A 71,554-nucleotide genomic window follows, 5' to 3' on the forward strand; every position below is an offset into this window, starting at 1 on the left:
ATAACTAAGAGACAAATGATGTGGAATATGGAAGAGACAAGAATAAGCGGTTTTGGATAGAGGAGGAAAGTTGGGTCTTAATTATATGTTTACAAGATATGACCATAGATTCTCTTTGGAAAACAGAGGGTGGTTTTAAGAATAATTACATGAACGAAATAAAAAGATTGATAGTGTAAAAGTTACCCCAGTTGATAATCGAAGTGAAGCACATTGACTCTAGGATCAAGTTCTTGAAGGGAAGGTACCATGCTATTAATGAAATGTGCAAGCAGAGTGGATGTTCTTGGAATGATGTTGAAAAAAAAATTGCATGTGAATTTATATGGTATACCGAATGAATTAAGGTATGTTAATTCATGAGTTTTATTTTGCAATTTTATAATATTGTATGTTGTACTTTTTTTTCAAACTCCGCTCTGGCTACTGTTTCTTTTTATTTATAGTTGCAGGGGAACTTTGTTTGATTTGCACCATGTTTACTAGAGCTTAAATGTCGTATTTATCCTAGAGTAGAATACCATTGCAGATTCAGACACAGTATTGTTACTGCCTAGCCGTCTATATTCTAGCTGGTTTGTCCTAAGTTCATGACACAGTACACATGAAATTCTAACTAGCAGCATCCACAAAGATAAGTCTATTTAAGTACATCAACGTAGACAAAATAGATCAGTTCTTGTGTGCTACTAAATAGAGGCTCAATTTGATTGCATAAGCATGTGTGCTATCAGACAACCAAACAACACTACAGAAACATAGTTCTGCATAAGCCAAACAAAATAGATCAGTTCTTGAACCCTTCATGAATCTGTAATTAAAAGGCTATGTTGTTATTTTATGTAAAATCTAATTGCAATGTTGGCTTTGTATTTTTTTTTTTTACAGATTCATAAAGATGCTAAGGGCTTGTATAATGTCTCATTCCCTTACTTTACGGATTTGGATATTGTGTATAACAAGAATCTAGCGATGGGGGATATGGCTGAAGATTCACTTGCTGCTGAGCAGAATTTAGGAGATGTTACTTTGACTATGACAGACGAGAGTGATTCTAACACTGAAATTGAATTTTTATCTACCATGGAGTCACTGCCATCTAATTCTTCCAGTTCACGTGCTGCCAAAAAAAAAATGCCCTCATCAAGTTCATAAAGCTTCAAAGAAGACCAAGTTTGCACCTGTGAAGAATGTTGAAACTGAGTACAAGGAATTTAATGATGAAATTCGAGATTTTATGAAGAGTCTTGATGGTCACCTTGGCACAATGTCAACTTGGATGCAAGGTACAACCTCAAGAATGCCTAAAGTTCTTGAACTACTGGAAAAGCATGGGTTCAGTGGTCTAGATAAGTACAAGGCTTCTAAAGCAATTTGTCAAGATCCTTTGAATGTTGACTTGTTATTTAGTTTAGATTCCACTGAAGTGAGAGAATATGTGCTCACTTTAATATAACTAAAGTCTATTAAGATCCTAATTTTGGCATTGTTATCCTCAACTATTGAGGTTAATGTTTCATGAGTAGGTTTATATTTTGCTTAAGTCTCATAGTTGGTTTTGCATTAAGACATTTCATTTTGTATTAAACAAGTAGATGATGTTTAAAATGGTTATAGGCAGTGTTATTACTGATGTTGTTTTTGGTGATATTTTGAATATGTTACTTGATGTGTTGAATTTATTTCATTTTAAAAATAAAGAAAATAAATTTTATTTCTCTATGAAAAAATAGGTCCAATCTTGTGCATATGTAACACGTGCTTGTGCATCCACTGTTGGATCCAAATGCTCATGGTTTGCCACCTACACTTGCATACTGCATGAGGAAGGAGTCAAGGGAGGTGAAGAAGATGCTAACAAGTTCATTACTTGGTTTTGTTTCTTGAGATATCTGAAAATATGCTAATCCATCCCTTGATTTTGTGTTGGTGTTAAAGATTGCTAAAGCATAGAACTGCATTTTTTTTTTCATATTCTCGCATGACAAGTTCATTACCTCTTCAAACAACTATTCATGTAATTGGCATTACTACTTGGAGCTGAGTTGTGTGAATAGACGACTCCCACACCTACACTTTGGGGAGAAAATATCCATAATTATTAGGATCCGGATAGTTCTATTAAAAAGTTACTCTCTTACAAAAAAAAAAAAAATCTTTAAAAGTTTACATTTTAAAATTAAGTGTTTCTATTTCAAATTAAAATGAACCAAATTAAAATACATAAATAATTAAAATAAAAAAAAATTAAAATATCTTTTGTAATAATTTTAACATATATGCTATTTTAAAAAATAGAGATATTATTTTTTTAATAATTTTTAATGCATTAATTAATAAGGATAAAATTAAAAATTTATTTGATTTCGATTATTAATGTTGATTGAAACAAACAATATTAATTATAATCATATCCATTCCGGATTTTGAACTAAACACTAATAATACAATCCTGTTTTCCATTCCTATTGACTCTATAATCAAAGTCATTACCATTCCGACTGATAAATTTGAACCAAACACCCCCTAGATTGTTTGAAATCATCGGAATCACATACAACCATAAAAATTTATACAATCTAACAATTCTATACATTTTTTTATTGGAACGATTTTGTTGGCCTTTTTTTTAGCCTTTTTAAGATCCAATCCTACCTCGATATCCTGGCCAATCCAATCCCTACCAATTCTGACCCCAAATTTAACAAAGTATAGTGCTCCTTAAATGAATAAAAAAACAAATAAAAATAAGAGTTCCTCTTAATAAGTCAAAATTTGTTTTTTTAGAATTATTATATATTAATATTTCTTTACACATCCTACCACATAAAATTTCAAAACCTTTCATATTCTTCCCCAAAAAAAAAAGCACACGCACAAGATTAAATGGAAACAATTTCAGTCTTATTTTTGCGCATCTGCCCTACCATCTTTTTTCTTTCTAGCAGTTTCCCTCTTTCATAGGTTATCTATGCTTCTTATGCAAATGTTGCCGTTATGTAGTAAAATAAAGCAATATTATGTTTACAAAAAACATGTAATAACTCTGATTTATCCCATTAAGAATCACGCGTCTACATTTCGAGCAATACGTTGTGCCGTGTGATCAGGCTTTCTTCACTGGATGGAAAGCATGTCAAACAAAAGTAACATACACAAATGAGGCGAGGTCAAAACTGCAACGAAACCTTTTAAGAATTTCAGACTGCTGAAGGGGCACAACATGGTGATGGTGAGGCAACTGCGAGCATCGACTTCCATTACTGTCGTCAGAAGTTAGACAATGCACAGCGGCGCATTTAGATACCGTCAACGTACAGCATACCAAAATACCAATTACTAACTAAGAGTAAAATATACAAAAGTTGAGAAGCATAGCTGCAGGGATGTCGCTATGCATGAAAGAATTCCTCGGGAACATGAAACTTCAACCCGACAGCCTGTAATGACATTAGACAATTATCTATGGCTTAAAATTTAAAATTTGAACCGAAATGACTAGTTTGATATGTCACTTGCGATCGAGAAACTTTGCTAATGCAAATATCATTGAAGTTATATGTTATGAAATTGAATGATTTTTCCTGAATAAATTGCAGGGGTCAGAGATGATGTAAGGGGAAATGTGTAGATATTTTGTGAGCTCAATGTAAGAAACTTCAGCTGTTTTTAAATTACTCAACAGAAGCATTAGTTATGAAACAGCACAGGACATTCAAGTTTGTTCCGTTATCCATACTATTTTTTTTCAAACAAATTAGATTTGAATAATGTAAAGTGATGAAACTGAGGTACCTTGGCAAATTGTATATCTGCATCACTGTGATCATTAGTTCTCCCTGCTGCATCACCAACATAAAAGGATCTGCAACAAAGCCAATGGCTTGAATTAGTAATTCTGGTTTAAATACTTGACAAACGAATAAGAGTTCCATGTCAAGTATAACTGGTCCATGTCAACTTCAATTCCAGAATTCAAGTATTTCTCCATCAATGTCCACATTCCGGGCTGTGGTTTTCTAAACAGATCATCAGGTGTCTGATCCTTGCTCTTCCCTAGTCCACAAGCAATAAATACCTGCAAAACATATATTAACAACATAATAAAGTGCTCATCGAAAAACATATGCTCAAATTTCAGATGAAAGCAAATGCCGTTCAATTGATCTTAAAGTCCAGATGAAAAGTTTTGATATTAAAAATTCACAAATAATCAACTGTGTCAGGACAAAAAAATAATGAATGATGATGATACCACACCTGAACTGGAACATTTACACACTTTATGAAGTTTTCAAGTCGTCCTATTTTGGAATCAACTGCTTGTTGTTGTTTGTTCTTCCAACGTTCAATGTTTGATTCATTGGTAAAAATAACCTGAAGTAAACGATATTAGTGCTTGGTTAAACTGTTATGATTCAACAGAAAGATGAGACAGAAGGCAACAACTCAATATGAAAAATTCACACATTTTTGGTAGTATTATGGATGATTATTGATTTTCATTATTATTGTTCACAACTAAATTTGTCAAGTATAAAATATAAAAGAAAGAATATCAATGGCAAACCAGCTTGTAGCCTTCCTTGTATAGCCCTTGCAGTTTCTCTGGAATTGATGGATACATGAGAGACCAAGCATCAGGACCAACTCTGTAACAAATCCAAACGAAGTAGAGCATTGAGTAATATAGGTCCCAAAAAAATTGATTCTGGTATCTATATACTGACTATAAGATTCCTAATGTTACTGAGGATTCATGAATTGCAAAAATATGACAATGGCCAGGAGTTGTAGTCCCGAATGAAAAAGGAGGCAGTTATGTCAAGCAATAGTCTTCATACCTTCTCACTGATGTATTCGCAAGGCAACCGTCAAAATCAAATGCAGCAATCTTTTGTGAATCATAAAGCCCATCCTCCTAAAAATGCAATAATTTATCATGACTCTGCCCTCTTGCCTACCATCTTTAGATTCAATTTTCATGATCAATAGAAAAATACCTTCTCGCGGAAAATAACAGTCCTGAAGGCTTTCCATTTTAATGGAAGGGTAGCATTCTGGATCAAAAAATTTAAAAAAAAAAATCAAATTGGTTCAAACTAACAATTTTTTTTTAAAAAAAAATATAATCAAGAAAAAAATTGCAAATTTTTACATGCCTTCGGGCAGAGGTAAATGAAAAACATACTGACAGAAAATAGTAAAGAAAGAAAACCACCTTGTACTTATCTTTGGTATCAGAAATATCAAACTCTATCATCTGGCAATTGTTTTTGTCATTGGCAGACAACTGAGATACACCATGAAAAAGAACAGTACCATGTCAAAATGTTGCAAAGCATACGAGGGAAGCATGAAGGATATGTTCTTCAGGAAGTTCACATATTAATAACGAATATTCAGGTGATAATAAAGAGTTTCAAAACTCCTAGAATTTATGAAGAGAGTTAAAAAGCATGGGTCACACTGGTTTTGTTTACTAAAAAAGATTCATCCCGTGTATTCTTATCGTATTCACACAGAATTAAATAGTTTGGGGGAAATTTCAGAAGATCAAAATCAACATCAAATTGGTCACCATTTTGAATATAGTTTCTTGGATTTCCATAGCTAAAAATGGCATTTTCATTCAATTTTGGAATGACAATTTTAAAACGAGTGAATCTAAAAAATTCTATAAAAATTCAAATGAATGCCAATCAAAGATGAAAAAAATACCAGGAATCAAAATAAATCAACAATCATATTTGATTTAAGTTAGACTTGAAGCCATACTTAGACGTTAAATAGTTTTTAAGAAATTATGTAATGATTCTTAATTATTTGAAATCAAAGCTATTCACTAAACTTGTGAAAGATAATGGTAAGTTTAATAGATTTTTTTATCTAATACCTTATGTAAAAAATCAAATGGTTTTCTAGTTACTTTAGATTAAAATAAGACATGTAAAAATAGATTTCCTTTTTATGACAAGCAAAAGAGAAGTGCCCACTTGATGATTAAGAAAAATAGTGCAATCAGAATTATGGCTATTTTTATAGAAGATGACATGTTGATGTATGTGAACTACGTTATAATCCTAGGATTCAAGAAAGTGGCAGAAAGAGAATTAGATGAGGAAGAGAGATTATAGAGAGAGAAAGAGGGAAAATGTTTTGATTAAACTTGCATTTTAACTTCATTCATGTAAATATTACAATTATATAGACACTGTTATGAACTTATTTTAACTCCTAATATTGACTACAAATTATTTATTTAGGCATTCTAATAAAAATAAAATGATTGTGGAACAAATAATTTTAAAATTGATCCATGCTAGACCAATTCTCGATTAAAACTAAATAACAATTAAAAACATAATCATTTGTTGACATGGTAATCCCTGATGATGTTACAAGTAGGCACAAAACATATCAAAATTCACAATTGTGCTCGAGCATGAACTTGGACTCTTGGAGAGCCCTAGAGGTTATGGAGGTGAAGATTGAAGTCCTAAGGTTGTAACTTTTCGTTTGCTTTCTAGTATGGCTCCTTACAGTGCCTATGAAAGGATCTAGTTTTATGCAGTAACAATGTCCAGAAAATTATGATTATGGACTGATACAAGTATGATCATTAGATTATATGAAAACTCAAGAATCACAAAGAGGCTTCAAGAAAAAAAAAAGTAAACTAGAAGGAAACCAAATTTTTACACAATAGGGCAAATAAGTCAAATCTCTACAAGTTTAATGCAGCATCCTTCTGAAGCAAATGTTCTGTTTATCAAGTAGCAGCATTTGATATGAATGATCCACCATGATAACCTAGCTCACAAAAAAAAAGGAAGAAAAACATCTTCACCTTTTCCTCCTCTGGCTTCCTATCTTCATTCCCAGTTTTATCCGTAAGAGAGACCTTTAAAGGGGGGAAAAAAGTTAAGCTCAACAGAACCAAACTATCCTGAAGAAATTATTTTCTTTTGACCTTTTGTTTCTTTGAACTCTTTGCTTCCTTCTTCGCAGATGATTCAACACCTCTTTTATGTACCTAGTAGCACATTGACAAGCAAGATGAAGCTAAGCAAGCAACATTTCTCCAGTAGTACGATTAGTTTGTAAAGCAGCTGATCCTAAGCATGTGCTAGTATTATAGGGTCATTAGGATGTTAATAAAGGAAATACTTGACATGTTTACCAAACTCAACTACAACAATAATGCATAACCATTTTCTACTTTGAAATACTGTTTGTGACAATATCAGTTCAAGGATCTGCGGGATTTGATTTGCAAATTATACCATTTTTTGGCATGTGCAAGGCTCATCAATCTACAAGCATACTCAGACAGTATGCAAAAATGGTCATATTTTACAATTTATGGGGGTTAATGTTAAGAATAAGTCACCCATATAGTCAATATGCCAGTGCTTGGGAAAATTTGCATACTTGTAAGACAAACTACGGATACCAAACAAGCAAATAATAATCAGTGCTCATCAGAAACATGGACTAAAGAGATAAACCAGCAATGCCCAAACAGAAGCAGAAAACCACCTCTTCGGAGTTATGGTCGAGTGCGGCAGAAGCCTCTAGTTCTCTCAAAGCATCCTTGTCTTGGTCCTGAATCATCAACACAATCGAAACATAAGACGGGACGATAAAAAAAAAGAAAACGGCCGAACCCTCGCTACCCGCATTGCCTCGTCCATCGCGGCCTAACCTTGAGAGAAGAGAACCCGACGATCTCGTCGGCGGCGGGGAGGGAGCGGGACGCGTCCGGGAAGCAGTCGACGTGGAACCACTTGACGAGATCGAACCCACGAGGGTCTTTCGAGGAGGACCCCAGCCGCAGCGCCCCGACCGAGATCGCCTTGCTGCATCCCTTGCAGGTGGACCGGCCAGACTTGGCGTACTCCGCCACCACTTTCGGCGACGCCATCGGCGATCGAGATACGAGGCGGGAGGCGGTGGAGACGGGAATGAAGAGGAGGAGATGGTGGCAGCGAAGGGACGAGAGAGTGTAGGAGAGGAGCATGCGCGTACGAGTACTGGAGGGGGATAACTAGGGTTTTTTATCCGCCATAATCTTGCGGTGGAAGAAACCGCCATGGATTGGGTAGTCTTGCGGTTGATGAAAGAGCGTGGATGGGTTTTCGGTTTTCCAAAAAGTACTAGAAAGTTCTCGAAACTTCTGTTAATTCCACGGTCCGGTTCGACCGTCTATTCGGAGGAGGAGGAGGAGGAGGAGGAGGAGGCGGAGGATGACGGGCCCGATTGGAAGAATGGCATCATTTGAGCCCAATAATGATCAAACCGGCCCAAGTCGCTCCTTCTCTGGACGGCTGGACAGCGCTCAAGTCTATTTTTTGTTCGTCGCCCTCTCCTTCTCAGTGGCCTTCCCTCATTTCGCTCCGGCGGCTACGAGGGGCGACGACTCCACGTCTGCGACGAATTCGGTGACGTAGAGGGGTGCTGCAGCGGTCGGGTGTTGCTAGCATCAGCCTCGAAGGACTTCACGAGCACAGCGACCGACGGTTTCTAGCGGGGCACCGGCGGTGAGAAGCTGCGGTATCCACCACCGGAAACCTTGCTCGGTGGAAGTAGGATCCACTCCGGTATTGTAATTGCTACCTTTTACCTTGCCAAAAGAATGGATGGGGAGTCAGAGCTGAAACTGAGCCGTCTGTTGGTTCTATATGCTTCCCAAACCGGGAACGCTATGGATGCTGCTGAGCGGGTTGGAAGGGAGGCAGAGCGTGGTGGCTGTCCTTCTGTCCAAGTCATCTCCATTGATCGGTTTGATGTGGTTTGTCATCTATATTGATTTCCAATTTATTGGTTTTGATCTTGTTTACGGCAAAATTATACTTGTACTTTTGTTTTCTCAGCAAACTGTTTGGTGTATTGGACTATTAAAAAATTTTACTGTTCACTTGTAGAATTTCTTGCCAGATGAAAATATTGCAGTTTTTGTTGTTTCCACCACAGGGCAGGGTGATGTGCCAGATTCAATGAAGGTCACTCTTGCTTTCTTTTGGAAACTGATGATGGTTGGGAAAAAAAAATGTAACAGAAGTCTGATATATTATGCTACATTACTAGGTTTTCTGGAAGTTTCTTTTGCAAAGGCGTCTCAGCAATAAGTGGTTGGAAGGACTTCAATACGCTGTTTTTGGGCTGGGTGATTCAGGGTACCAGAAATATAATGTAAAATCCTGTTATGCATTATTTCTCTTCAGCTCATGTGTAATTTGTTTTCTTCATTGCATTGCTGTTCAGCTTTTCGCTTAAATAAAAAATCAGAATACCCCCAAGACAAATAGATCTTCATGAATTGTGCTTGTCAGTTGTCCCAGCTATCTAGTGGTGGTCATTGTTGATCTTTTATCTCCATTGAGTTCTATGTAGAGCTGGTAACATTCAAATATATTAAATATTTTTTTACTACACTAAAGTGGTTCATTAATTTTGACAAGCATGTCTGTTAATCTATTTTTCAAACCATGTGGTTGAGCAATAAAGTGGTTCATTAATTTGACGTGCTCATTTGAATTTTTTTTTTATACCTTAACTCGTTGCTTCCTTGTCAGCTAACATTTTTTTCCAACTGCGAGGGTGGCACTACAATGGATGAAGACACTTGATTAGTGTGATAGGAGCAACCAATGTGTGGTAGACAAGATGTATAAGTGGATCACATGAGGGTTTTTATCCAGAGGAACTTCTTGTGGAGGGAGTCCATTTAACCAAAAAGGAACAATGAGCATTGTGGTGGCTTCTTAGTGACAAAGCTGGTGAAGACGATGATGGCCTGGGTGCTTCAAAGGACAAGTAGATCAGAACACTGAGTAGATTACCTCGGTAGAGAGGAAATAGAATTTCACATGAATGACATTGTGCGGAAGAGGAGTTCAACACTGACCAAGTGAGAGGGTATCGATGACATTGATACCATGTTAGGGGGAATTATTCCTTATAAGAATCCCTAAGTTGTCCTGCTGTACCTGTATAACTTATAAGGAATATTGCAAGCAAGTGTTATACCCTTTACATACACATGGCCCCTTTGCCCATAACATATGAATTATTTATGATCATGTGAACTTAATTGTGGATAATAATTCCAAATTTTTCATACACAATTTCTTTGGGCAATGTGAAACAGAAGTCAGAAATTCAAATTGTGTAAAGTTTTAAATTCCAACTAGGCCTAGTTAGTTAGAGAAATCAACTTGATGCTTCAACTTTTTGGAGACTAATTGAATTTTAGTGATTTTTATTTTTCATGAAATTGTTTTTATGTTTATAAGCATCAAAATTGAAGCACCATTCAATTGCAATGATCATAATAATGTACTGTTTCTAGTCTTTAATTTATATCCTGGAATATTTGGCAGTTTACTGCAAAGAAATTGGATAAAAGGCTTTCCGATCTCGGAGCAATGCTTTTAATTGAAAAAGGTCTAGGGGATGATCAACACCCTTCTGGGTATGTTTTTCATTTAGTCTTACTGTTGATTTTTCTGTCTTCATTGTAAACTTGTAATATTCTTGAGATATATGCTTACCGGTTATAATTATCTCGCTTATCATTAAAGAGGAAATCATCATCATCAGTCCATGTTAGTCCCAGTATTTGTTCATCTCATGTTAATATTTTTTTTTTTGAGAATATTAATTAGGGATCATGTTAAAATTCTTTTAATATTCCATAGGTAAGATGAGATTTGGTCGTTGCTAACTGTGTTGGTTCTTAATTCCTACTACTATAAGTAAGATTAATATGTCACTTTAGGAATTTTGTTGCTTGATCCATCTGAGATCTTTTGTTCGACAGTTTGATTACCTTCAAATTTTGTTAGTTTCTTAAAAAATGGAATCAGAATGATATTTTGGAATTTACCATGGGCAGATATGAAGGTGCCTTAGATCCTTGGTTGTCATCTTTTTGGAAGAAGCTGAATATGATGCATCCCAACATTTTGCCTAGGATATCGGATATTATGGACCCTTCTATGAGAAGTTTGGAGCAAGCAAAATTTGAGGTCACATACCATTTGTCGGACAACATCCAACTGGAGCTTTCAAATGTATCTGGTGAGTTTTGATAGGATACATCAACTGTTTGATTGTTTTTTACTAGTTGAGCTGATTGACTTGTATGTCTCTGTTAATTTTATATCAACTTAAGAGTGCAAGGATATATGTTGTTGCCTCATTGTGCATATCTTCCAGAAGTAATGCTTTCCTTTAATAGTTCTTGAGAAGGCTTTTGACTCTCATATGTGTTAGACTTGAAGGAGACTGAGAAGGTGATTGAGAGTGCACTTTCAATGTCGCCAGTGCAGTTTTACTATCAGAACAAGAAGCCACATTATTTCTTGAAGATGGTATGAACAATGTTCTCTGTGATTGCGCTTCTATAGAGTTTGGACAGTTCTTTTTAATGTTCAATCCCATTAATTTGGGATATAGGTTATCTTAATCTTCACATATAATAAATCATGTATGATATTTGCATTTTTCTATTAGAAACTTGTGCCAATACTATCCGTGTTATTTTAAGTTAAGCTTGTATCATTAGTTTCTAAATATACATTTATATTGTTGTTGGATATATTGGGTTGATGCCGTTATGTTTATAGATTAGAGAAGGTTTACAGGCACAGACAGTATGATTATGGATAAACCAAAACTTAGAAATTTTAACATACATGCTCAGATAAAGTTTATTTTAGTTATTTATGTGTTATCTTCAGCTAAAATTCGTTTCTACATTAAGATTTATTTACACAAAGATTGAAGAGAAAGGATTAGAAAAAAAAGATCAATTGAATCAGCTTGTGTGACAATATTCACCAGTGTTATAGCAAAAGGAAGTGGATGTGACTGTGATGGATGCAACTGGTTTAAGATAGGATTTGCTTATGAGCTTCATATTCTAGATTCTGATAATGGCATCTACATATTGACTTTCTTGGATCCCTGTTAATATAAATCTTGTTTTATTTGTAATTTGTGGTATATTTGTTGTACACATGTAGTTGGGAATAGTAGTTTGTCAAGATTCTTGTCACAAACTGGGCAGAGTGGATTGCAGACTAGCACCATTATCCATCAAATATAGGTCTTCTTCCTGTTTTTGGTTGTTTATGCAGCACCTAAGCATTGTGTTAATTTATGCCCCACAAAATCTGGATGGACTGTTTTTGTTCAAAAATGAAATCTATCCGAACCATCCATATGCTGTTGAATATTTGAAATCACATTAGTGAAACACTTCTGTTGTTGCTTCATCTTACTGAAACATTTGGAAACTCATGCCTACTGGTATTCTAACCGTGTATATTTGGGTTGGCGTTATGATCTCTTTAGACAGTGTACCTTTGATCCTTGTTGTGTTGTACAATGCAGAAGTGGCTTTTATGACTTGCCCTGTATTATTTTTGTGTTGCTAATCTTTGGAATATTTCTTTTGATTAATTTTACAGATAACTAATCATCAACTAACAAAACCAAGCCAGAGTAGAGATGTACGCCACTTTGAGTTTGAAAGTTCATTGAATGTGAGTTTCTTATGTAATCTTGATTGAAATTTATTACAAATCCAACTTATCATTTCTCTACCTGGTAGCTGTTCATATTCAAATTCTATTTTTGATTCCCAGTCAATTACTAATTAAACTGCTGTTCTAACTTCAGTCCATTAACTATCAAGTGGGTGATGTTCTTGAGATTCTCCCAAGTCAAAATCCTGCAGCTGTTGATGCATTTATTAGGCGCTGTAACTTGGATCCAAACTGTTACATCACTGTATGTTGTTCTTTCTTGTTGCTTTCTTTTTGAGATATCCATGGAAACCTAAGAAGTGTTGCCTTACTTTCTTAAAAACTATATGTATACTGCCAACTTGTTTATCCTAAAAAGGTCTTGACAAAAATATATTCATCATCCAGGTCAATCCCAGAGATGCAGCCAAGCCATCCATTGGTAGGCATACAATGAACATGGTGCACCCTGTTAAACTGAAGAGTTTTGTGGAACTCACCATGGATGTGGCATCAGCTTCTCCTCGGCGTTACTTCTTTGAGGCAATCTTAAGTTCATTATTTGCATCAGTTCAATACACTTTTTCATGCTAGTTTTGCCAACCTATGTTGCAACTGATAAGGGAGAGGAGCTTCTAGGAACTAGAGGTGTCAATAGGATGTACACAGCCTAGCATGGCCCAAGTTGAGTGATGCTGGGCTAGGCATGGGTACTGCCTAGGTCGATTCAACTTCAACTAGCTCAGACCATGCTTGTCTTGATGGTCCGAGGATATATATATATACACACACAACAACAACCACCAAGCTTTATCCCACTAGGTCGGGTCGGCTATATTTATTTACGAAGTGAGCCTTGGCGCAACGGTAAAGTTGTTACCATGTGACCAAAAAATCCTGTAAACGGCCTCTTGCAAAAAGCAGGGTAAGGCTACGTACAATGGATCCTTCCCCGAGACCCGGCATGGCGGGAGCTTCGTGCGTCGGGCTGCTCTTTTTTTTTTTTTTTTTTTAAATGTATATATTTAAAAAAAAAACAGGGATAAATGAGAATCCTTGAAAAAATATAAAAAATAATAAATGGGTCATTATTAGCCCATGAATTGGCATATGAGCTGGGCTCATCCTTGTCTTTGATAATCCCTGTCCAATTCCATGGGTGGCATAACTGACTTAGTTCTATGTCATTGTCATTCTGTATAGTGCTAGTTCTGGACACGATCTATTTCATGCATGGCGGAGCATGGAATGTGGGCCTAAAATTCCGTATCATGCATGGTCTTGCAGACATGCCCATGGCTTAAGTCCCAAATTACCATATATGACATATCAAAATATAGCATAGAATAACCTATGGATGAAAACGAGGCAGTGGGAGAGGATTGATTGATATATAATGTGTTACACTATGTTTGCAGTGTTAGTATTACTCTAACTGAAACTGGATGAGCATGGTTACCTTCATTAAAAGCTTTTATTTATATGGATTATGAGATTTGAACTTATTTACATTTGCATGATCTAAAAAATTATGTTGTAGTACTCAATTTATTTCTACATTATGAGATGTAGGCTAATAGAGGAACTTTATAAACTTAGATGAGTTAGATACTGTTAACTTGGGTTTAACGATTTTGGGTCTCATAAATTAATCAACCAGTTCTCTCATCTAAGCGACTTATGACAATTGATATCACAGCAAACTTAATCTAAGGCATGGGGTTGTTGTGTGATGGTGGAGCCACTACTGGTCCTCACATGTTGACAATTAGGGATGATTCTAGGTTATGAGTTGGAGTCTTAATGAGGACAACAAAAATTATAGTGAGGTAATAAATTGTAATTCGCCGATTTCACATGGTGAGTTGTGGACTAATGGAGAAACTTTATAGGTTTAGATGAGTTAACTACTATTAACTTGGACTTCAACATTTTTGACCAGCGATTGAGTCTCATAAGTTAACCAATTCAGATCTCTTATCTAAGCAGGTTATGACCTGTTCAGTTGTTGGTGGTTGGGTGATTTAATTCACAAATTGATGCATTTTGCTTGGTGAAGGAGCCTTTCTCATTCTGAGTTTGGAGTCTTCCTGATTAGTCTTTTTGCTTCTAATATATCGGTACAGTGTTCAGAGGTAAGAACACGTGAAAAAGGCAACACAAATTTGCATTAGTTTAGCACCTAGTTAAATGCCTTTCTCTAGAATAGACTTGCAGGAGTAAGGCTCATTTATTTATAGCCACTTAACATGTTCAGTTTGGTAATTTAATCATTCCATTAGGGATCTTGTTTTGCTTGCTTACATTTCTAATGATAGAGGAATCTGAAACTCTCTTTCTGCAATTTTATCTGCCTGTTAGGTGATGAGCTTTTATGCTACAGCTGACCACGAAAAGGAAAAACTTCAGTATTTTGCCTCTCCAGAAGGAAGGGATGATTTGTACGAGTACAATCAGAAGGAGCGGAGATCTGTTCTTGAGGTGATCTATTCTATTGTTACTGAAGTTGCTAATTTTTTTAATCTGATATTAATTAGTTTTGATGTTGAACATCTGGGAAGTGTTTTCTTAAATTGCGCCTGATGTTAGTGTAGGTTTTTTCAAGTATTGAAAAGTTATTGATCTTTGTTATAGGTACTGGAGGATTTTCCATCTGTGGAAATGCCATTCGAATGGTTGGTGCAATTGGTCCCTCCACTAAAAACAAGAGCATTTTCCATCTCCTCATCTCCTTCTGTTCATCCAAATCAAGTGCACCTAACTGTGAGCATTGTTTCATGGATCACTCCGTTCAAGAGAACGCGATATGGTCTCTGTTCATCATGGCTTGCTGGACTTGATCCATGCGAAACCAACGGTAAAATTATCTCTATTATTGTCATAGAATGTTCTATAAAAGCACCATTAGGTAATTCTATCTTTCAAATCTGCAAACAGAATTTCACATTCCCTCGTGGGTCACTCGAGGCGCTTTGCTACGGCCTCTACCATCAGTACCACTCATTCTTGTGGGACCAGGAACAGGATGTGCACCATTCAGGGCATTTGTGGAGGAACGTGCTCAACAGAAATTAACCAGATCAATATCTCCTGTTCTCTTCTTCTTTGGGTGTCGGAATGAAGAAAATGATTTTTTATATGAGAATTTCTGGTTGTCTCATGCCCAAAATAACGGGGTGTTATCCACAAACAAGGGTGGCGGTTTTTTTGTTGCATTCTCTAGAGATCAGCCGCAAAAGGTTTATGTGCAGCATAAGATGAAGGAAGAGAGTAAAAGAATTTGGAATCTTCTTAGTGCAGGTGCTGCAATATATATTGCAGGGTCCTCCACGAAGATGCCAGCAGATGTGACTTCGACTCTGGAAGAAATTATTATGGAAGAAAGTGGGATCTCTAAAGAATCAGCCGCAAAGTGGCTCCGTCTACTAGAGAAGGCTGGTAGATTTTTCATTGAGGCATGGTCTTGAACTATGAGACTTTTGGATCGATGCAGGAAATGAATATTATTGGTTTGATCCAACATCTATTTGATCCGATCAAGGTGCACACCACTGAGATGAGCACGGTCGATTAGTATTTCTCACGGTACTCACATCGGTAATTGAAATAATACAGTTTCCTTCTGATAGAGTCATTCAGTAATATGGGAATCAACTTTTAGCAACATTTTTGTGCAAGAGACACTACAGGTACTTACTACACTTTCACACTTGCATTCCCGTTGTTATGAATCAAGAATAGCACATGCCAACATCTCAGTACATAGTCGGCGAATTTATAAACAAACATTCGATACAGATATTATCCAACACTCGGGTTTATTTGGTGTTGCTCTGTCATCAGCTGTGTAGATCATCATGACTTCAGTATGCATTCTGTAGGAGTAAACATGGTTCTGATGAACTTCTGCATTCTTGATGTTCGATCATGCTGAGGCAGATCATATTCTCAGTCTAGACAATATGCTTAGAGATCGTCGGACATTTTCGTAAAGCTTGACTACATTATCGGAAAGAATGATTGAAAAATGAGCAAACTTTTGGTCCAACCGGGAACTTGATCTTTGCAGTCAAACAATGGCACATCTGCTTGTTCGCAACAACTAAACCAGTCTGTAAGGGTCATTCTTCAATCAAATGGTTCAGTTAGAATGCTACTGTTCCATGATTGGCAGTCTAATAAGTTGCACAAAACATTTAGCAAACTTTTTATTTTGTAACATACCATTGAACTTTAGATGGGGAACCAAACTTAAATCGATAAGCTGTTAACAATCCAACGTTCAGTTTAGTTTTAATCTGAACTCGAATTGTTTGACAAATAGGTCAATTTGTAATTCATGAAACGGGTTATAGTTGGTCTTTACAGGTGATATGGGGTGATTAATTCCTAATGCTTGTCATGTGTGGCTTGTCTCACCTTCATTGCCACTCCAACCTAGAAGAAGAGCTTCACATGAGTGAGCAAGAGGTGTGTAGCCGTGACTATGCTTCCTAATTTAGGAGACCTATATATGTGAAAACATAGATCCTAAGGCCTATGAATAAGGTTTCAGAAAGTAGAGATTGAGGTCTTCTTCCTCATTTTAGTGAGGAGGAACAACAACAACAAGAACAACAAATGACCGCATGACTGCCATCGTTCCACTTTGGAATTCACATCGCCTTATCGCCTATGTGATTTTCTTCGACATGGCCCTGCATTTAACCAGCTTCAGTTGTGAAACCCCATCTATTCGTCTGGTTAGGTTATGATATTCCAATATGAATCTCACCCTTCACTTCAGATTCAAAAACCTTAAATTTCAGAACTAAACACAATCTTTAAACTCAACACAATTTCATTTAACATAAAACAGATTCAACACATATGGAGTCAAATAAAATGAATTCATTTACAGAGTAAATTAATTTAAAAAAATTTAGTAATTTTTTTATGCTATATAATTTTTTTTAGCGTTTAATTATTTGTCAACCTTAAATAGTAATTTAAATGCTATATTAGCTTTTCAATGTTTAATAATTTGTAAAATTTTATAATTTTGTTCAAAAAATATACCTTGACAAAGTGAAAATGTGTTAATAAAATTTTTTGCTTTTTTTTTGTTTTTGCCCCATAGTATGGTGGAGTAGTAAAACATTATGAGAACAAATAAGAGGATATTTTGATCTAGTTCATTGCCTATTATTGGATCCTCGTGACATAAAAAAATAATTACAATCAATTTAATAATCTAGAGTGACATTTTTTCGATGTGAATTAATGAATCAATTAGATATGATTCAAAATTATAAAAAATATAAATCAAAGCCGGAGGAAGAGGAAGAGAATATTGACTTGCAACAAATGGATATTGGATCACATAGTTTGGACTTCTAGAATATAATGCCATTAGACCAATCTATTTGATTATATTGAAAGACTCACTAAATGAGAATCTCTATTGGATCATATCATTTGGGTTCGAATCCCAATAGAATATTTTAGAAGTCAATCTCTAAACTAGCATAAGATGTACTTTAAATTTATTCGATAGGTAAACCAAGAAAACCCCATCTATCTGAAAGATTAATCAACGAAGTTCGGAAACTTGAATTATAAAAAAAAAACAATATTTTCTTTAGTTTACTTGAGTGGACTAGTCAGTAGAAGCCACATGCCACAACAGCATTTCCATTTCCCAACTGAGAAACTGCCCCAATTGCGAGCTAGTTACTTTTGTGTTCATAGGTAAATTCATGAGAAGAAAAGTCTCTTTTTTCTCACTTTTGGGAAGGAAATTTAGATAAGAAAGTTTCTTTGTTTCTTTCTTTTTCCTCAGTATCGTCTCTTCTCTGCTTCCTTTCCGAGTAAACAGGCTCTTAGTAACCAAAATCCAACAAGAGGTTATCCGAATGGAAGAGATCGATCATAAAGCACGAAAAAAAAAAAATATTCCATATCACAAAACTTTTCATTCTTAATATTATCATAAAGATGGCATCATCTGTTGCACGTGTAAATTACAACATTAATATAGATATCTCATCATCCATAGAACAACTTCAACATCATTACAAGTACAAAACAGGAGATGGAGCTGCACTGGTGCCTAAAGCACCGAAAATCCATGGACCCAGCATCGCCCAATATCATCAGCGATCTTTTGCGCATCGACGGAAGTCCCCATCAAGCCCTGCATCGAGAATCCAGCACTGTAAAGCCCCCTCTCCCACTTCCAACCTTTGCTCAGCTCTCTTCCTCCCTGCGAATGCAACAGAAAGAAATTGCAAACAAGTTCATGGAGTTCTTATTGATTCATTTGTGTGTGATATTTATCACCTTTAACCAAGTGTGCAGGTTGCTTCGGTAGCCCGTGGCAAGAATGATGGCGTCGAAGGACTCCAGTCTTCCATCCACGAACTCTGCTCCATGTGCCGTCAGTCGTTTCACAGCAGGGAAAATCTGCAATTTACATCAAATACTACTAATGAACACAGCTGAGGTTTATAGTGCTAATTGGCCATTAGACCGGCAACTTGACTGATTTAAATGCATTCAATTGAAGTGAACATAAACCTGGATATCACCGGATTTAATCCTAGCTAGCGCACCAACGTCCAGGACCGGCGTCTTGCCAGAGAGGGACTTAAGCTCAAGAGGTCCCAGCTTGGGTCGCTTGAGGCCGTGCAGCTCAGTGTTGCCGAGCATTAACCTGGAGATACACAAAAGAAAGCGATCTGCCACCCGAACCGGTAGGAACTTCAGGAGCCAAGAGGAAAGACCAAAGGTGGACCAGCCTAGTATTTCCCTGGGCAAGACATGCACCTGCAATTGATCGTCACAAACAAATTAAAATCTAAGATACATCTCTTCACATCATTTATTTAACATGATTGGTGTAAAGACATGAGTATTCTTTCCTCGATCTTTCGAACGAAAACATCACTATATATAATTTCCTGATGGCACTACTGTAAGCACTGTCTCGGCAAGGAGTGAAAAATTCAAAAGAGAGTGCAAAATACCAGACCGAGTAATAGAACAACAATTGGTACGCTTGTAGCACACTTAAGAAAAAGAGAGCTTCATAAATTGGTATTTGCATGCTCCAAAGGTATCCTACATTTTGAATTAAATAGAAGGAAAAATGCATGGGAATTCTATATTTAAAAATGAATGTAATCTGAAACATGAAATTGAATTTCCATGAATTATATTTGTAATCTAATAGTTCCTTCTTAGATACGAAGAATTGATATTTATGAATAGATTTATTATATGCTGAGAAGGTAGATGAATGAAATGACAAACAAAAATACCCCTTCTCTTACGACCATTGATGGACGTGCATTATGGTTGCAAAGGTCCAAGCAAACCTCCATACCAGAGTTTCCGCAACCAATAACAAGCACTCGCTGTCCCTGAAAGATTTCACCACACTTATATGAACTTGTATGGATCACGGGGCCTTTAAATTCGTCCATGCCACCAATCCCTGGCACTGATTCTTCAGCATTGACTCCAGTTGCTCCAACGAGCCACCGGCTCACATACTTGGTCAGGCTTCCATCACTTCCCACAGTGTGCACTCTCCACAGCTCACTTCTCGGGTCAAACTCTGCACTCACAACTGTGGAGTTGAACACAGGCCTGATGTTGAACCGTCTTGCATAAGCCTCAAGATATCTCACAAACTGTGCTCTACTGGGGTATGTAGGAAAGCTTTCAGGGAATGGCATGAGAGGGAGCTGGCAGAAGTGCTTCGGGATGTGGAGGTGGAGGCGGTCATAGGTCTTCAGCTGCCAAAGTGAGGCAATGAAGTGAGATCGCTCTAGGATCACACTCGGGATGCCCTTCTCCTTGAGACACGCAGCGACAGCAAGCCCCGATGGCCCAGCACCGACGATGACAGGCCCTGGAACAGCGATCCATTGATTAGCCTCATTGACCGATAAATTGACATTGATAGCCTGGTCAATGCGTTCTTCAATGCCAACCTGGTTGGCAAGGTGAATCAATGGGTCAAGGAGTTCACTTCCATATGATCCATTCCATATCCTCATAGGAGTTCAATGGAATGGATCCTCACTGCAGAAGACTAATATAATGAGAAGGTTGAAAATGAGTCAAAGAAGATGGTTTCTCAATTTCTTTGCCTTTGTTTTCGTCCAGCAAGAACTCAAAGTGGACACTAAGAAGCTGAAAGAAAAAATCTATTAGAAGTGCCAAGGGGAGATATCTCCTTAGATGGAGGTTGCAGACACAGGAAAACACACAGACGCTCAACCAAGACGGGCTATATATACTATGAGGAACATTGAGTGCTGTCTCTCCATTGGATGAGCCAGACAAACCTATGAATATTGTTATGTTGGGGCAACACTCCACAATGTAGAAAAAGTGTGTAGTTCCAAGTTCCAAACCTACTCCCCATTAAATACTCGCAGGAAATTATGAATGGAAGGTTATCCCTCCCAAAAAAGAAGCTAAATATAAGAAATAGGATTTGAGCATGGGCAGGGTTGACATGCAATCAAAATGCATCTTCCTGTGAAAACGGATGTTCCATATAAAAGAGGATGGGATCTCGAGGGAGAACTGAAAAATGGAAATAACCAAAATGTTAATCAGCAATAAGAAATATCTAATAGTCGGTGAATGGTAATTTCTCCCAAATATCAAGAGAATAAGACTGACATTTCTCCTAAAGATGAAAAGCTTGAAACAACACTGAAAACACACCTAACAGTACCATATAAAAACTCTAGTTTTTGGCTAGCCTAGATTTGTATTAAATGACAATCTAGTCTTAATAAATAACTAGCGGTGAAAGAGAATAAAATGCAACACCACATACTGTCGTTAACCATAACTGCTCAAATGCTGAATGCTAGACAGCATTATTTCTGCAATCAATAATGATGAAGTTAAAAAAAACCTAGTTGCAAGCTTGCATGCACAAAGAATGAATCTACAAGCATAGGAAGGTTAGAAAAAGCAAAAACAAAAGCACAAGTTTTACTCTGATGCACAAAGACCTATGAGAATCGCATGCATGACAGTAGGATAAGTTTATAATTGCATGAAATGTTTACTAATGGGTCTTAGTACAGTGATTGTGGGCATCCTCCAAGAATCATTCTTGCTAAAAATAATTCTATTTGAATTCCTCAGCAAGATGGAACAAATCATCCAAGTTTCTTAAATTCAAAATACTCACACCACTTGGCTTTGCCATTTGTTTAAGCATTGCATCCACCAATAAAACTTAGCATTATTAAGGCTGATGCCAAAATTATTGTTTAATTGACCTACATGAAATCACTTGGTCAGGAATTATAAATCACAAAAAATATTAATAAGAACTCAATTGGGATTTGCGAGATGAATAAATGATTAATATAAACTACTTGGTCCATCTTTCATTCGCATTAACAGTCCCAAAATTCACTCTCTAATCTAATGGCTATGATGCTATAAGATCATTATACATATTAGTGTAATTATAAAGAAATGAATTATCATAAAAGTCAATTAGAGTTTTGTTGTAAAGTGCATCACTGCCAACTTTTGACATTAAAAATAACCTATTTAATATTTTCAATTTTAAAAGAGCGACGGAATCGCATGATATGCTGCTAAATGTCAAGCTTCAACCAGTGCAGAACCATTCAGATAAAAAATGAACTTGACCATTGATTTTAAATAAATCACTATCTTTAAGCACAGACCACTCATCTTAATTTCAGGTAAAGAATCTAGTAAAAGAATATGGAAATAGGTAGTGACTTTTGTAACTTTCCTAAACAAAGTAATTTTTTATTCACTGTGACATAGAATAACTCATTTTATATATACGATATTTAAATGTCATCTTAGAGTATGTTTGGTACTTTTGCATTTTGAAAGTGCATTCAAAGTACATAGATAGAATAATTGTGTGCAAGCAATTTAATGTTCATTATCACATATACTATTCTGCGCTAGGGAAAAATGTCCCCCGTGATTTACCTGCATGTATCTTGTCATGGGCCAGCGATACTGGGTTGCTCAAGGTGAGCGATATCATCTTTTGCTCCAATTATCACATGTACTGTTCTCATGAAAATGTATTTAGAAATCACTTATATATATATATATATACAAAATAATATGTACTTCATATCTTTAACATTTTTATGCTTTTAATAATATGTACTGACCATAATATTAGTATTCAAATATTACTTCAATATTTTCTAAATGATATATTAATTTATTTGCAATTGGGAAAGTATCTTTTCATTACAATTTCCTCAGATTGGAAAAACAGCTTTGAGAAGTTGGTTGAACAGGAAATCACTTTAAGAATATCTTCACTAAACACGGAATTTTAGCCCAAACTATTTTAAGGTGTAAAACACTTTGATTAAGCATTCTCAAACACACCATTCATATGGACATTTTAAGTGAATTCAATAGGCATATTGTTTGTAATTGTATCTATTTGTAATGAACAATTTATTTATTTCTAAGTGTTAGAAGATTGATTCTTTTTGCCACACTTTTTGTGTATTGTTTCAAAGTTCTCTAACACGGCCATATGTGGCCACATACATGTACATATTAAAGTACTACATTACATATCTAATATTCTCCAAAAATGCTGTAATCCTCTACCCCGACCTTGTATTCTGATTCAACTAAATATTCAAACTGAGTGGGCCAGTGAGTGAAGTATATATGTAGGTGATTTCATTGATGAGTCTAAATTAATTTGAATTGAAACAAATAGTCAAATTAAAGATAATTTCATCGAACAAGTCTCTGTAAAAGTTTAAAGAGAAAGTAATGAAGAGTAAGAATTGTGATTGTTGTGACCGAAAGATGTTCACATATCTCTACAATGGCATGATATTGTCCACTTTGGGCCTAGGCCCTCATGGCTTTGCCCTTGGGCTCTACCTAAAAAGCCTCATACTAATGGAGATATCCTACATCCTTTTAAACTCATGATCTTTACCAAATCTTTTCAACGTGGGACTTTGATCGAATCCCAACAATCCTCCCCTCAAACGAAGGACCACAATTACTCTCATGGTCCGGGTCTTTCCACGAGCATCTGGTCATCTTGACCTGCTCTGGGCCTCCCCGCAAGCATCCACATCCGGTCACCTTGACCTACTCCGGGCCTCCCCACGAGCATTCGGTCATCTTGACCTACTTCAGGCCTCCCCGAGAGCATCCGATCATCCTGTCCTACTCGCCTCCCCGCGAGTATTTGATCACCCTAACCTGCTCTAGGCCTCCCGCAAGCATCCAGTCACTCTGACTTACTCCAAATCTCCCCGTGAGTATCCGGTCACCCTGACCTTCTTCGGGGCCTTTCTGCAAGCATCCGGTCAACCTAACCTACCCCGGGCCCACCCTCAACTTCGTTCAAGGCCACCCACATGACATCTAGTCTGGACCATGACTCTGATACCATTTGTTGTGACCGAAGGATGTTCACGTATCTCCATAAAAATGACCGGAACTTTATTAGAACTCTCTTTACACAAGAGAATGTACAATTTTCAAATTAATATAACAAAGATATTTTGTTAGATGAATTATATACTAGATAGAACCAATACTTGTGAATATTTTTATAAATAATATATAGTTTGGTGTGGTAAATGTTGAATATGTATGCATTTTGTTATGTTATTGAAGAAACATAGTTTATCTTATGTGGATCTCTTGCATGATCAATTTGATATCCTATCCTTTACAAATATTGCATAGGTTGAATATCTTGATAAATTAATATTGCGGATGCAAAACCTTCTTTTCCATTAATTGCTTAGATTAATTACTCTTATGTATCATATGGATTCTGTAAACTTCAATTTCTTTATACATATTGCTATGTATTTATATCAATAGAATAACATCTAAATACTAAAAAATAGATACTGCATATGTATTCATTCATAACTCATATTTCATAATGTATTTGTTGGGTTGTATATGTTGCTTACGCTTTCTAAAACCTTGTGGCAAATAGATAACCCATTATTATGCAACAATAACTTGTCTCCATTAAAGAAATGCCAATAGCTTGTGAGATGTCTGCCATTCCAACAGTCAGATCAGTTCTTATTTCTTTGTATCAAAAACCCTTATTAGGTAGCTTTTAATCTCATCAGTTCTTTAATGATCAAGATACAAGATTAAGCTAGATAATTACATTTGAGATAGTTTCTTCGGTCACATGTTTCTTCTAAAGACTTGATCTTCACAAACTAACCCTTACTGACGTCGAACCTTCTTATCTAACCTTCTTATCTGTAACATTTTGTAATGACATCATCTCTAGATCCTCAGTGATCATAAGGCTTGTTATGTCCTTCTGAAAATGTTGTACATTCACATTTTTTATAACAAGTAAAAAAAGAAACAAAAATAAGTCACATGGTTTAACAAATCAGAAAAACTAAAATGATCTGAGAAAAAGAGTTTGTGTAACTCCATTTTGAAGACTGCAAGCCTTCAATATTGCAAACTGGAAGTCAAACTTATTTTTTAAAATAAGTGAGCTCAGGTTCCAACAAAGATAAGAAGCTAGAGGTGCACTTAGTATGGTGTACTACTTTTAGCATGATAAACAAAATTCTTCTTTACTATGGAAAGGGAGTCATGAGCATTCTCAATAATCTCAAAATGATTGGCTTTAGAAAAGGTCTATGTTTTTGAAGTGGAAATGAGTCAAATGACAAACTAAGTGAATGACAAGGGAAGATAAAACCAGGAAACTTCCTGTAGGTGCCATCTCAGTGAAGGAGGGAAATTGTTTTCTTTTTCCAAAAAGCATTCAACTGACTTTTCTATAGTACATTCGGTGTCACTAATCAGTGATAAAGCTTTGGACTTTGTGCTATTCAAACTAATTTACAGAAATGTTGATAAATTTAAATACAGTCGACCCCACCTAGTGGGAAAAGGCTTGATTGTTGTTGTTGTTGTGTTGATAAATTTAAATAATTCTTCTGGCAAAGTCATGCTCAATTGAATTAGAAAACCACTCTAGAACAGAAAGAAAATACAGGAGATATTACTGACCTCTGAATCTTCTCAGTCATTGTGTAATAGTGCTTCCTTTTATCGCAATGCTTTTTTTCAGTGGAGATAGCAACTAACACCAATAGAAATATCACTAGGATCACGGTGGAGAACAATTGCTTTAACAATGTTCATAGCACAGGATGAAATACTCTGTTTAAAGTAGAAATTTTAATAATAAGCAATAAAGAAGAATTTATGGTACACCGACCAAATAATGATTCTATTAGCTTTTATATAATAATCTTCATATATCTAACTCTTCAAAACATCTAATTGATGTCTGTATCTGTGAGCATGCATGCCTGTACGAGTGAAAAAATTATATGACCAAACAAAAAGGTTCCTTTGTGGGAGCAGAAAATTAGATTGGTTCTAAAGGAAAGGCTTAAAGCTAGAGGGAGATAAACCTTTCTGAAGACATAAATCAGGCTTAGAATAATTATTTTCAACAGGAAAACTATCATAGATAGTGGTATTGCTCATTCATGAAAAAGCACAAAAAGGGGTAAACTCATGCTCATGCAAAAAGATCTTTTTTGGCTTTGGAAAATTTATGATATAGACACGTGTACCATAGGATTGCATACAACATAAGCAACTGATGCTTTTGTCATTAGCTGTGTACGAAAATCTAGTAAGCCATGTACTAGTAAATGCAAAAAAAGTTACAAATTTATAGAAAATATATATTGAGATACTAAGTTTTTTGACAATCATAGGCTATTGATTTGCAGTCACCATCCGGTTACATCATAAACCAAAACACATGTCTATATGGGAATAAATTATAATCTCTAAATTTTTTATGCAGGTACTTTTTACTCCTCTCTTCTCTGAAACTTTTGCAAGGGTCGAGAAACTGGTTGAGAATAATGCTGGATTTCCAGGACTTGAGCCTTAGGGTTTGTAGGCACTGAAATGGATAAAGAGAACAATGGTCAATAAATCAAATTGATGAGCTAAAAACGTCAACTCCCACAGCCAAACTCCTTCCACGCCTCAAAAGGTTTTCCACTGAGGTAAGTTTATGCAAAATGAGATCCCTCTTTCCAAATGTTCGTACATAAACATTTGTTACAAAAAGGAAGTGTCTGACAGTGCAACTCTGCGAAGCCCTACTATTCCAGCTTTTATTAACTATCTCTAATAAGAAACATTTGATTGGGTTTCCCTCTTTCTCTAACTCAGCTAACTTGCACATAAGGCTAAATTGAGAATAGTTCCATTTCACCAAGATTCTTCAAGATTTCCTTTAGCAATCCAAAATTAGTAGTTGGACTTGGAAGCAAACAGGTCAAACCCTAAAAAGAATCACTCTGAGTGCTCTTCAACATGGACACGCATCACAATCTTTAGTTGATCCATGTTTGATTATTTTTAGAGTATTACATCTCCAATTTGGCAACCCTCCAATATTATATCAAAAAGCAAATGCAACCACTGCCGTTTTCTCACCACTTGCTATTCAATAACAAATATTCTCTTTCGCACCACTCGGTTACATCTGCTAGGTAGATTCACTAGGTAGATTCACTAGACAGTGGGGTGGAGGTGGAAAATCTTGACCAACAAGCTGTCTTGCAAGCATAGTTTAGTAAAAATCAACGCAAAGTCTAAAATTGCAAGCTTCTGAATGGACTTGAAATCTTACCTTACTGAATAGGGATCGACCGTGGGCCGACACACAAGACCATCCAAGATCTCCACTTTTTGTCTCCATTCATCTTCCCTCTAAAATTACGTATTTGTCCAAGGGAATTGAAAACGCGAGGAAGCAAACACGGATGGCATCCAAATGTCGGAGTCTTGGAGCGTCGAACTTCTGCAAACGCCGCCGCAACGACGACGACATTGGGGGAGCAAGAGCTTCCCAGGACCAAAACCTTGCATCTTGAGACCTAGCCGGCGACAGAGAGAGAGAGAGAGAGAGAGGAGAATAAAAAAACATATAATAGAGTATTATTTAAATTTTTTGCTAATTTAATAAACAGCTTAATTAGATTTTCATAATACCAAAATACATATTCAACTTTCATATTTATTAAATACGTAGATATTTCTAATTATACCTCTTCTTTACCAATAATATATAATAGTTATATAATAGTTTAATGAGCTTGTGACAAAATAATTTCAAACCGCACTAATTTTAAAAACTCATAGCAATTAGCAAGTTATAAAATTCATGTCCGAGAACATGCTTAATTAGGAAGATGTAAAAAGTACAATAGACTTGGTTTAAAATATTTTTGAGATGTCTAAAGTCATCCGTGAGTTTTAATCGAAATTTGTTAATGGCCTTAGAATTTTAAATTTTCAATATAGTCTGAATCCCTATGGACCATTGATGGTATTGATGAATAAGTATGAAAAGTCTAAGCCTTTAATGAACTTGTGTCAAATTTTCTCAAATACTCTTTTGATGGTATTGATGAATAAATTTGAAGATGTGGTTATACTCAGGAGGTTCTTAAGAGTGTAATAGTCATGTTTTGAAGTGATTAAGAGATTTTTAAGGTCATCAATAAGTTTTGACCAAAATACATTGATTATACTTAGAAAGATGTGAAAAGTGCAATGGACTTGATTTAAAATATTTTTGAGATGCCTAAAGTCATCGACAAGTTTTAATCAAAACTCGCTGATGGTCATGTAGTGTTCGGAATTTTAAAATTATGATATGGTTTGAAATCAAGAAAGTCTTACCAACCATTTTGTGGTATTGAAGCAAAGGTGGATCTACATTGGGACTGTACTATGTTGGGGTAATCCCGATGGTCCGTGTGATCATGTATTTTGATATTTGGATAAAGAGTTTAAGTTAGGTTTTGATATGTGTATATGAGTGTGCAAGTTTACAAGATACACGTATGACTCCGCTTGATGGTTTCGAGTCCGATAAAGGATGGAGCATCCGAGGGACCGTGGATAAGGCAACAAGGACAAATGCTGAGGAAAGCGACTTCGAGGCCTACACGAAGGATGGCATTAGGACGAGCCGCGGACTTGGATGCATCTGAGGGATGAGATCCAAATGTAGTAGGCTTGAAGGCAAGAGAGGTCAAGGCTGCAAAGAAGAGCGGAGTGAGTTGTGAGGGTCCGAGTGCTGAGAAAAATGTACTCGGGAAGGAGAACCCTAGGTTTAGGATTGTACTAATCGACTAACAGTCGAGCTGGAGAGAACAGAATGCTTCTGATCTTTCAATTGAAGTGGATCAGTCAACTAGTCCTATCACCAGTCGACTGATATCAAGTCGCTGGAGCTATAACGGTCGAATTCCACAAAGGAACAGTCGACTAGTGTCAGCTTAGCTATTTTCCCAAGCTCTATATAATGGAGTTTGGGGTGGTAAGCCTTGGTTGATGAAATTAGACTTAGTTTAAACCTAATTAGTAGCCACCAAAGTCTCAAAGTGCTCATTGTGTTCCAAGAGGCCTTGGTAAGAGTTGTGGTGAGGTTTCTCCATCCACAAGAAGACTTGAGTTAGCCGGAGGTTTTCCGGGGGCTAATTCACCGAAGGATTGAGGGATCGTATACCTTACGGACAACCGTGGAGTAGGAGCCCTAATCTCCAAACTACGTTAAAAGAAATGTGTTAGTGGTTTGCTTTCTTGTTCTTGTTTCTTTTTGTCTTTAGCTTTCATATTTGTGTTTGTATTGTTTGTATTTTGTTGTGCTAACAAATACGTTGCAAAGCGAACTTGGGGGTACTGTCTATTCAACTCCCCTTCTAGTCGGTCATACGATTACCAACAAGTAGTATCAGAGCAAGGTCGCACTTCACCGGACTAACCACTGAGAAGAGCAACTTCAAGAAGATGACCAACTTAATGGATCTGTCGAAGTATAAAGGAGGAAGCCTATGGGGCATCACATTTTTGATGGTGAAGATGAAGAACTTCTTTAAGACTGATTGAGACACCATGATAGTTATCGAGGAATCATTTGAAGTCCCAAGAGACAAAAAAAAAAAAAAAAAGACTCCGACCATGATATTGGATCGAAGAGCAACGATCATGGTTAAAGGCAAATGATAAGGTAATATCAATTTTAATTGACATATTACCTAATGATGTCATGAGTCATGTAGGAGAATATGAGAATGTCCACGATTTGTGGAGCAAAGTGAAGAAGGTTCTAGGAAAAGAACTTATGCCTACATAAGGAGAAGAAGAGCCCAAGGAGATGGGTTTAATGGTCCAAGAACTAGAGGAGGAGCAACAGAAAGTTGACACATGATCAACAACTAAGGAGGAGAAAGATGAAGAAATGACATCTACAAGTGTGGATGAGGAGACATCCTCAAAGGTTGAATAAGAATCCAAGATAAGTGAAGAAGAAGAAAAGGTCTTGGAAGTCAACCTAGTAAGCATCTCCACTAAAGTGAAGTCAAAGGATCACATCACTTGCTTCGAGTGCAATAAGAAGGGGCACTACAAGAGTAGGTGTCCGTTGGATAATAAGAAGATAATTCCTAAACTCATTCAATTTAATTTAAATACTAACAAGGGTTGTAGGAATGAAGAAACCCAAAGAAGGAGATTGCACATCATATGATTCACGTGTGGGAAGAAGGGCCACTACGACATCAAATGCCCTAAGAAGCGGGAGATCAAGAAGCTAGCACAATTGAAGAAATGGAAGAAGAAGAAGAAAAACTCAAGTAAATGAGGAGCTTCAAGGGTAAGAGAGGTATATTCTAACTTGAAGGTTAATTCAAATTTAAACTCCTCCGTACATGCTAGAAATAATTATTATTATTTACCCATGTAAAATTTTAACTTTAGATATCATGATAGGAATAGGGTCAATGTAGATTATAACCCTAGGAGATCTATGCATGATAAACCTAGAAATGGTAGACCTAAGGAGAGCCAAAGTATTAATCCTAAGAAGGGGAGACACATGCCTAGGAAGGGTAGGTCTAGGAATGTCTAAGGTGGACATGTTGACTCTAGGTTTAGGAATCTAGAAAGGAAAAAATCAAGCTTTGAAGATAAAGCTTGATAGTTTGGAGAAGACCCTAGCTAGATTCAATATTGGATCTAAAGGTTTAAGTATAGTGTTGGGTGGTTAAAGACCCAGCAATGATAGATTGAGTTTGGTATATCGATCTAATATCTCCAAGGCTAAGGGAAAGTCTTATGCTAGGCTTGCATATGACTATAGTAAGGAGAAATCAAGAAATGGCAAGGGAAAATCATTTAAAAGTATGGGGAATTAACCAAGGACAAGATGTCTAAGATTAAAAAGGTTAGGTTTGTAGGCCAAGTGTCACCCGAGGTGCACCGATGTGGCCTAGTAATTGTGGATGAGTCACTTAGAGAGGTGGCTAAGGTTAAGAGCTCTAGGGGAAACTCAAATAGTCTTTAGGACCTATCGTAAATGAATCCCAAGTGGTTTGGGATACAAGAAGGTCTAAGGCATGTGCCAAATGGTTTAGAAGCGGATTTGAGTCTCAAACTTAGGAAATTGACACAATTGGGGTATGTGTTCATGTATGAATATATGACATTATGGTCATATTACATGATAATTAGTTTTAGATATATAGATGTCATATAACCAATACTAGGGATGCATTGTGGTTTAGTATAGTAGATACATCAAGAGAAAACCAAAACTAGGACTTTAGGTCAAGGTTAAATTAAATTATTTAGCTAGTTTTGGGTTTTGTGTCAATTTTGGAATTCGAGATATGTATATTTTAAAATATATTTTTCTAAGTAGACACGAGTAAAACTGTCATTTCCACAAAATTTGGAGAATTTTAAATTATTAGTGCATTTCTGTTGGATTCTGTATGTTATCTGGGATAAAGACAGGATGTCAATCGACTATCAGTCGACTGGTAATAGTGTTTATCGAACACAGAATGATTATGGGTTTGTTTCGATAACAGCAGTTGAATGATACTTATAGCAGTCGACTGATATAGTCTGAAAATTATTTTTCAACATTATATTTGACTGGATCAACTCATATAGGTGTATTAGGCTCTTGGGGGATAAATATATGAGTTTAGGGTTAGTTTGGATGTTCAAGTTTTGACAATTGGGATATTGTTGGAAGCTTTTTAATGTTAAGCAAGAGGGGAGAAGTAAGGTTTTAGTTGGGAAAACCTTAAATGTCTTTGTGTGTAGGGGGAGCCTTGTGATAGGTTCTTAAATATCTCTATGGTAAAAGTCCTAGCTCATTGGGGAGCTTAGGCGTAGCGAGAGTTTTGTAAAAGGTTCCAATCCATATTGCATATTTCTCTTAACGGTGTAAGTCCAAGTATGTAGCCTTGGCAACGTAAGTCCATTTGTGTTATTAGTATGTTTATTGCTATTTATTTTCCCTAACTTAAGCGTATTGCCAAACATCTAAAAGGAGGAGATTGTTGGAGTAATCTCGATGGTCCATGTGACCATGTGTTTTGATGTTTGGGCAAAGGGTTTAAATTAGGTTTACCCTTGTATTTGATATGTGTATGTGAGTGTGCAGGTTTACAGGATACACATATGACTCAGGGTCCGGTGAAAGATAAAGCATCTGAGAGACCGTGGATAAGTCAACAAAGACAAGAGCCGAGGGAAGCGACTTCAAGGCATACACGAAGGATGGCATTGGGGCGAGTTGCGGGCTTGGATGCATCTGAGGGGCGAGAACCAAAGGTAGTAGACTTGAAGGCAAGAGGTCAAGGCTGCAAAGAAGAGTCAAGTGAGTCATGAGGATCCAAGTGCTGAGAGAAATGTAGTTGGGAAAGGGAACCCTAGATTTAGGGTTGTACCAATCAACTGGCAGTCGAGCTGAAGAGAACATAATACTTCTGATCTCTCAACCAAAGTGGATCAGTCAACTGGTCCTAGCATTAGTCAACTGGTATCGAACCGTTAGAGTTGTAACGATCGAATTCCACAAAGGACCAGTCAATTGGTAACGGTAGTTTTAGCTTGGCTATTTTCCCAAACTATATATAATGGAGCTTGAGGTTGCAGGCCTTGGTTGACAAAATTAGACTTAGTTAAAGCTTAATTAGTAGTCACTAAAGTCTCAAGTGCTCATTGTGTTCCAAGAGGTCTTGGTAAGAGTTGTAGTGAGATCTCTCCACCCATAAGGAGACTTGAGTTAGCTGGAGGTTTTTGGGGGTCTAATCCACCGAAAGATTGAGAGATCGTCCACCTTACAGATAGCCGTGGAGTAGGAGCTCTAATTTCCAAACCACGTTAAAGGAAATGTGTGCGGTTTGCTTTCTTGTTTTTGTTTCTTTTTGTTTTTAGCTTTTGTATTTGTGTTTGTATTCTGCTATGCTAACAAATACGTAGGAAAGCGAACTTGGGGGCACCATCTATTTAACCCCCCTTCTAGCCAGTCATACGATCACCAACATACTGTGCTCTAGCCTAGCTTAAAAATCATACATCATTAAATCACTTGTCTAAAAAAACAAGCATTCATTACCATGCATAAATTGTGCAGGATCTATTATTTTAACAACCCCTAGAGCCAACCCCATGGATATGGAGGGAGGTTAATGAAAATACAACTTTGGGAGATGCATGATGACGTCAATTGTGCATGAGATTTTGAAAGATGTGGCATTGCGCCCCCATAGTGTAATGTAGACAGTGAGCGTATGTCATTTCTAGTGTAATGGCCAAAGGTTGATTCTCGGGAACTAATAACCTGGGATTTACCCCACCATGCACATAACGCTTATATGCCTGCATTTACTTTCCTCCAAATCTATGGGACCAGCACTATGGGTCATTAAGGTAATGGATTTACCTTTTTTAAAAGATGTGGCATTGTCGCCAAGGCGTAACACAAACGGTAGGCGCATAACGTCTCTGGTATAATGGTCAGGGGTTGATTCTGAGGAACCGACTGTTGAAATACTCCGGAGCTAGGGGGGATGAATAGCTCATCTCGCTTTGTTGAAGATGATTTACAGCGGAAAACTTGAAGTGAACTCCTCCAATGCTAACACAAGGATTTACTTGGTATCTACCTCAAGAAAAGATGGCTAATCCAAGGATCCACGCACGAGTGCAGCAACATTTCAACCCTAAGCTTTCAAGAACTGGTGGTGAGGATCTATGAGCTTGATGAGTAGTTACGGAGAAGAGATGTGACATTTGAACTCGCCAACAGCTTTATCTTTGCGCTTTTAGGGTTCCCAATTGATTGTCATGTCAGATCCACACAATCCTATTAGTCCCTTGGCGACCGGCTAGAGGGGGTGAATAGCCTACACAATAAAAACAAATAAAATCCTCTTTCTCGAACTTACAGTTTTATTTAACACTTGCATAAAAAGTAATATAAATTAATTAAAGAAAAGAAGAGGCACAAAAGGGTTACTTGGTTTGTAATCAAGGAATTGTTAATCCAAGGAAGTTAAAGCTCACTAAACAATCTCCTTCAGGCGGAGAAACCTCTTACAGTAGTTGAAGCATATAAATACAGAACAAAACTAAAGAGAAATTGATTACAAGTGTTGTTCTAAGCTACTAGGACCAGAGTTGTATTTATAGCTCTGGTCGAGGAGCCTAGAAAGGTTTCAGGCGCTTGGAGGAGGATAAAATTTTATCACGGTCACAACATAACGCGCCACGTCATGTTTGGCTGAATTTTTAGGTCTGGGCACCCGGACCCAAAAGTCAACTTCTAGTTGACTTTTTGTTCCAGGTCTTCCACTTCAGTTCCTCTCACTTAGGTCCGGATCTTTCACTCCGGCTCTATTTGCTTGGGTGATTTTAGTCATCTGAAATAAGGCTCACCCGAACCCATTTTTCGGCCTTCGAGCAGTTTTCCACTCTGATTTCTCATCCCTCGGAAACGCTGCGCGTCTCCGCCAACGTACTCTTCCGCAACACCTCATCCCTCAGATGCATCAAGCCCGTCGACTCTCTTCCATGTCATCCTTCTCGCTAGCTACGTCTTTCGTTCGACTTCCTATACTCCTAAGTTCCTGCACACTTAGAGGGGTGTATCCAATCAAAAGATTGAATAACTTTCATTAATTTTTTTTAATGATAGACTTTTGTAGAGTTGATAGATTTTTATTGACTTTTATAGAATCTCATATAGTTGTGAAAAGAATTTCATTGAGTTCTATAGACTTTTTTGCAAGACTTTTACAGATATTTGTAAATTTTATGGAAACGTGTAGATTTAAGGGGATGTATTCAATCTTGGAAAAGCGTAGATGGTTATGGTCTCGCACGATATTTATTTTCGAACAAAACCTAAAATACCTAATTAAAGTTATTTTTTTAATAAAATGATAAATAGCATACTTATCCATAAATTTTTTTTTCTAACTTTTTATATTTTTATCTTATTTTGGCTAAAAAGAAAGAGAGGATAATGTCTCAATTTGTAATTTTTAAAAAACTTTAATAATATAATTTTAAATCTAATAATATTATAATGATCTTAAATATTTTTATTTATAAATTTGATCCAAATTATTATGAAATGTTGGTTAACCTTTAATTTGGTCATATTTTTAATAGAGTGTTGAATTAATAAATTTGATTAGTAATAAAATTAATAACAATATTATTACTTTGATTAGTAATAATATTATTAAAATAAATAAATATAAAATATATAACATTTATTTAGGAATTTTTAAGATTTAAATAAATTTTATAGAATATTTTTAGGGTCTGATTTCATTAGACTTTATTAAATTATCTATTAATTAAGTTGAGAATTAATTTGACTTATTAATATATATTTTATATTAAAACTTAATGTCTCAAGTTTTTCTTCCATGTACGCACAATGCCACGGTTCAAATCGACTTCGACTTCGACCTGCTTGCAGGTAGCTAACGGAAGCATCACCGACTGCCTCAAACAATTTTTCTATTTATTTTCCTTCTTTCCAACGCACAGTAAGCTTCACCTGATGACACTCTTTATTGTTTACCATCACGAGCATCCAGAGAAAATTCTCCGCCTATAGCCTGCCATCGAAGAAAAGGCTGCAAGCAGCTGCCATTCCATTACGACCATTTTGATCCATTATTTTGTCATTATAACATCAGAAAATAGTATTTTAGAGGGCTCTTAGCTTCGCATGAAATGCATGTTGAGAGGTTGATGCAGCCCGCCGAGAGATTAAACAAGGATAGGGCCTTTTAGATCAAAGAAATAATCAAAATCGAGTAGTGGGAAGAGAAAGGACTTATTCGTAAAAAATTAAGGCGATTTGAAGTCGATAGAAATCTCAAGGGTGAGGAGAAGACTTTTTATTTTATTTTTAAAGTTGTACCAAGTGTTTTGGAGAGCTCTTATTGATTAAAATTTATATCCAAGGAATTCTAAAAGAATCCATGAAAATCAATTGAAATTTTGGATACCAAAAGATTTTCATAGAGTTTTAATAAGTCAAGTTTGAATACTACATGATTTTTTAAAACTCTATAAAAATCTAATTTGAATACCACTAGATTTCTATAGAGTTTATAAAAGTCTAGATTGAATACACCTAGATTTTTAAAATCCATAAAAGTCATTCAAAGTAATTAAAAGTTTAACATTGAATACACCCCCTTAAATACAAGGGTTAAAAACATAACAAAACCTAATTTGACTTGGTTTGAGCACATCAAAACTACCACGAGGTATTTACAATCTTCTCCTTTTTTATGCAAGAAATTCAAGTTAAGTTAGGGTAAACTAAACATAACTAACAGTAAGGTAATAATTTTGCAAGTAAAAAAATATACAAAAATTAATGAATGATACCCTCCCCTAGACTTAATCTCTAATTTTCCCCTTTTGATCACATTAAAATGAGATAATTTATGCAAAGTCTAAGGGATAAAATCAAGAAGTATTAAGTTTTGAAAATCTAGATTTTTCAATTTATAAACCATTTTTTTAAAAAAAATATATTTTTTAAATCTCTTAGATAGAAAAAATGATAAAGTTAACAGAAAAATATTTTTTTTTGAAATAGCAGTGTAAAATATTTTTAAATTGAAGAATACGAAAAAATAATATAACAAAAAAATTTCTATAAATGAGTAATGAAACTTTATTTCTCGAAAAATTTAATTTTGATTAATTTCTAACAGAAGTTATGCAAAACAATTTATTTGAAAGCATTAAATAATTTTATAACAGTTAAATGCTTTAACAATTAATCAATTAAATATTTATTTCAGTAATTGACTTCTAAACTGTGGCGAGATAATAGACCTTCTTGGTTATTGGAACAACAACCACTTCTAGACAAAGTCTCTTAAATAAATTAAATATTTAATTTTCTTTCTAAAAACCCTAGGTATAACTTTCAAAATTTTAAAAAATATACACAAAAAGATAATTTTAATTTAAACATGACTTTGGAATCTAAAATAGATTCCTTTCTACTAGATTAATCAAAAAAATTTAGGGATATATTTTGGTGACAACTTTCTAACTTGACATTTATGATACCTGAGATACCAGTTAAGTCCTGAATTATTTCTAAAATTCGAAGGAATAAAAGTTGAGCATGCAGAATTTTTAAAATTTTGTATTTGATCTTTTAAAATTTTATTTTCTATTTTTATTTTGTCAAAATCTTTTAGTTGACAAGATGCTGCTAAGGTTAATTTTAACTCTTCATTTTCTTTTAATAATTTTTATTTTATATCTCTAATTTTTAGGAACTCTTTGACATCATTTTTATAAATTTAAATAATTGGTCAGGAGGTAGGGATTATACCTGACTTACCTTGTAGTGCTGCTTTCCTCTGACAATGCTCCCCCTTCATCGATGCTCATTCAGGATGAGCTTACTTTGTCTTCTTCTTCTTGGTGACTTGCCACTAGCGCAAGTCTGGCGATGACTTCGATCTCCGATTTGGATGATGTTTCATCCCACGTCGCCTTTAGTTTTCAATACTTTGTCTGGACTGGTCTTTGGTCCTTGTTCTTGTCTTTACTCTTCAATTTAGGGCAGTTATCTTTCACGTGTCCTTCTTCATTGTAGTGATAGCATCTTATATTTCTTTTTCTTATTTTAGAGAACTTGATTAAATTTATTAGTTTTAAATAACTTTTAAAATTTTCTTACCATAAATGTTGTTTCTCCATCATCGAGAGAAGTTTCAGAATCTGGTTCGTCCATTTTTACCTTTAAGGCAATGTTGTGGGTTAACTCCTTTTTCAGATTTGCACATCTCATTTCATGAACTTCAAAAGTTGAAAACAACTCTTCTAAAGTACTTACCTCTAGATCCTTAGAGATATAATAAGCATCTACTAATGATGCTCATTCAATAGTCCTAGGGAATGCATTAAGCGCGCACCTTAGCAAATCTCGGTTGATTACATTTTCTCCGAGATTCATGAGTCCGGTGATGAGTTCCTTTATTCTAGAGTGAAGGTGTGCAACGATTTCACCTTCTTCTAATTGGAGGCTGCTGATCTGGTTTCGGAGCAAATCTCGTCTCGCGAGCTTTGTCTCCAAGGTTCCTTCGTGTAGTTCCATGAAATTCTCCCAGAGCTCCTTGACTGACTCATAGGCTCCAATCTGGTTGACTTCTTGAGGTGGTAAGATGCTAAGCAAATGAAACTCTGTTTTGTCATTTGCCACGAAGTCGGCTTACTCCTTCTTCGTCCATTGATATTCTTCTTTGCCCTTTGGTGCTACAAAACCAAATTTCATGATTAATAGTAAATCGAAATATGTCTTAAAGAAACCTCTATTTTTTTCTTCCAGCTCGCGAATTCCCCTTCGAACTTCGATGGGTAGATGCTCGATCCGGCCATCTCTTATGCTTCGTTCGACGATTAGTCTTCCTGAAGCTGTTGGGCTCAAATACCAATTGTTGGTTCCTTGGCGACCGACTAAAGGGAGGTGAATAGCCTGCACAATAACAACAAACAAAATCCCCTTTCTTGAAGTTTATAGCTTTATTAACACTTGCATAAAAGGTAATACAAATTAATTAAAGAAAGAAAAGGCACAAAATGATTACTTGGTTTGCAATCAGGGGATTACTAATCCAAGGAAGTTGAAGCTTACTAAACAATCTCCTTAAGGAGGAGAAGACTCTTATAGCAGTTGAAGCACTTAAATATAAAACAAAACTAAAGAGGAATTGATTACAAGTGTTGTTATATATAAGCTACTAGGACTAGGGTTGTATTTATAGTCCTAGTCGGGGCGCCTGGAAGGGTTCCAGGCTCCTGGAGGGAAATAAAATTTTATCCCCGTCGTAACAGAATGTGCCACGTCATGTTTGACTGAATTTTTAGGTCCGAGCGCCTGGACCCAAAAGTCAACTTTTAGTTTACTTGTGGTCTAGGTCTTCCGCTCTGGTTCCGCTCACTTGGGTCTAGATCTTTTGCTCCGGCTCCGCTCGCTTGGGTGATTTCGGCCATCAAGAATAGGACTCACCCGAACCCATTTTCTGGCCATCGAGCAGTCTTCTGCTCCAGCTTCTCGTCCCTCAGAAACACCACGCGTCGCCTTCTCGTCCGCCAGCGTACTCTTCCACAACACCTCTTCCCTCAGACGCACCAAGCATGTCGGCTCTCTTTCATGCTGTCCTTCTCGCTAGCTGCGTCTTTCGCTCGACTTTCTGTACTCCTAAGTTCATGCACGCTTAGACGCATGGGTTAAAAACACAATAGGACCTAACTTGACTTGGTTTGAACACATCAAAACTATCGCGGGGTGCTTACAAATCCCAATCATCCAAAGCTCGCAACTTGCACAATGGGCCTCTTCCAATCGATTAGCTGGGGGGCAGCTGGATCGATCAGCTAATTGATCCAGATGACTTCTGCATTCTTGCGAAAAAACCCCCAGAATTGATTAATCAGCTGATCAATTAGGAGTACACTATACTCTCATGAAGTACCTCAATCAATCAGTCGCTCTGCCTGAATCGATCAGATGATCGATTCACCTTTCCTCTTCAAGATGGCACTCTCAATCAATCAATTAATCGATTAGGTTCAACCTTAACTCAAGTCTAGGATTCGCTTGCCCAATATTCTATCAATCATGACCTGTAGGACTTTCATATGCCTAGCATCCAATCAACCTTGACCTGCTGGGACTTTGCCACCAAGTGTCTGTCAATTCTTTAACCCATTTAGACTTTCCTCCTTGTACTAAGTGTCCAATCAGCCTTAACCCACTTGGACTTTCCTCCTTGTACCACGTGTTGGGTCAACCTTGATCCACTTAGATTTATCAAATACCAGGTGTCTAGTCAACCTTGACCCACCTAGATTTACCATCTCGTGTCGAGTGTCCGGTCCTCCATGATCCACTTGAACTTCCAAACACCAGGTGTCTAGTTAACCTTGGCCTATCTGGATTTCCACTACCTGACTTCACTCACCAGGGCTTTCCGTTTGCCTAGCTTCACTCACTAGGGATTTTCACCACCTGGCTTCACTCACCAGAATTTCCCTCTGTCTAGCTTCACTCACTAGGAATTTTCACCTGGTTTCACTTGCCATAACTTTTCTCACTGCCTAGCTTCACTCACTAAGACTTTTCAACTGACTGACTTTACTTACTAGGACTTCCCTATGCCTTAGCTATACCAAGAAATCTTTTTTGAATCATTCGAATTAGAACTATTTCTCAATGATTATTTTTGTACTAAGAATAGAAAAAACAGTTCGATCTATTACCGAATAATTTTCTTCAAAAGTGATTCCACTTCCTCGGTGATCTTCCATGACTTATTTGGACTTCTAAACACCAAGTGTCTGGTCAACTTTGACCCATCTAGATTTCCACTACCTGGTTTCACTCAATAGGAATTTCTCGCTTACTTAGCTTCACTCACTAGAACTTTTCACCACTTGCTTCACTCACCAGGATTTTCCTTTGTCTAGTTTTACTCACTATGACTTTTCACCTAACTTCACTCACCAAGACTTTTTTCACTGTCTAGCTTTACTCATTAGGGCTTTTCAATTGTCTGGCTTTACTCACCAGGACTTTCCTCTACCTAGCTTCACTCACTAGGTTTTTTCACCTAGCTTCACTCACTAAGTTTTTTCACCTAGCTTCACTCTCTATGACTTTTCTCACTACCTACCTTCACTCACTAGGACTTTCCAATCTGTATGGCTTCACTCATCATGACTTCCACACCAAGTGTCAAGTCAACACTGATCCACTTAGATTTTCTTATTCTTCCAACCTTCCAGTTAGTTATGCTCTTGCCTAACCTCTAATAAGGATTTTCTAGTCAAGTATCCGGTCAACCTTAACCTACTTGACTCATCTGGTCAACCTTTGATCGTCAATATCTCATAATGGATAATTACATCTGCAAACTCTATACATTGTTAAACATCAAAATTTAAATATCAAAACTCAAACATCAAAACTTAAACTTAAGTCAACTCAAGCTTAGTTAACTTGATCAACTTTAACTTAGAAGAAATTATACTAATATTGATGATTTAAGATTTACCCATCATATACCTAATATCTATATACTTATATTTATCTCTCTATATCCATAGTATTAATATTAGGGGTCGTTAAAATAATAGATCTACTTAGTTTTAAAGATGTGGCATTTGTGGCCGGATCTAGGCGGTGTAGAAACTAGTGGATCTACCTCGAAATACATGACATAATTATTCTTATATATTTTTTATATTTTCGTTGTATATTGCAATGTATCTTATGTAATTATTAATTATTTTTTAAAATACAAAATACTTTCGTTACTGAAAAAGATTTCTTTTTTTATTGCATTTTTTTATTATATTACTACAATATTTTCTATTTTAAAACTTTAATATATAAACAAATAAATCTTTTTAGATAATCATATATTATAATCTCATTACTTTTCAGTTAAATTACACCATCAATCTCAATTAAATTTATCAAAAATATTTTTTTTAATAAACATGAAATATACATTAAAAATATTAATTTATCTTAACATTACTCGAAAGAAAATATAAAAAAATAATAAGAAGGATTTAATTGGTTGAATTAATCAAGTATTAAAAATAAATAGCTCGCAATATGAAAAAAAAGAAAGCTACATATACTCATTATAGTATAGTGAAAAATACAGATTACCCATGTAATCAGAGACCCATCTAAGATAGGACTCGTCCTGGACTCTAATTTAATTCCCCAAAAAATTACATAGGTATTTCATAAATTATAATTTAATTTGTTCCTTCTTTCATTTATTTTATCTTGATAACTCACTCAAACTCAAAGTCTACCTTGGATCCGTTCCATACATAAAACTCAGTCCATTTCTAATTTCTGAATCTATCGCTAATGTCAAGTCTAAGACTTTTAACGAGCTTGTGCCAAATTTTCTCGTCTTGAAATTTTAAGAATTCACCTCTCTCACTTAGCTTTATGTTGTGTAATCTAGGTTTGAAGATATGATTATATCATGGAGGCTCTCAGGAGTGTAATAGTCCTGCGTTGAAGGGACTAAGAGATTTTTAAGATCATCATTGATGCCCACCGTGTCCATAATTTCAAACTCTTACATATTCTAAATTGGAGTTCTAAGAAGCTTTTGGTGCTATTGGTGAGTATGGCAGATTTCTACCCTTTAATAAATTTGTGTCAAATTGAGTTGAGGTTGTGAAAATTTTAAAAATCAACTTCTCTCAATTTTAGACTCTAATGACATGATTGCACCCAGGAGACTCCAAAAGTATAATAATTATGATTTAAAGTATTTTGAGGTTCTCAAGCTCATTAACGAGTTTTGACAAAAACACGTTAATATCCTTATAGTCTATAGAATTTTAAAATCCTGATATATTCTGAACTAGAAGAGTTTTAGAAAACTTTTGTTGGCATTGGTGAGTAAATATAACATACTTAAGAACTTTAATGAGCTTATATTAAATTGTCTCGAGGTTATGATATTTTAAAAACTTACATCTCTTAATTTAGACAGTCAAATCTAGTTTTGAAGACATGTGTTATACTTAGACGCTAAACACGGAATTAATGGTCTTAGTAAGTGATTCTAAAATTCTTAAGAATGCCTTTGGTTCAAATTATCATATATAATCTTGGTTATATAATTATCAGGTAATCTCACATAACTAATGTTATGAAGAATAAAATATAACCTAATATTATTTGATTCAACAAAAACTTATTTATTTGAATGTTTTAATAAATAATTTAATTTAATATTTTACTTTATTACACTCAGTTATAAAATCAACAACATATTATTTTATATATAATTTTTTATTTTTTTCATGTTTTTCTTTATTTTTATGTTTTTCCTTTTTTTTATTTTTAAATTTTATTTTTTTTTACTTGTTTATTTTTTTTACCAAAAATATCCTCCGATAAGATAAAAATATAAAAAAAAATAAAAAATAGAAAAAAGGATTTTCGTTAATATAAATAACCAAGATTATTAAGAATAATTTCCAACCAAACACATCCTTAAGGTTATTAATAAGTTTTGGCTAAAACTCAAGAAAGACCTTAGAATGTCCAAAATTTTAAAATATTGACATGATTTGAATCCTAAAAAAATCCTTTGATAGTAATGGTGAATAAGTATGACAGATCTAGATGGTTTAATAAACTTAGGTCAAAATGTTTTTGTAGTTATGAAAATCATAAAAACTCATATCTCAATATATGCTGTTAAATTCATGTCTGTATATTGGTCTTAGTTTTAAGAAATTTTATGATGATTAATAAGTTTTCACCCAAACAAAGCTCATTTCACTGTTTGCAAGTATCGTAGTGTACACATAACTTCACACATGGATTTCATAGTTTAAATAGAAAATTATGGATGAATGAGTCATGGGCAGTCCGCTAAAGACTGAGGGGAATAATAAGAAACAATTATGTGTTTTGATAAATGAGAGTTGGCAACTAGTTTTAGTATACAAAAATCTAGCGATTCAATAAATTATCCTAATTTTTTTTCTAAAAAAACACAACTTTTAATTACTACCTTAATATTTTTAAATACATTGAGACACTTTTGGTTAAATTTTAAAATATTATTATTTAAATATAGTTTTTAAAATAAATACATTTAAAAAAAACTACTGAAAAAAATGCCAAGATTGCAAATTTAATTACTATTCGATTCTTATTCGACAACTATCAATCACATAATAGAAGTCATGATAAAAATAAATAAATGACAACCACAAGTGAAATAATTATCATTTAAAAAAACTCATTTTCTTTAAATTTTTAATATAACGCAGGTAGATTTATAAAACATTTAGGATAAAAAAACGCGACTCCTGTGTGAAGTTATGTGTACACAAGTTATAAACATTTAGATAAAACATTTAGGATTTATAAAACATCTAAATCGCAGATAAAAAAACTCTTTCCTACAAAAAATAAAACGCAGGTAGATTTATCCCTAAATGTTTTATCACGTTATAACAATTTTAATTAAAACTAATTTTATTATAACTATTTATATATTTTTAAAGTAAAATACCCTTTAGAATAAAAGAACTAAAGAGGTCTATTTTAATCTTTACCAAAAAAGAAGAGAAGAAAAATCTCACACAAAAATTATCATCTAAATGGATTAGCGTCGTAGAGGAGATTAGATCTAAACGTAAAATACCCTTTAGATTTTAGCTCACACAAAAATATTTGAGCGACAAAGATTAGCGTCGTAGAGGAGATTAGATCTAAACTTGCCAATACAAATCAATTAATCTTTGGATTAAAACAGAAGTTAAAAGCAAAGAGTGTTGGGTTATGAGAACAAGTTTCCCAAAACTGTCACATTCAATTGCGTCTGAGCTGCCATCCGACACACTGATCGACCGCCATAAACAAGAATAAATGCAAAGAGATAGCGGAGGTTTCTTACCCTCGCCATTCAGATTTGAAATGCTTCAATCTAATGATCTTGATTATTAAGTCGAACTCTTAAGAGTTTCTGTTCCGACTCTACATTTTAAATTTATAATTCAGTTCTACATACAATTCTTAAAAACAACGAAGACACGATGTCGAAACTAAAGAAAAGGTCATCAGATAGGAGCGAAAGACGTTGTCAATAATCATAACACCATACAAGATGGTGTAGATCATTTGAACTATGCGATCATCACGCGACCTCTCTAAATCGAACGAACAGTTTTAATAACGAATACACCATAAACGACTGCAATATAAAACAAAAATTGTTATGTCGCCGCATAAAAGTCTCAGAAGGAAGGCAGTAGTGTTTGCATAATCATAAAAATCTCAGAAACAATAAAGCATCCACAATCCTCATCATAGACTATTTTAAACTAAAATCAATTTGTAACCAAAAATATGAGAAAAAAGACTGGCCTCATAGAGAAGATTAGATCTATTCGACATGGGAAAGCCTTCAGACATATGCTTGTCATTAGTGATAGATTAATCATCGGCCAAAAAAATTGTCAAAAACGAAGCAAAAAAACTAAGATAATTCGAAGAAAATGTCGGAGGCGGACTCAGAATATGGGTGGTGATATATCAGGATGGTCGTCAAGGCGGCGACAAGCGCCGCCGTTCCGACGAACGAGACCTTGTAATAAATCGTCATCGCCCTCTACAATAATCCATAAAAACAATCTCAAAAGAAATGGAATGCAAACCGACGATGGTTACCTTCGAATGGAAGGAGAATGACAGATCGAAAGCCGCCGAAGAGAAGAAGTCGTAGGATGAGCCTCTCTCGGCTTCGCGTGGGTTTATATAGAGAATATTTTAGGGTTTTGAAGCTTGGGGACGGCTTTGCTGTTTTGGCGGCGGCCGTATCTTGACCGTCCGATTAGATAGCGAAATCACGACGGTACAAAATTTTCAGGGATAAGTAAGCGATCTAGTTTTGGAATTGGTTCGTGATAAATTTTTTAATTAAAAATTATAGATAATTTCTTATTTATTATTAAAATATATTATACTAATTATCAAACAACTAAATTAAAATTTTAACTTATAAAAATTATTTTATCCAAATTTCTTTAATTTATTTTCTTTTATTGACCAAGTATACATTTGAAAAACAATTTTTTTTTTCAATTATTGCCTTTAATTTTTTTACTAAAAAGGTACCCGCTCCACCGTCTACCCACCTAACTGCTCTATGATACTTTGTATGTATATCAATTTCTTTATCATTATATTTAAAATTTAAGATAAATAATTTATTTTATTAAATTTAGACAATCATTTTTCACTACACATTATATCAACTACTCTAAAATTTTTATCATCCTTAATTTTTTATTACTTTATTCTCTTTCTTTTATTTTTTTATTATTATATTTATAAAATGAGTGGGAAGAGAGATTAAAAAAAAATATTATTTATTTTAAGGATAGAGGTTTAATTCCTTAAATTTAGGGAATCATTATTCATCAAATCTAAATTTAGGGAATGGATAGGATAACTGATAGAGCTGTCAGACGGGTCAACCCATGGCGGGGCGGGTCGACCCGTGGCGGGCCAACCATTTGGCGGGGCGGGGCGGGGCGGGCCATCAATTTGGCGGGTTGTGAAATTTCTAACCCAACTTAATCCAAGGCAGGTCGCGGATTTAGCGGGCCAACCAGCGGGCCTATCAAATTTTTTAAAAAAATTTAAAAAAAACAGTTCATATCTTCAATATTTTACTTCGAAAATATTTTATCAATCAAATGTATTCATAAACAAGTATTTTAAATATAAATGGACATAAACAAGTACTTATGTTGGGTCAAAAGTACTATTTTTATTTTAAAATTATAACAAAAAAAGATAATAAACTGACATAAAATTGTGCAATGAAGAGAAATAGTAATTAGGACTCCTGGCTATACATCAAGCAGTTTAGATCAGTGGTACCATGGTTGTGCGTGCGTAAACGAATCAAATAAGAAGGTCATCTAGTTTGGGTACACGCACTAGCTCTTCATTGTGTATAATGTATGTTTCAGATTTATCCCATAAATGAATCAAATAAGAAGGTCATCTACTTTTAAGATTAATCGACTTTGTGTGCACATATATTTATGTAACTTTTGTCTATCACACTCAACTTCACAAGTATGAGTTTTTCCTAATTAGTATTCCTCTCAACGAAGAAGATAATGAAATGTTACAATTTAACCCTTGGTACTCTCGCAGTTGCAGCATAAACTACTGATATAAACTGCTTATATGTGTTTCTCGACCCGCGGGCCAACCCAAGCCCATCGCGGGTCGACCCGCGCGGGTCGCGGGCCTAGGCGGGTCGGCCCAAAGCGGACTTGGGTTGATAAAATTCCAACCAAACCCGTTTAAATTGTTTGACGGGGCGGGCCAACCCGACGAGCCTAACCCAAATTGACGGCTCTAATAACTAATGTAAAGATTTTTAACTATCCTATCTGAAATTTAGGATAAAATCTTTGGATAGATAGCTGTTATGAATGCTCTTATTATATTTTATTTAGATAGATAGGTAAAAATGATATGCAAATATAATTAAATTTGTATTGTAATAATTATAAAATCATAATTGTTAATATTTTTAAACAGATTAATATACATTATTAATTCTATAATTGTTAGAACATATATTGTAATTATAATTTGAGCTATGATATTCATTTAGAAAATTCATCTAGAAAATTCTTAAAGATAGACACATAAAGATGAGACTCACCATTTCACTTTTTATGAATCCCATCATTTATATATCTATCCTTAAGAATTTTCTAGATGAATATCATTTCTCTTATAATTTTATAACTGTTACCACACACTCTAAACCACAGCTACTATAATGCAACTGGTTCAGGAAGAAATATAAATGGACGATAATAAATTAATAATGAAAGTTAGTTTATAAGAAAATAGATATAACATTGATGTCATATTAAAATGCAATTAAAAATTAATCCAACGCAATCCGATATTAAAATATTCTTAGTATTTAAGTATGTTTTGAATAATCTCTTTCTTTTAATATCAATAACCTAAGCAAATAAAATCAAACAACTCGGCATATGGCAATTAATTCATAGGGCAACACAAGTCCTCGATCAAATTTGATCAAAGCAGTTGAAAATTAATCAAAACTCAGATCGACCAGATTGGTCGACTGCAATTTTTTCTCATGCTTGATTACAATAAAAAATATACTGTTTTTTTTACACTGTGGTGCAACCAACCTTTAAACCAAGAAGAACACAACCTAAATGAATCATAAACCTTTGTCCGAAGGGAAGAGCTTGAGAGAATTGGCAAAAACCTTTTTTTTTTTCTTTTTTTCTCTTTTTTTTTTCTAGTAGAATCTCGATCTCAATCTGAAGATTGCTCGTGAGCTCTTTGGTTCCATCAGCTGTCGCGGACCAAATTGGTAGGCTCACTCAAAACATACTTTGGCAGTTCATACTTCGCGCCTGTAAAATTTCCATTGAATATACCATGTGTATGATACCCGAAGATAGAAGTAAACAACTATCAATTTTAGTATAGGAAACAGTTCTAACCTCGTTCATCGTAGCACACCGTCATATCAGCGCTTGAAACTATGATTCCTGCACTGTCCACAATTGTTTGTGCAAGGCTTAACTCAGCTTCAGCTGCTGCTTGGAGTGCATCCCAGATCTCTGCGATATTATCAACATGCTTCAACGGTTTCAGGCAATTCATGGTAGATTTAGAAAACAAGAAGCATTTACTAAGCTTAGTTTACATTGACAGCACCAAAATCTGATTAGGTTTGTTGATCTAAGGTTGCGGCCATGGATGTGTGCTTGATAACTTTTTAAAGTTTTTATTCTCTCTACAGAGTATTCATTTTTGTTTCGTCTATAGTATAATGCTTATGAGAATTTTTTTGGGTTTATGTGAGAAGATGGAACATAGATAGCATCTACATTCCAACTTGAAAGGAATGATATAAGTATTAGATTAGTAGGGTTATTAGTCTAATCGGTGTAATCCCAAATTATTGCTAGGCAATATTAGATTTCCTTTCTACAGATTCTACAAAACAGTTAGCTCCTCTATAAGTTTGTTGTAAATAATATAATAATAGATCATAAGGTCTTGACCATTAGAATATGAATGACAAAGGTGAATTTTATATTTACGTTGACTTAATATGTCCACATGTATTTATACTTTTAAAGTCTGCTTCACAAATAACTTGAGAATTTAGATTTTATTTATGTATTTAATTAAACCATTTTTATATTGTATTACATACATTAATAAACCAGGTCATACCTTGTTCACCAATATTATTAGTGAACTACCAACCTTCAACAAAAATATGACAGTTTTGGGATTTATATAGGGTTCAATCAGTAACAAGTGTGGTCGACTATATGTATTCTCCTGTGCCATTGTCAATTAGTAACAAATCAAAAAGAGGAAAATCAAACAAACAAAACAAAAACAAATACAAAGTAAAACAAAGAAAGAGATGAAATGAGAATGATAATAGGGAGAACTGTGAAAATTTTTTAGCTATGTAGATCTAAATATTGAGATCTCCTTGTATGAATCATTTTGCTAAAGCTGTAGATGGACAGTTTTGACATCCTTCCAATCTAAAAAAAATATAGACATGTTCATTTTTTTTTTTGTAATTACATTGCTGCAAAAGAAAAGAAACCTAGAATGGATATTGGAATTAAACTAATTCATTGATGCATGTTTCCATAAAAATCTGTTTGAGATATTAGGAATGCTTACTTTCTATTAATGCAAAGAACATACTTGACTTTGAGCATGTTAAAGGAAAGGAAGTTAAGGCTTAGGTAGTAACTAGAAGACTAAGCATATGGCGAATTCAGCAAATTAAGCTAGTGAAGAGGATGCCTAATTGCTTATAGCTTGAGCACCTTCATTAGCTAAGAGCTATCACTCAGTCTACAAACCATTTATTCATATTTTAGCACTTTGGTTTACTGGCTAATTCCAATATATGTCTCTTCTTTCTACGAAGCACAACTCTGTAAAACCTAACTGCAAGTGAATGGTCTTGTGTTATTTTTAATATTATTGAAGCAAAAATATTCAGCAATCTGCACTTAGTAAATAAATGAAAGAGCCTACCACATAAGAGTCCAAAATGTGGTGCTTCCTATCCATTTCATTGTTGAAATCAACTTCTCTTATTTATTTGTATAGTGTTTCATTTCAAAATGGCCTCTTGACAGAAGGGGGAAAAATCCTCTGTAAAATATCTCATTCTCTGAAAGAGATAGCCATCAGCATTGATGTTGCAACCTCTTTGAGATTGATCTGATGTGTGCTAATCATATTGCAAAGGATCAAATATTTTAGTTATCACAGGATAAATACAAAATAAACAATAGTGGTTTTAAGAATAGTGGAAATGCATACTCCAATGTGCTTCAGTATCATGCATGTTGTTGGTTTTATCCTAATATATGCATCTTTTGTCGAATGGCATTAAATTTATCATGCAATAAAAGGTCAGATACAGGCACCCAATCTAGAACCATCATTGATTTTGGTTTTAATAAATAGAGCAGTGCAAAATTTCAGAGAAAAACATGCATAAATTCAGAAAATACATTCAAACAAAATTTCATGACAAAAGGTTAAAACTATCAATAGATAAATAAAGGTAAAAGTTGCAATCATTAGACAATCACCTCTTTGGCCACCATAGTGAGGGGCAGTGTCCCAAAACTCTTCACGTGTCTGCTTAAGTTGTTCCACAGTTATGGGATGAGGATGCTTCCAGGGCTTTGGTTTTCGCAGCTTCTTAGTAGTCTCTGGAAGCATTGAGCATTCATCAGTTTTTTTTGCGCATATCTTGTGGAACAAATTTCACAACCTATTGACAAAGCTCCACTATGGCTGTCTTTAAAATGTGATTGAGTAGCAAAAAAACAAGACTTGGAATTTCACGAAACAACTTGCAAGTTTCAGTGGATGTATATAAATTAAATGTTAGTAACTATGATGGATTACGATGTTAAATTCCTCATTTATTACAATGACAAGGTTGAACAGCTTAAGATGTAGTAGTGGATTCTTTAATGCCTTTCATTTATATCATTTACTTCTAAAAATAAAATTACAATTTAATTAAATTTTTTTTTTCCTATGCTGTGATGATAAATCAACATGCTTCAGCATGCAAAATTTGAGTTGTATCACTTATATGTTCCAAATGTGTTGGTCAATGCCATATGAGATTTCAAACCAGGAGTTGAGCAATGTAAATAGTGATCCTTTTGTCCTAATATAAATCTTTTTCCTGAATATTTCCTATCACAATCCACAATCCACAATCCACAATCCCTAAGCATTATATGATTGCCCATTGCAAATGAATTCATATTTCTCATAGCACAGAGCAAATTTGTTTGAGTTTCCTCATTCGGATGGGTAAACATTGTCCATCTTTCAGACACCATAAACCAAGTTGTAAGTGAAGTTACTACAATTCTCAAAATCGAATTTGAACAAATATTAACCTCTAACTCAAATTAGGAGAATTTTTTTTGGCAAAAACTCAAAATATCACGTCCAAACCATCCTCCAGCTCAAAGCAGACAATTCATCGGATCTAATTATCAGTATTACAAGACCAAAACTTTTGCTGAAATCTAAAATAAATTAGTTAGCTACCCTGCTACAATGATATAAATAATTTGATAATGGGATTGCAATCTTTGGTGTCCACCTGTACTTATTTCATCGAGTGAACACTGGAACAGGGTTTTTTCAACAAATCTTAAAAATTCTTGAGAGATTTAGGGGCTTATGTAAATAGCTATAGCATCTACTTCGTTCCTGAAATCTCCTTCAAAGGGAGAAGCTGTGTAATACGAAAGAACATTAAAGGTTTGGGAAGCATGCTACCCTCCTCGCAATCGTCCCTACAAAGGCAAACCTGATCGTATTCTTGAAGAATTGAGTTTCCACCAAACTGATACCTAAGCGATGGAAAATACATACTAGCAACATCGTGTTCATCGAGTTTTATTATTCTATTGGCAATTTGTTACCTAAGTTGTAATATTTTCTGTTCATTCTTCAACTTCATTATCATTTACATATCGTTCAAAACATTTGCCAACACTGATCCAACAAGAACAACTCTCGATTCCAAATCCTACTGCCAAACAAGAAAACAGCAATCCAACGAGAGTGCCAATTTTGCGCAAAATAGAAGCAATCAAACGTAGAAAAAGTTCTAATTCGTGAACACGCTTGCAGATGTTAAATCCTCGATAAGTAAAACCGGAAATTTTTTATTAAACTCACCTTCTCCGCCTTTAACCGGAGTGGATCCAGCACAGCCCATCCTCGTGTGACGTCGTGACAATTGAACCGATTCCGATCGGTAAACTCAGAAGGGAATTGGGAGGAGGAAGCGGAGATCTATCTCGAAAGGAAAAGAAAAATTAGTTTCGTTCCCTTTGGACCGCTTTATATAGTCTAGAGGGTTTGGCATTCACTGAGCAAAGAAAGTCGTATTATTATTATTATTATTATTATTATTATTATTATTAATCAAAACTTTAAAAAAGTCATAAACCATTTATCATATTTTCGGTAACCCAAATACTGTTATTCTAAAAAAATAATTATGTAATAACTACAACATAATTGTCACAATGTACTAACGTAATTTTTTTTAAGTTCAATTTATATATATATATATATATATATATATATATATATTTGATATGCTGAGCGATATTTTACGCATGACCGTGAGCGACGTACAGACGTGACGTTGCCAGCTCAATTTTGCTAAAAAAACATGTCATTTATTCTCTCTCCCCTTCCGTCTTCTATTCAAAACTTCTACGTGGAATTTTTTCCAAATTAAAATCTCCCTCGCCACTCTCTCTCTCGCTCCTGCCGTCTCCGTCGTCTATCGGACCTCACGCTTCCGTCGGAAAAGTTTCACTAGCGTCTTCAATCTCACAGTTACTGAGAGAGCTTACCACCTCTCTCCATTCCTAATGATAATTCGTTTCATTTTAATTTGTTATTCTCCACCGTTATAGCATATATATATTAGAAGGATTAATCATATAACGTGCAGGGATGACGGCGTCTACAAACGCCTACAAGCTACAACCACGTCTGCACGTTAGCTGCTACACGTTGTAGCAGCTACAAACGTGAAACAACCACTTGGTAAGTCATTTTTTTTGTAGATATATTTTCTAGCAGATACCCCTACAAATATTTACGCTCATGTATATCAACTTGGTAACAAATTATTTGAAATTATTTTTTACTGATGCAGCGTCTTTGCTTCGCTTCTAAACATTGCAATAACTACTTCGCAGCAAATTGTCCTTGTAGCTGCTACAAGTTGTAGCAGCTAACTTGAAATGGTGGTCGTAGAAGGAATGAAGGATTTATGCTACGACGTGCATGGCCGACGCCTGCTACTAACGCCTGCAGCCACTTGGACTTTCCTTTGCTGCTACAAGTTATAGCAGCTACTTCAACAGTTAACTGCTACACCTTGTAGCAGCTAATTGTCCATATAGTTGCTACAATGTGTTGCAGCTATTTCAACAGTTAACTGCTACACCTTGTAGCAACTAACTCTCCATATAACTGCTACAACTTGTAGCAGCCGCTTGGTAAATCGTTTTTTTATTAGCTATATTTTCTAGTAGATATTAACCCTAGAAATATTTTTATAGCTGAATATCAACTTGCTAAAAAATTATTTAAAATTATTTATGCTGTTGCAACGCCTTTTCTTTGCTGCTAGATGTTGTAGCAGCTACTTCGACAAATAACTGCTATAACTTGTAGCAGCTAACTTGGAATGTTAGCCGATACAAGGTGTAGCAATTGTTTTTTCGTTTACGCTCAACAAGATGTTACTCTGCATTTTCAACCAATAATAAATAGATCATAGCAATCTCAGTTTTTTATTTAGATCAATTAAATGAGGTTCTACACATTGTAGAAGCAACTGCAGCACGTTAAAGCAACTAGTTGTCAGAAGTTGTTACACGATGTAGGTTCAGTTAGTTCCACTTACCTATGTAGACTAAGTAGGATACGCCTTACCCTACTTAACTCTCTAAACTAAGTTTTCCTAATGTACTATCATTTCGTCCTACCCTGATACTATGTTGGATAAGAATCAAAGTATCCCTTTAGTCTAGTCCTAACAACACAGACGGGTAGGTTAACTTTTTGAGGTTCCAGATAACTTAGTACCTCCCCTTTAATCATACAATTTTTATTTATCATTTATATAATGAATTTCTTATTTTAAGTTATTAATGAAATAAAGGTTTTATTTGTTGATCTGGATTTGTATCCAATTATAGATCTGTTATAAACAACCCTTTGTGATCCAAATATTATATCTAGGTACTTAGATTTAGTTGTGATTTTTTTTCTTCTAATAATTCATTTAATTTTTCAACTTTACCCTTCAAGCTAAAATTTTCTTCTTTAAGTTTTACAACTTGATTTGAATTTCTAGATTGAACTGGTTTAGTTATTTCTTAAGGCGTTGGTTTTCCTTAAGGATCACATTTAATTGATTTTTGATTTTGGTTAGTTTTCTATTTAAATAAAAAATAATTTTAAAGAATTTAGAGGTAAGTTGAGATTCAACCTTATCAGAAACTTCAGAAACGAATACGGATCCGTGGCTCGATTTGCTTTTAGACTCACCTTCTTCATTTGGTTCGCTGTCCGATTTGGTTCTGGTAGCCATCAGTGCAAGATAGTTCTATTTCGGTTCATCGTTGTCTAATTCAGAGGATGACTCGTCTCAAGTGGCTTGTAGAGCCTTCTCGAAGAAGTCCTTTTTCCTAGTGAATATCTTCCTTATCAAGTTCACTAGGTGTTCTTCTTAGTCTAAGTCTGAGTCAGACTCAGTCTCTTGTTCAAGTTGGGTTCCGGTCTTTACTTATTTTGAGGAACCTACATGAAGAGCAATACCTTTCTCGGTCTTTTTAAAGTTAGTTTGTTCATACAGTTCTAGTTCATAGAATAATTCGTCTAATTTTAACTTAGATAAATTCCTCAAAATTTTATAGGCATCTACTATCGATTCCCATAGTGCATTTCGGGGAAATGAGTTTAGGGTGTACCTTATGATGTCTCGGTTCTCCATTTGGTGGTAGATCATGCGGAGTCCGTTGAGGATATCCTTGATCCTCGCATGTAATTGGTTTGCAGTCTCTCTATCCTGTATTTTAATACTAAATAAATTATTTAAGAGGAGGTCGCATTTCATTACCTTAACATCATTTGTTCCTTCGTGTAGTTCGACGAGTTTGTCTCATAGCTCTTTTACCTTGCACACAAAAAGAAGCTACGAGAAAAATCCCAAAATTAAGTCTTGGATTAGTAGTGTGGTAGATAATAAACATAAAGAATAACTCAAATAGTGTTGCGCCAATTTTATTTTTTATTCAAAAAAGATATATATTTTCCTTTTTTAAAAAATGGAAAAAATGAGGCGAAAACTCCCTTGCTTGATTGGTGGTTATACTAATTCAAAGCGGTCTAGCTCTGATACCATTTGTTGGATCGATGAGCACGTAAGAAGTGGGTGAATCACATGATTTTTAAAACTTTCTTTTTATTTTGAAATCAAATATGTAGCGGAAATATAACTAAGTAAAAAGGAAGCAAAACAGAAAGAAACAATCGCTAACATAAGTTCGTTTTACTTGATTCGGAGTCTTCGACAACTCCTATTCCAAGGTCCGCACTCGTTGAGTACTTTCGTTGAGTAATCATTATAAACTTGGAAAGATTACAAAAGTTTAAGCACAATGAAACATCTTAGAACCCCTTTTTCATACCTTTCACTAACCATGTAGTACTGATATTTAAGTTATTCGAATTAAACAATCCAACTCCAAAGATTATGCATTACTAACTGGTACAACATGATACCAAAAATAAATTTATATTTGAATATCATAATAGTAAATAATTCTTCAAGAGAGCAGAAAGTGTAATCAACTAGTGAAAGGAATTTAAACCGACTATCAATCACATAACTCATTACCGACATTAGGACCCAACATCATAACACATATAGAAACTTAGACAAATAGCATTGAAGCCTTTTACTATCCTTGGTAAACCACAACAAAATCTATTGTAATGTTCTCCACTTCCAGTCGAGAATAGGAAGTGGTCTAAGCATCCCTGCTGGTCTTTGGTGTTCCGCTTTCACCTGTTGACAAGTTAGTGATAACCATGATTTTACTGCATTATTTTGATTCATATATGCATGGTTTGATGTTGATTTCATAGGTTAAAATCATGGTTACATTACATTTTGTGCATTGTGTGTATTTTTGGACTTAATTAGAAATTACTTTATTTTTATATTATTTGATGCTAATATTTGATTCTTATTTTGTAGGCATCAAAGAATCTTGAATTTGGATCTATTTGGACCGAAATTGGGCTCAAATCGGAGTTCAAACGAGAAGATCAAGCTTTGAAGCATTATGGACGTTTATCAAGAATAGGAGAGATCTGAACCATCCGTTGAAGATCTGGCCGATCCAACCTAATGGGGAGCAGATCTGAGCCATTGATGAAGATCCAGAAGTTTTGATCCAGATCTGAGTTCATCTAGCCATTGATCCAGCCCGAATTAATCTGGACCGTGCAATAAAGACTGGGCAGATCTGGGCTATCCAGTGATGATCTTGTCGATCCGACCTACGGGAGGGTAGATCCAGACCCTAGATCAACATCAGTACGTTCGGATCAGATTTTGGATGACTTTTCACCATTGATTTAGCCCGGAATCATCTCAACCGTCCATTCCAGATCCAGATCTGATTTAAATGAGAAGCTACAGTACCCAGCTTCTTCGTCGACTCCTCCGCGCACAGCGCCGCGTCCCGCGAGATTCTCAGTGGATTCCGACCACCATTCCTTCTCCGATCATCCTCCCGAGCTTCTTACTCGGTGGAAGACTTCTTATCAGCTCATCCCGATCATCTGGAGCACCGGCGAGTGTTCTCTCCGGCGGAAAATCTGCTCACGGCGACTTCTCTGTTTTCGCCAGATTTGGAGGTGGTATTCCAAATATGCGCTCCGATTCCCATCATTGACGCTTGGAGGTGGTTCGTCGGCGTTATTGAGCTTCATCCGATGCCCATCTGCAATCCACGACTTCCATCCAGATTCAGAGAGCTCTGGTAGCAGATTTCCAGCATTTTCGGCATTTTCTTGGGTTCGGGTTGTTTCCAGCGTGTCGGGGGTGGTCCGTCGGCACTTGTGAGCATTCCTCGAACTGATTTGCATCTTAGAATCTCCACTGAGGTCCGAAATTGAGTGGTTTCGATTTTGGTACTCTTGTGTGACGGCAAGAGTATGAAGTTTGTGAGTTGATTGTGAGAGGATTGGTTTTTATTTCATTCTAGTTCTTTTTCTTACTGTTCAACAGCTTAGAACAGATTTATTTTAATGGTTGTTATGTTTTAGCAAGTAGTTTAGCATTTCTTTATTTAATTGAAGCTTAGTTTAAGTCTTCTTTGAAGCTTGTTTAATTGATAAGTTGTAGGTTTCAAATTAGGGTTTAAATCATGCTTTAGATTAGATTTATTTCTGTCTTGTAATTTCATATGTAGTTTAAGTGTGGTGATGATTAAATTATAATGTAGGGTGACAATGCATTATGGTTTGATTGTTGGCACACAAGTAGATTTCACTATTGCTTTAGATTAATTTCTTATTCGTTATGCTTTACTTTTGTTAGATTTAGATTCAAGCTTAAACCCCCCATTTATTTGCAAAACTCCCCAAATTCTATTTATATGTTTAAAACCCCAAAAATAGGAATAAAAATACAATCCTAAATTACATCATACTGTTAATTCCTCGAGAGTGATCCTGGGCTCGTTACTACAATATTATTGCGAAATTAAGGGGTTCAGTGGAATATACATTTGTACAATTTGATTAGCGGATGTGACAGATTCGCTACATTAAATTTTGGCGTCGTTGCCGGGGAGCACTTTAAAACGTTATATGCAGTGTTTAGTAATTTTTAGGATTGTTTTGAATGCTTTCATGATTATATATCCATGTGTTTGATTTTATTTGTTCCTGAGTATTCTGATTTTATTTTCTAGTGTTTCAGTGTAAGAACAGGACATTTATGTGACCATGGATCCATATCAGTATTTTGGAGATTGGAGGGAAAGTTATTAGCCTCAGACTCAGTTCTATCAGTCCTACCTACCTATGGAGCAGCGGAATAGGTATGAGGATGCACAAGAACAAATTGAAGAATCAATGTGGAAATGCAATGAAGTTATGCAACAAATGAGAGAGCATCAAGAGCAACAATTTGCAAGGATACAGAATATTCAGAGTCAGTTAGATCAGATTGCACATCAGATAGCATCATCTATTAATCAGTTACAAACACAAAGAGCCAGTGAAGAGGTGGATTGTGGAGATCTTGTCATGTCTGACACTACTTCTATTTCTTCACAACAATTTTCTAGTTTTATTTGTGATGATGTAGTTGTTCAGATTTCTGATTCTACTAATAGTGTTGCTTTAGATGATGTGAATGATGCAGGTCTTGTTGCAGAAGATAATTTATGTGTAGGGGAGTGCTTACTGGAAGCATTACCTCAAGAATCACCAAGAATTGAAGATGTAAGTGTAGGGACTTGTGCTATGGAGCCAAGCACCCAGGAATCACTACATAAAGATGTACATTTACCAGAACTAGAGTCTGAGCATTTTCTTGATGAAAAAGAGGTAACAATCACCACTCCAGGTACCTCTCAAGATGACAAGGTGAGTAATTTGTGTAATTTTTCAGAGAATTTTATTGAGGTACCAATTGTTGATTTTATTAGTTGTGATTCATTTCTTGAAATATCTTTAAACCACACTGATATTCTCCTATTTTCTTTTTACCCCACATGTGTGTGGGAGGTGTTTTCTTTTATTGTTGTTGTAGGAGAACACAAGCTCCCGGAGTGGGTGCTAAAACTGAACCGATTAAGACCTCCAGAAAGAATGGTGAAGGGAAAAAGGATTAATAAAAAGAATTTAAGTAGAACCATGATTACTCCACTACCGGGGTGGCTACTTCTTCTAGACCTTTTTCAACCACCGGGAATGAAAGGGGAGTTGGTTCTAATTTAGCTTTCTTTTGCATTTTAATTCATTCTTTGTTAATAAATTCATTATACGTTTCTTTGGTTTAATACTTTGCATTTGCATTTTGTTTTTACATTTTGCATTTTATTTCCATATTTGCTTCCATACTTTTCATTTTGTTTGGTATACATAGCATGTCATTTGAATAAAATTTTCCATGGGAATTTTCTAAGTAATACTTTTAAGATGGTAAAAATCTTTTTAATTTGATTATCAATTTTAGGTCATTGGACATGATTGAATGCTCTACTTACATGATATTGGTTAAAATGGTAGTGGATTCCATGTTGATCGATTTAGCTTGATTGCATGAAAATACCTAGAGAGGACCACTTAAAGCCTACATTTTATTTAATTGTTGTGTGGCATGCACTCATAGCAAATTAAACTCTAGAACTTGCTTAGTTTCTTTTCAAAATCACAATAGCATTTGTGTACATGGAAATTGAGGATTTTGTCAATTTTATTCCCCTATATACTTCCCAATTTCTTTCCCACAATTTTCTCAAAAATTTTTATCTAGCATTCTAACTATTGATCACTTTGCTTTGTTTTCATTTCATTTGGAGTGTTGGTTGAATTATTGTTGAGTTGGGTTGACTAGATGGACAATGTTTTAAGTGTGGGGGAAGATTGGTATGTGGTTGAGGATGATGAAGGTTTTTGATAGCTTCATGAAGGTTGATTTTTGCTTTTTGAGCATGATATGGAAGTTATAGGAGTTCCTCAATTGTATGGTTTACAAGAAAATCAGAATCGGAACTAAATAGAACTTAACACTGAAATCTGATCAAAAAGGGTTAGAATTCAAAATTCAAATGATGTGTACCATTCCACTCATGAATTACTTGAATGGAGGATCATTTACTTGGAAGAGTTGAAGAAAAGGGCAGCAAATTGGTACCTTAAAACAGTGAGGTGAAAAACAAATTTCAGATTTTGAATTGTCTCAAGTGTGTGCCAACTTTTCTCAGCAGGCTCAAATCATTGAGAAACGAAGTCATGATAGAAAGGAAAACCCATTGGAGGAAACAGTAGTTAGATATCAGAGCCTTTTCCATTTGAAGTTGAATTGGGAAAAGGACAGTGAAGATGAGAAGTTGCTGTGAAGAATTTTGCAGAAAATTGAAGGTATCAAAATTGTGCCGGAATTAAGGAGAAGTCTTGAAACCGATGTGAAAATCAAGTTTAAGTTCTGTTTTGTGCTGTAACAAATGGAATTCTTGCTTCCATGACCTCTGCAGACTTTGAAAGGTGAATTCAGAAACAATCCGGCAGCAGGAATTAAAAGTTAAAAGAGCTGCAGAAATGAAGACAAGAAGAATGGGTAGCTTACATGGTGAAGTCCTAATCCATTCAAAAGACAATATTGATTATCATCTAAGTGTTGAAATGCAGAATTGAAAATTTTCAAGTTCCAAAATTGCTGATGGAAAATAAATAGAATCTGCAGGAAGTTGAAGGTTGAAGTAAAATGGAAATAAAGGGTCTATTATCAATGTACCAACCTGGAATTCAGAATTCTGTGAAAGAAATGCAGAACTGGGAAATTCTGTAAAAGTTGAGAGATGAGTAAAAGGAAATTCAGTAATGAAAGCAGGATTAAGAAGCTAATTTCTAAAATCTGTTGCTGGAATTTTGGCAAGAGTCACAGGACAGTGATATGAAGAATGTGTATCAAGACAAAACTAAGTTATTGAATTCTGCTTTTTTCCTACAGTGGCTATAAATAAGAATTTTATTTATTGGCATGACTCTGCAGAGTAGGACACAAAACTCAGAACATTGAAGTTGAGCTGAGTTACTGAGTTTTCCTGTGTGACTTGTCAAGCTAAAATTTGTTTCTTTCTCTTGTTGACATTGATGTTGATGAAGCATACTTGCTAGACAATGAAAAATAGTGAAAGAAAATGGCTGCAGCTTTGTGGAACATGCAAGTGTGATGTATCAGTTGTTATAGGTTGTGTGCCAAGATTCAGTTTCGGACTTGAAGTTAGCGAGAAAGTAGTGTTAAGCCCTTGTATTTACACACACAAATTGTATTCTTCTATCTCCATGACCTCTAGATGTTGTGTACTGAATTTTAGAGCTGTGAATGCAGTGTTGATTCTGGACAGTGCATGCTGGCCTTAGTTGATTAAGTCGGAAACATTGTTTAGTATTCAAAGAAGTTTAATGTACAGTGAGGAAAAGCAAGTGTCATGATTCAATCTACACAATGATAATGCAAGCTTCAAAAATCAAATTCGGCATTCCAACTCAATTACAACAAGTTCATTTATGAAATTGTAGTATCAATGGAGTCTTGATTTGGTACAGCAATGTATGCTGAAATTGATCCATTGAAGCTGATCCTTTTGTCTGATTTCTGAATCTGACCAGCAAACTTCAGTGCAAGAATTCAGTAGGTTGGCTTGAGTTGGATTTGTCATAGTTCTGTTTCGGAATGGGCCTTTTTGATGGGTAGTCTGTAACTTAATTAAGTAAGTTCATGCTTACAAGTTTAATCCTTGTTGTAGAGTTTCAATAGAGAACAGAACTGCAGTTCAGTTTCAGCAGGATTATACTCCATTCCCTTAGCAAATTTCCTGTTTTCATCAGTTTTTAAGATACGAGCTGCTGTGAAAAATTCCAGCAGTATTTCTGATATCATTAGCACTCACAAAACAGAATTTTGGGCAGCTAAACTCCATTGAATCCTTGCTGAAATTGGATCGGACATGTAGAAATCTGTGGATGCAGTAATTAAGGTGTTGTGCAGATTGAAGCAACAATTCATATCCTGTGCCAATTTAGGAAGAGGATTGAGATGAGTTGGAGCTGCCGAAACCTGTAAAGCTTTCAAGTATGTAGTGTAAATGGTTTTAAGAAATAAGATGAAGAAGTATTGGGAATTTCAGTGGCTAACAGGGCATAGTTGATACAAAGCCAGTCCTGCAGAAATTTCAGTGCTAAATCTAAATATGAGCAGTTTTCAACTAAGGCAGTTTCTAATCAAACTTTGGAGACACTTGGAGAGCTAAGTGATGAACGAAATTAAGTCATATAGTTCTCATAATATATGGAATTCACTGAAAAATTGGAAGCTAGTTTTTCATTCACCAATTGGGTTGCTAATCCACTAAAATCTTCCATGATTTATATATGTAAGAGTATATTGCTGCATTACCTCCATCACCTACTATTCTATTTCTGATTAGTAGCAAATTCCATAAGTATCATTGCTGTCTCTCTTACTTCTGAGCAGAAAGAAGACATTCTAGATTGCCAATTAAATTGCAATTGATGTATCAATTCTGCATTGTCGCGTGCCAAGCTTTAGTGTAAAGTTTCTGCTATTCTGTAAATGGATTCGAATCTGAATGAATACCACAGAAATAGAACAGAGAATGAGAAAAAAAAAACAGAATTTGCAGCTAATAAGTAAAGAAACAGGGGCTTCTAGAGTATTAAGTCATTGGAGAACAATATGGTGTTTCATTGTCCGAGACGGCCAATGCTTTAAGTGTGTCTCTAAGCTTAGAAAGAAAACAACTTGGAAGCATAGAATATGAATTTTGGAGATCAGAATTTGCTGCTGGTAGCTGAAATAATTTTGTGAATCTTTCTATTTGTGTGCAGGATCAAAACCAGAATTGTTGGAGTATAGAAAACTGAAATGGGGCAGTAAGAATAAATTCAAGTTTCATTACTGGAAAGGGAAAAGTGCATGACAATTTCATGAAGAGATACCAGATTTGGAGGGAGATGATAGTGGTGCAAGGTTCTAATCAGTAGAAGGTTTCACTAAACTGTTTGAGAATTTCAGTATTTTGAATCTGAGTTCTGAGTTCTGAAATTCTGTTCCAGAAATTGATTAGCAGGCAACTTAAATTCTTTTGAAATCAGAAATTGGAATTCAGAAATGATTGTTCGAAGTTTAATTCCAGCTGAAAGTGCTCAGGAAATTGGAATTCAGAGATTCTGCAAATCATGATATTGTAAAGGTTGAATTTAGGAGTTCACTAACTTCCACATTAAACAAAATGTGGAACTACTTGAAATATGAATCCGAATTTGTTTCTAAAGCCATGAATCACTTGGTTGAGCTTGTAAGTTAAGTTGATATTACAAATGGCAATGTTGAATTTGGGATTTAATGCATGATAAAATCTGCAGAATGAAAGAGAGAAATAAAAATCTGTGGCTACTGGAATACAGAATCTATGTGGCTTGAACAGGAAACAAGGAATGGTGATTTCTTTATCTAGTGCATGGAGTTTTGTTTGGTACTTCATCAAGACAATAATAGCCTTGCAGTCCTATAAGACCTTCTTTGCAGAATTTGTGGCAGCATATGTTAGAATCCAGATTCTATTTACAGATACAGCAGCACCTTACAAACTTGATTGTTTGTTTGATTCTATGGTGTGTTTTATTGTCCGAGACGACCAATATTTTAAGTGTGGGGGAGGGAGCTATTTTCCATTAACTAATGTGAGTTTGTTTTTGAGCTTTCAAGTGATGGAGTGGAAGTGAAAAATCCAGTGAAAACAGAAGAAAAATTTGGAAATTGGCACATCACAAGAGTGTATCAAAAGAGTATCAAGATTCTTTGTTTGCCATCAAATTGAAGGGGAGGTTAGCTTGGTCTTTTGAATTGATAAAAACAAATGGTATTCATCTCTTTTCACATCAAAATGGTTAACTCATCAAGTATATTCCTCCAATACTCTCATCTTTTCAATTTTTCATTGAATTCTTTTCTTTTGCCTACTTCATTCACTTAAATTGTTCTTATTGCTCCATTTTTAATTCTTCATGATAAATTCCTTTTGATTCATGTATGCTATGCTTATAGTGGTGGAGAATTAGAAAATAAGCAAGCTTATGATAGTGAAATGTTGTGAGTTGCATTGAGTGAGCTCCACATATATGCAATTTTGAGTGTGAGAGTTAGAATAGGTAAATCCCTTGTGAGATTGCAACTTGCTTAATTTTTCAATTGGATTGAAACTACCGTACCTAATGATTATTGTTTGAATGGTATGCATGATTGTTTGTGATCTTTAAGATGATCTTAGTTAAATTCTTTTTATCATCTTTTAGATATTGCTAGGGAATTTTCTATGGAGATGATTTTGAGTTTTCTTTACTTTCACGGGACGTTCAAGACTAAGTGTGGGGATTTGATAACCATGATTTTACTGCATTATTTTGATTCATATATACATGATTTGATGTTGATTTCATAGGTTAAAATCATGGTTACATTACATTTTGTGCATTGTGTGTATTTTTGGACTTAATTGTAAATTACTTTATTTTTATATTATTTGATGCTAATATTTGATTCTTATTTTGTAGGCATCAAATAATCTTGGATTTGGATCTATTTGGACCGAAATTGGGCTCGAATCGGAGTTCAAATGAGAAGATCAAGCTTTGAAGCATTATGGGCCGTTTATCAAGAATAGGAGAGATCTGAACCATCCGTTGAAGATCTGGCCGATCCAACCTAATGGGGAGCAGATCTAAGCCATTGATGAAGATCCAGAAGTTTTGATCCAGATCTGAGTTCATCTAGCCATTGATCCAGCCCGAATTAATCTGGACCGTGCAATAAAGACTGGGTCGATCTGGGCCATCCAGTGATGATCTTGTCGATCCGACCTACGGGAGGGTAGATCCAGACCCTAGATCAACATCAGTACCTTCGGATCAGATTTTGGATGACTTTTCACTGTTGATTTAGCCCGGAATCATCTCAACCGTTCATTCCAGATCCAGATCTGATTTAAATGAAAAGCTACAGTACCCAGCTTCTTCGTCGACTCCTCCGCGCACAGCGCCGCGTCCCGCGAGATTCCCAATGGATTCCGACCACCATTCCTTCTCCGATCATCCTCCCGAGCTTCTACCTTGGTGGAAGACTTCTTATCAGCTCATCCCGATCATCTGGAGCACCGGCGAGTGTTCTCTCCGGCGGAAAATCTGCTCACGGCGACTTCTCTGTTTTCGCCAGATTTGGAGGTGGTCTTCCAAATCTGCACTCCGATTCCCATCAGTGACGCTTGGAGGTGGTCCGTCGGCGTTATTGAGCTTCATCCGATGCCCATCTGCAATCAACGACTTCCATCCAGATTCAGAGAGCTCTGGTAGCAGATTTCCAGCATTTTCGGCATTTTCTTGGGTTCGGGTTGTTTCCAGCGTGTCGGGGGTGGTCCGTCGGCACTTGTGAGCATTCCTCGAACTGATTTGCATCTTAGAATCTCCACTGAGGTCCGAAATTGGGTGGTTTCGATTTTGGTACTCTTGTGTGACGGCAAGAGTATGAAGTTTGTGAGTTGATTGTGAGAGGATTGGTTTTTATTTCATTCTAGTTCTTTTTCTTACTGTTCAACAGCTTAGAACAGATTTATTTTAATGGTTGTTATGTTTTAGCAAGTAGTTTAGTATTTCTTTATTTAATTGAAGCTTAGTTTAAGTCTTCTTTGAAGCTTGTTTAATTGATAAGTTGTAGGTTTCAAATTAGGGTTTAAATCATGCTTTAGATTAGATTTATTTCTGTCTTGTAATTTCATATGTAGTTTAAGTGTGGTGATGATTAAATTATAATGTAGGGTGACAATGCATTATGGTTTGATTGTTGGCACACAAGTAGATTTCATTATTGCCTTAGATTAATTTCTTATTCGCTATGCTTTACTTTTGTTAGATTTAGATTCAAGCTTAAACCCCCCATTTATTTGCAAAACTCCCCAAATTCCATTTATATGTTTAAAACCCCAAAAATAGGAATAAAAATACAATCCTAAATTACATCATACTGTTGATTCCTCGAGAGCGATCCTGGGCTCCTTACTACAACATTATTGCGAAATTAAGGGGTTCAGTGGAATATACATTTGTACAATTTGATTAGCGGATGTGACAGATTCGCTACATCAGTTAGGCATTCTAATAGAAAACGTGTGGTATCTCGTTTCATACTTGGCCACCAATACAATAGTTGCAAGTCCTTATACACCTTTGTACTCCCTGAATGTATAGAATAAGGAGAGTTATGTGCCTTGTCCAACACTTCAACTCTAAGAGAATCAACACTGGGAACCCAAAGTCAGCCTCTGTATTTGACAATTCCATCCTCAAATGAATACAACCTTCGGCCCTTAGGCTCGTTCCTCTGTCTCCACTTCTGTAACTATTCATCTATTGATTGCCCTTCACGGATGCGGTCCCTTAAGGTAGATTGTACTGTCAGAGTGGATAAGTTAGGAGTCTCACCTCTAGCATACATCTGAAGATCAAAGCTCTAAATCTTAGTTTGAAGAGGTCCCTGCATTGATAGTTAGGTCATGACTACTGTTTTCCTGCTTAAAGAGTCTGCAACTACATTAGCTTTACCGGGGGTGATAGTTAATATCATTCGTGTGCTTGCGGTGTACAACTAATTAGTATTTAATCCTCAACCCTCTAGGGATCAACTTATATAAATTTTATTACTTGATGACGCTCGTGTGCTTGCGGGAACACATTAAGTTTTTATCACCTAAATTCTTTCATTTACTGAACCTTTAAACTTACAAACTTTGAGGCTTGACTTCTTGAGCTTCCCGTAACTAACAATGGCACAACTCTTAATCAGGAACTTCGCTCTAATACCAAATGAAACATCCTAGAACACCTTTTTCAAACCTTTCACTAACTATGTAGTACCTACATTTAAGCGATTCGAATTAAATAATCCAACTCCAAAGATTATGCATTATGAACTAGTACAATATGATACCAAAAATAAATTTATGTAGCCAACTAGTGAAAGGAATTTAAATCGGCTATCAATCACATAACTCAACATCGACATTAGGATCCAACATTCTAACTGATGTGTGTAAATTATATATGTTATTTTGTACTATTTAATACACATCTTTCTGTATTCAATACCTATGATTTATTCTTTTACACCTTTATCATGTTAATTTGAACATAATTAGTGTTTTGCGTCCAGAGATCTACTCGGTGTCTGTTTTCATTTTTAGGAATAGTTTGGAACAGAAAAGGACTCAAAATATGCAAAAGAATATCATTTGAAGAAGACTATGACCTAACTATGTCTTCCCCAGGGTGAGAAAAATAAAGGATTAGAGTGCCCAAGTCTTAGGGCACAAGATGCAACAAGCTCCAGAGCCAAATTAGACCTGGCCATGCCAAATGATATGGCCAAGAGAAGAAGCAACAGCCAAATCAAGAGGAACTCCAATTTTGAAAAACTGGTCGTGCCAATTGGCATGACCCAGATGCAGCAAACAAAGCTTATTTGGCTCTAGCTATGCCATTTGGCATGGCCAGAAATCCTACAATAGCACTGGCTATGCCAAATGGCATGGCCAGGTACCTGGAACTAGAGCCACCTTGGCTCTGGCCGTGCCAAATGACACGACCAAATAGCCAGAGAGTGGCCTGGCCCATGCCAAATGGCACGGGTCGTGCCCTTGAGCATGGCTACCCTATACCCCCACCTCTATATAAGGGGCACTTCATCCCCTTCGCGAGGGGAGGGAGTTGGAAGGTCGGAGGAGACCCCCTAGGGCCAATCTTTGCACTAGGAGTTATCATCTGGATGATCTGAGGCCATTCTACCGCTCCATTCTTGTCAACACTCTAAGATTTGCATCCAAGGACTTCACTCGATATCAAAGGATAAACTTCTTCTCCCCCTTTTTTGGATTTTTGAAGCTTCTATCATTTTGAGTCCTTGGACTGTATTTATTTCTATTATGGAATAGATTTGCATTGTTCTAGAATGTAGGGAGTAATTGGAATGTGTGGATGATGTAAAACTCTATGAATTTGCCAATTTCCTTGTTTAATGAAGCTTTTATGACACTTGCTCTATTTGATGAAATGTTTGCAAGAAGATTTTTTCTATGGACCTGAATTTTATCTACCTAGATTATATTTCTGTATGAATAGAGCTAATTTTTGTACTAGATACATTGCTATGTATCTAGATCTGAGCGTGAATCTGAAATTTTATTGAATGGATACATAGATTATTACTTCTTTTGAGTGTATGTTTCGATATAGCTCAGCATGACTTTAGTATGCTTGTTTAACGTTGAGTATCTAAGGTAACTATTCTTCTATATAGAACAAAACCTCCTAAGGAAAAACAATTCTATGTATGGATGAGTCTTTCACTTAACCTAATGAGCTTTCCCTAATCATATACTACGTAAGTGACCTACGTAATCTAGAGACGTAAACCCGAGGGAGACCTTGTGATAGGAGGTACTCTATTGAAACCCGGAATCTCTAAGTTACTTCTTCACTTGATGACATACTTAGTTACTAACAGGGAAAGTACTCCGATATACCATCATAGGGTGGTATTCAGTAGTAATTTAGACCATTCTACAAATATAGAAGTGGAGAACTAAGATTGGGCAAATTCATAACATAACATTCATCATTACAATGAAACTGAAAGCCTAGAACATCTTCTTGAATTAAGGACTTCCTCAATTATTTTTTCTTCTACTTTCACATTTTAGTTGATAATCTCAAATCAAGCAATTATCGATTTTGTTTAGTTAAATTTAAAGTGTAAAACCAATTAGCATTTGATCCTCAGTCCTTGTGGGATCAACTTATATAAATTTTATTACTTGACGACGCTCGTGCGCTTGTGGAAACACATTAAGTTTTTACCACCTAAATTCTTTCGTTTACTGAACCTTTAAACTTATAGATTTTGAGGCTTGATTCTTGAGCTTCCCGTAACTAACAGTAGCACAACCCTTAATCAGAAACTTCGCTCTGATACCAAATGAAACATCCTAGAACACCTTTTTCATATATTTCACCAACCATATAATACTTACATTTAAGCGATTCGAATTAAAAAATCCAACTCCAAATATTATGCATTATGAACTAGTACAATATGATACCAAAAATAAATTTATGTTTAAACATCATAATAGTAAATAAATTTTCAAGTGAATAGAAAGTGCAACCAACTAGTGAAAGGAATTTAAATCGAGTATCAACCACATAACTCAACATCGACATTAGGACCCAAAATTCTAACGCATGTAGAAACTTAGACAAATAAAAGAGACCCTCAGTTGTGTACTACCAAGTACAAGAAAGCTCATATGTCAAGTCCTTTCATACCGTCATTACTTATTCCATATGGATCTAATTGTTAGAGTGTATACTAAAAGTCTAGCTTTTTGTAAACATTTATTTTGAAATAAAGAATCACATTGGTCAAATATCTACATTTATGCTAAGTGTAGTTGTTCAATTAATTTATATTGTAGATAACATGGTGTGTGGTGTCACACACAGAAGTTAATATTATCAATTCCTTATAAATTATAAACAGTAACTCACGACTAAGATGGAAAGGAACAAACCATTGGAATAGTTGTAGTGTAATTTGGTATTAGTTTATCTCAACTATAAAATTACACTAGTACACTCAGAGTGTATTGAGCTGGACCATTTAAGGTAAGTTCTTTTATACTGACTTAATAAAAGAACTAGACCTTTGTTATTATGGAAGTGTGTGCTCTTAATTCCAATATAGAAACAAGCACGTGTACTTAGTATTTATTTCTTTAACTTATCAAAGGTGAGATTTAGCTTGATAAATCAAGAGGCCCGATAAGTTGGGAAATGATATTATTTATAGTGTGTGTTGTTGATTATAGAAGGAAACTGTGTCCTAGTAATCTAGGTTGATGATGTCCCCAAGATGAGCTCATAAGGATTGTCATGTAAACCCTGCAGGTGGACTTAGTCCGACATGACGATAAGGTTGAGTAGTACTATTCTTGGAGCTAGATATTAATTAAGTGAGTTGTTAGTAACTCATTTAATTAGTAGGCATTCTATATCTTAAATACAGGGAGACTAACACACTCATGATAAGAAGGAGCCCAAAATGTAATTTGGGATTGGTACGGTAGTTCAATAATAATTCTTTAGTGGTATGAATTATTATTAATGAAATTAAGTTGAGTGTTCGGGGCGAACACGGGAAGCTTAATTTCATCGGGAGATTAAAACTAATTCCTCCTCTCGGTCCCCATCGTAGCCTCTTATTTATAAAGTATTATACCCACATTCTTACCCACCTTAAGGTGGCCGGTCAAGCCTAGCTTGGAGCCCAAGCTAGGGCCGACCAAACCAAGGTTAGTTGGTTTGCTTAGGTGGCCGACCCTAGCTTGAACCCAAGCTAAGGTGGTGGCCGACCACAATTAAAAAAAAAAGATTTTATTTTAAAATCTTTTCTTATGTGGAATCATATTTTAAAAGAGAGTTTAAAATTTAAATATTTCCTTTTATAGTTTTCTATAAAGGATTAAGAGAAAGATTTGATATCTTTCCTTATTTGTAGTTAAAAGGAAGATTTTAATTTTTGATAAAACTTTCCTTTTTTAACCATGCTCATGATTTAAAAGAGAGTTTTAAAAAATTATAAATCTTTTCTTTTATAGCTTTCTACAAAAGATTAAGAGAAAGATTTGATATCTTTCCTTATTTGTAGATTGAAAGAAAGATTTTAATTTTGGAGAAAACTTTCCTTTTTGTAATCATCCACATGTTTTAATAGAGAGATTTTAATTTATAAAAGTTTCCTTTTATAACCAACCATGAAGGAAATTTTTAAAGAGAAATTTTATTTTAAAAATTTTCGGAAACAAATTAGGAAGTTTTAATTTTGTATTTAAAACTTTCCTTGATTGGAGCTCAAGGTGGTGGCCGGCCATTGAAATTTAAAAAGGAATTATTGTTTAAATTTTCCTTTTGTTGGCAAGGAGAATAAGGAAGTTTTATTAAAACTTTCCTTATATGCCAAGACCAAGGAATATAAAAAAGAGGGTAGAGGTGCCTCACCTCATAACCTAACATCTATTATTCCCTCTCTTCTCTTCCTTGGTGTGGCCGGCCCCTAGTCTTCCTTTTCTCTTCTTCTTTAGTGGCTGGTGGCACCCTCTCTTGGAGCTCTTGTGGTGGTCGGATTTTGCTTGGAGAAGAAGGAGATAAAGGAGACTTTGTTCTAGCATCGCTTGGAGCTTGAAGGTTGGTGGCCGAAACTTGCAAGGAGGAAGGTGGTGGTGGTTCTCGTCTTGGTATATCGTCGCCCACACGCCATCCAAGATAAGAAGAGGAATATGATAGAAGATCAAGAGGTTGTTGCTTACAAAGAAAGGTATAACTAGTAATTCTATTCCACATCATACTAGTTTTCTTTATATAGATTTTGAAATACCAAACACAAGAGGCATATGATTCTAGGTTTCGAATTTGTGATTCGAGTTTGTGTTCTTTTGTTTGTTTTTTTTCGATCTTGTAATTTGATTGTTCCTTTTGGTTAAACCTAGGGTTACTATAAGGAAATTAAATATTAAATTTCGTTGAAAGGCTTTATCTAGGAAGTGGTGGATGCTCCCATACCCAAGAAGGCCTAGTGTCTCGCCATGTTTAACCTATAAGCCAATCTCTGAAATTAATATTTAATTGAATTTGTAACATGGGTGGATTTGGATCAATAATGTTAAGTATCATTTGCGATCCAAGTCTAAACCTCTAAGAACATATAAGTTAAATTTGAAATCAATAATGTTAAGTTCCGCTTGCGATTCCTAATTTAATTTCTAAAGAATACAATAGGTTGTTAGGAATGGTTCAGGACTTATACAAAATTTTTGTACAGGGGAACTGGTACGATATTCCGTGTATCAACGAACACTAATGAGTCTAAAGACATAGCAAGTTCAACTATTTATAGAAATAACATCTGTTTGCATTTAAGAGAAATATTCTTTTCTTTTTT

General features: G+C 35.3%; 4 protein-coding genes, 1 long non-coding RNA gene and 3 other non-coding genes across 14 annotated transcripts; 1 reads left to right on the plus strand and 7 right to left on the minus strand.

Moving 5' to 3' along the window:
* Window positions 1-3,036: 3,036 nt before the first annotated feature.
* Window positions 3,037-8,112, minus strand: LOC122006081 (polynucleotide 3'-phosphatase ZDP-like). The gene is made up of 12 exons (XM_042561417.1): window positions 7,709-8,112; window positions 7,543-7,608; window positions 6,974-7,036; window positions 6,851-6,904; window positions 5,222-5,293; window positions 5,004-5,060; window positions 4,845-4,921; window positions 4,571-4,652; window positions 4,261-4,377; window positions 3,948-4,078; window positions 3,796-3,865; window positions 3,037-3,440 (listed from the first exon to the last, which is right to left on the minus strand). Exons 1-12 carry the CDS (start codon window positions 8,021-8,023, stop codon window positions 3,393-3,395), a joined length of 1,152 nt encoding a protein of 383 aa, XP_042417351.1. The 5' UTR covers window positions 8,024-8,112; the 3' UTR covers window positions 3,037-3,392.
* A 233-nt stretch (window positions 8,113-8,345) lies between these two features.
* LOC122006080 (NADPH-dependent diflavin oxidoreductase 1-like) lies at window positions 8,346-16,815 on the plus strand. 4 transcript variants are annotated; one of them, XR_006118615.1, is made up of 13 exons: window positions 8,346-8,794; window positions 8,928-9,005; window positions 9,091-9,195; window positions 10,386-10,477; window positions 10,901-11,085; window positions 11,281-11,378; window positions 12,480-12,554; window positions 12,691-12,801; window positions 12,945-13,079; window positions 14,898-15,017; window positions 15,171-15,393; window positions 15,474-16,225; window positions 16,335-16,815. XR_006118615.1 is itself a non-coding variant. In XM_042561414.1 (12 exons), exons 1-12 carry the CDS (start codon window positions 8,639-8,641, stop codon window positions 16,001-16,003), a joined length of 1,908 nt encoding a protein of 635 aa, XP_042417348.1. In that variant the 5' UTR covers window positions 8,346-8,638; the 3' UTR covers window positions 16,004-16,815. The 4 variants fall into 4 exon arrangements, 3 of the variants coding, with proteins under 3 accessions (XP_042417348.1, XP_042417349.1, XP_042417350.1); XM_042561414.1 differs by having other exon boundaries at window positions 15,474-16,815; XM_042561415.1 differs by having other exon boundaries at window positions 8,657-8,794; window positions 8,977-9,005; window positions 15,474-16,815.
* Window positions 16,816-18,475: 1,660 nt separating this feature from the next.
* Window positions 18,476-27,517, minus strand: LOC122006082 (indole-3-pyruvate monooxygenase YUCCA2-like). Of its 4 annotated transcripts, none has more exons than XM_042561421.1 (6): window positions 27,256-27,517; window positions 25,602-25,674; window positions 19,838-20,433; window positions 19,095-19,343; window positions 18,858-18,980; window positions 18,476-18,780 (listed from the first exon to the last, which is right to left on the minus strand). In XM_042561421.1, exons 3-6 carry the CDS (start codon window positions 20,255-20,257, stop codon window positions 18,628-18,630), a joined length of 945 nt encoding a protein of 314 aa, XP_042417355.1. In that variant the 5' UTR covers window positions 20,258-20,433; window positions 25,602-25,674; window positions 27,256-27,517; the 3' UTR covers window positions 18,476-18,627. The 4 variants fall into 4 exon arrangements, with proteins under 4 accessions (XP_042417355.1, XP_042417354.1, XP_042417353.1 ...); XM_042561420.1 differs by having other exon boundaries at window positions 19,838-20,515; XM_042561419.1 differs by having other exon boundaries at window positions 25,602-25,754.
* A 16,770-nt stretch (window positions 27,518-44,287) lies between these two features.
* On the minus strand, window positions 44,288-45,275 carry LOC122003850. Its single transcript, XR_006118120.1, has 2 exons — window positions 45,217-45,275; window positions 44,288-44,740 (listed from the first exon to the last, which is right to left on the minus strand). It is a non-coding gene; the product is annotated as an uncharacterized LOC122003850 (long non-coding RNA).
* On the minus strand, window positions 44,599-44,696 carry LOC122007622. The gene has a single exon (XR_006119075.1). It is a non-coding gene; the product is annotated as a small nucleolar RNA snR60/Z15/Z230/Z193/J17 (small nucleolar RNA).
* On the minus strand, window positions 44,780-44,862 carry LOC122007640. Its single transcript, XR_006119091.1, has one exon. It is a non-coding gene; the product is annotated as a small nucleolar RNA U83 (small nucleolar RNA).
* On the minus strand, window positions 45,056-45,156 carry LOC122007623. The gene has a single exon (XR_006119076.1). It is a non-coding gene; the product is annotated as a small nucleolar RNA Z43 (small nucleolar RNA).
* A 2,583-nt stretch (window positions 45,276-47,858) lies between the features above and the next one.
* LOC122006083 (ubiquitin domain-containing protein 1-like) lies at window positions 47,859-51,984 on the minus strand. Its single transcript, XM_042561422.1, has 4 exons — window positions 51,832-51,984; window positions 50,208-50,330; window positions 48,066-48,185; window positions 47,859-47,975 (listed from the first exon to the last, which is right to left on the minus strand). Exons 1-4 carry the CDS (start codon window positions 51,869-51,871, stop codon window positions 47,911-47,913), a joined length of 348 nt encoding a protein of 115 aa, XP_042417356.1. The 5' UTR covers window positions 51,872-51,984; the 3' UTR covers window positions 47,859-47,910.
* Between the last annotated feature and the right edge of the window lie 19,570 nt (window positions 51,985-71,554).

The sequence above is a fragment of the Zingiber officinale genome, chromosome 7B (genome assembly GCF_018446385.1).
Source record: "Zingiber officinale cultivar Zhangliang chromosome 7B, Zo_v1.1, whole genome shotgun sequence".
Classification (NCBI taxonomy): Eukaryota; Viridiplantae; Streptophyta; class Magnoliopsida; order Zingiberales; family Zingiberaceae; genus Zingiber; species Zingiber officinale.

Excerpts from the sequence above, each read along its gene's own strand:
- LOC122006081 (XM_042561417.1), bottom strand. The coding sequence starts at position 8,023 with ATGCTCCTCTCCTACACTCTCTCGTCCCTTCGCTGCCACCATCTCCTC. Across the intron at positions 7,609-7,708 it reads TCGGGTTCTCTTCTCTCAAG|GACCAAGACAAGGATGCTTT; the intron begins GTTAGGCCGCGA and ends TTGATGATTCAG. Across the intron at positions 3,866-3,947 it reads ATTGAAGTTGACATGGACCA|ATCCTTTTATGTTGGTGATG; the intron begins GTTATACTTGAC and ends GCTTTGTTGCAG.
- LOC122006080 (XM_042561414.1), top strand. The coding sequence starts at position 8,639 with ATGGATGGGGAGTCAGAGCTGAAACTGAGCCGTCTGTTGGTTCTATAT. Across the intron at positions 9,006-9,090 it reads ATGTGCCAGATTCAATGAAG|GTTTTCTGGAAGTTTCTTTT; the intron begins GTCACTCTTGCT and ends CTACATTACTAG. Across the intron at positions 11,086-11,280 it reads GGAGCTTTCAAATGTATCTG|ACTTGAAGGAGACTGAGAAG; the intron begins GTGAGTTTTGAT and ends CATATGTGTTAG.
- LOC122006082 (XM_042561421.1), bottom strand. The coding sequence starts at position 20,257 with ATGCCATTCCCTGAAAGCTTTCCTACATACCCCAGTAGAGCACAGTTT. Across the intron at positions 19,344-19,837 it reads CAATGGTCGTAAGAGAAGGG|GTGCATGTCTTGCCCAGGGA; the intron begins GTATTTTTGTTT and ends GATCAATTGCAG. Across the intron at positions 18,981-19,094 it reads TTAAATCCGGTGATATCCAG|ATTTTCCCTGCTGTGAAACG; the intron begins GTTTATGTTCAC and ends TGTAAATTGCAG.
- LOC122006083 (XM_042561422.1), bottom strand. The coding sequence starts at position 51,871 with ATGGGCTGTGCTGGATCCACTCCGGTTAAAGGCGGAGAAG. Across the intron at positions 50,331-51,831 it reads TCCGGTTAAAGGCGGAGAAG|AGACTACTAAGAAGCTGCGA; the intron begins GTGAGTTTAATA and ends CAATGCTTCCAG. Across the intron at positions 47,976-48,065 it reads GGTGTGCTACGATGAACGAG|GCGCGAAGTATGAACTGCCA; the intron begins GTTAGAACTGTT and ends GAAATTTTACAG.